General features: G+C 56.1%; 2 protein-coding genes across 4 annotated transcripts; both read left to right on the forward strand.

Annotated features, from left to right (window-relative positions):
- Positions 1-9,923: 9,923 nt before the first annotated feature.
- Positions 9,924-11,720, forward strand: LOC140902738 (uncharacterized). Its single transcript, XM_073323118.2, has 2 exons — positions 9,924-10,579; positions 11,169-11,720. The coding sequence occupies exons 1-2, from the start codon at positions 9,997-9,999 to the stop codon at positions 11,687-11,689; spliced, it is 1,104 nt and encodes a 367-aa protein (XP_073179219.2). The 5' UTR covers positions 9,924-9,996; the 3' UTR covers positions 11,690-11,720.
- Positions 11,721-24,466: 12,746 nt separating this feature from the next.
- On the forward strand, positions 24,467-58,990 carry LOC140902443 (sodium/potassium-transporting ATPase subunit alpha-2). Of its 3 annotated transcripts, none has more exons than XM_073322520.2 (23): positions 24,467-24,631; positions 34,860-34,964; positions 36,927-36,986; positions 37,916-38,119; positions 39,189-39,302; positions 40,726-40,860; positions 41,812-41,929; positions 42,750-43,018; positions 43,179-43,377; positions 46,980-47,089; positions 48,110-48,244; positions 49,408-49,597; positions 49,797-49,972; positions 50,557-50,693; positions 50,773-50,923; positions 52,106-52,274; positions 52,847-53,001; positions 54,386-54,509; positions 55,409-55,554; positions 55,760-55,890; positions 56,353-56,454; positions 57,210-57,301; positions 57,759-58,990. In XM_073322520.2, the coding sequence occupies exons 1-23, from the start codon at positions 24,620-24,622 to the stop codon at positions 57,785-57,787; spliced, it is 3,063 nt and encodes a 1,020-aa protein (XP_073178621.1). In that variant the 5' UTR covers positions 24,467-24,619; the 3' UTR covers positions 57,788-58,990. The 3 variants fall into 3 exon arrangements, with proteins under 3 accessions (XP_073178621.1, XP_073178620.1, XP_073178622.1); XM_073322519.2 differs by lacking the exon at positions 24,467-24,631 and adding an exon at positions 31,980-32,073; XM_073322521.2 differs by lacking the exons at positions 24,467-24,631; positions 34,860-34,964; positions 36,927-36,986; ... (1 more) ...; positions 39,189-39,302; positions 41,812-41,929 and having other exon boundaries at positions 40,781-40,860.
- The last annotated feature ends 1,588 nt before the right edge of the window (positions 58,991-60,578 follow it).

Genomic DNA, 60,578 nt, shown 5'->3' on the forward strand with positions numbered 1-60,578 from the left:
GGGGGAGCAACCCATCCACCCCAGTTGTTAGCCAGCAGGGTCTGTCCCCCGAGTCTGTGACCCGTCCTTGTGCTGCAAGGACACTGTCCCCCCAGTCCTTCCTCCCACCACAACCCCTCCCCCCCACCTCCACCCCAATGTCTTCCCCTCTCCCCACCACTGCTATGCCAGACTGGGAGAGTTGTGGTTTCGGGGGTGCAGAGAGAGGATGGGGGGATCCTGAGAGAGGGTGGCCTGGGGAGTTCCCCCCAAACAAGTTCTCTCATGGCTTGTTCCATGGTGTAAGCTACTTCCCTGGTGGAGTGTTCTTGTTTGGTAAAGGCGGTTTTAAGGTTAAGGTGTGTATTCTGGATTTTCTCCTCAGAACATATTTGGTGGTATCTGAGTGCCTGGCTGTAGATAACTGATCTCTTGGTGTGTCTGGGGGGTGGATCTATGAAGGTCAGGGTCGTGATCCGTGGGTTTCTTGTATATAGTTGTCTGCACGGTTCCTCGTCTGAAGCTGATCTTTGTGTCCAGGAAGCTGATGCTGGTGTGGGAGTTTCCCAGAGCGAGTTTGATGGACGACGTTTGATGGTAGTTGTTGAAGCTGTGGTGGAAATCTACGAGGGAGTTTAGGTCATTGGCCCGGAGGGTGAAAATATCGTTGATATATCTCGGTTCTATCTTTGGTTTTGTGGTGCCTTTGTTCAGAAATTGGCATATTGGGTAGCCACCCTACCACCCATGGCTGTTCCACGATATGGACAAAATGTTTGAAGTTGAATGAAAAATTGTTATGGGCGAGGATGAAATGCATGAGTCTGGCAACATGTTTGGGGTGGATCTCTGAGAGTTGTCCACTGTCTCGTAGATATTTGAGGCCGGCAGCGATGTCATCATGGTGAGGGGTGTTGGTGTACAGGGAGGTGACACGCACGGTGTCAAGGATGGGGTTCTGAAGGAGATTGCCAATGTTGTGGAGTTTCTGGAGGAAGTTGATTGTGTCCTGGAGGAAGGTGGCCCTTTGTATGATGAGTGGTCTGAGGATGGTTTCTACCAGTCCTGATATTTCTTCAGTGAGAGTGCTATGGCCAACTATGATGGGTCTGCCTGAGTTCCCTTGTTTCTGTATCTTGGGACGCATGCGGAAGGTCTGTCGGGTGGGTTTGTGGGGGACAAGGTCACAGAGATTTTCTTGGAGTTGGAAGTATTTGATGATATCCTTAAATTACTGGGTGAATTATGATGTGGGGTCTTCTTTGAGTTCTTTATATCAATGGTGTCGGAGGGCTGTCAGTTTGCCTCGTTAACGTAGTCATCACCGTTGAGAACTACGAAGACACCCCCTTTTTCTGATGGTTTGATCACTCTCGGGGGGTTGGATTTCAGGGACTGTCCTCTCAGCAGTGGAGAGATAGTGGTGGATGGAATGTTTGTTAATTTTCTCCCTGAAGCAATCAATGTAAGAAAGTTCAAGTGGATCCCCTGTGGGGAGTCCAGCCAGATGATTCTGTTTTCATACTACTATCTGTTGGTGGGGATGTGGTTGTGGTGGGGGGTGTTGGGTGTTGTCATTGTTGTGATAGAATTCATTGAGACAGAGTCAGCAAAAGAATTCTTCTAGCTCTCCACATGCTGGTACAGTGTCAGGTTCCGTGGTGGGCAGAAGTTCCGTCCCTCACAGAGTACAGATAATTCAGCGCCGGCTAGGATTACACTAATACATATGATACAGGCTAATAGGTATGATTTTCAAGGGGGTTGCAGAGATTGCATGCTAAGTTGGGAGGCGGTGTGCTCCAGAGGTGAGTGGCCAACACTGCCGCTCCTATTGACTCGCTCTGGAAACTGCAGCAAGACCCCGCCGCTTGCCGTGCCTCAGTTTCCCCATCTGTAAAAGCAGGAGGGGAGTCTGGCCCACCTTTTCCAAGAGTTTGGTGATCTGTGGATGGCAAGCACACGCCGTTGGTATGGCCCAAATTCATGCTGACTATAACTCCTTCTAAGCCAGCAGGATAGAATTGGCCCGGATTTTCAAAGCTCTCACAGCCCCCAACGGGGGATTGTTTTAGAAAGAGCTTAGCCTGCTGGGCACTGCACATCTTCCATAATGGGCCGTATTTCCAAGAGGTCTCAGCACCTGCAAACGGGGCCAGAGCTCAGCTCCCCAACAGGCTGCAAGAGAAGAGGCCAGATTATTCTCAAAAGCGATTGACAGGCCTGGCGCTTCAACCTGTGACTCAGTGTATCTAAATAAATCCACACACAAATTCACCGATCTCCCTCTCCATTTATAGTCTAACAATATTATTTGCATATGTGTGTAGGTAAGCAGACAGATAGATAGACAGATAGATGGGGTGTATGGGGACAGGTAGAAAGAGTGTATGGGGATGGATAGATAAGGTGTATGAGGATAGAAAGATAGATAGATGAGTGTAGGGTGATAAATATTTATTCTCATTCATGCTAAGAGCCCTTTGCTCCAGCAATGTAAAGCGCCCTTAAAAAGTGCGCACAAGTTACCATGAAACTCACGGTCAAGCCCTTTGACACAGACAGAGTGGTGTCATAGGGCCTTACAGAGCTGACATTTCAAGCCATTATATGGTATTTGCCAATATCCATTTGCTGTTTAAATTAATGACCCTATTCCTGCTGATGCAGAGTCTCGGGAATGTCCCCGGAATGCAGGCATTGTTGCACTTCCACAGGGGTGGAAAGTGACGGCCATTCTAGGCCAATGGCTCTGTCCAGTAGGAAGGGTAGTTGAAGTATAACATCTCCGTTCAAAACTGCAGGGGGATTTTAGGGGGCAGAGTGCCAGTGTAAGGATCTCGGGCACTTTACAAACAGCGATGCTCCCAGCCCCGCTGCAAAAATGATTGTTCCCATTAAACTGAGAGCACAGAAAAGGGAAGTGACCTACCCAAGGACAGTGAGTCAGTGGCAGAGATAGAAAGGCCACCCAGGAGTCCTGATGCCAGGTGCTAATCATCGGACAAGGCTCCCTTCCCAGTGTGGCAGTGACTTGATAACTATGTCACACACAGGTCACACACAGCCACAGACCCCAGGACTGGTTTAGTGGAGATGGATTGATAGCCACAGGGGACACTAGAGGCGTATTAATTACAAATGGTCACAACCTAAACTCTGCTGCGCAGTGACCAGGGGGTGGAAATCCAGATCCCTAAGCAGCATTTTGTGGCTTTTGCCTGACTCTGTCATTAACGTTGGCTCACCACACGCCTCCCCACCAGTGAGAAAGAGCTGATCCAGATTAGACAGCCAATTCCAGGAGAGGGCTCACAGCTGTACATCCCAAGTGGAGGGAGGCGCCTAAATCTCTTTGAGTGGTGGGATTTAGACCCCCCTCCTCAGCATTTCCTACTGGCTAGTTTGGGGGGCTCCCCACTCCGCGGGCTGGCTTGGTGGATCCCATTCTTAGGTGCCCGATCCTCCTCTTGCATTGCACAGGGAGCCTGCGCCCCAAACCTTGGGCAGAGGGCTCCACTGGGCTGCAGGGCACCTAGTCGTTAAGTGCTGCAATGACAAGCCAATGTCCCCTGTGTGGATCTAGCCCCCAGTGGCAGAGACCAGCTGGAAAACTCACAGAATCTGCTAGAAAAGAGCCATTGGGCCCTCATGGCTCAACCCCGCTGTGATACCTTGGCACCCCCATATTCACCATTATGATGTAATTAGGATAAGTTCTGTACAAAGTCTGCCTTGTGACGTAGCATTCAAAAAGACTTGGTCTGTTGAACATTAATATCCTGTTGGATTGTATGTGGTGTTGTTCTACGTGGAGTTATGACGTTGTGCTGTGTGTGTTACTGAAAGATGTTGTGAAGTTACCCACACCTAACCTTTCAGGTTCAACAATGAAGAAGCTAGACAGTGCTAATGGCCCATCAACAAAGACAATGGCCATGGAAAAGGCTTGTCCTCACCTGGGGACCCTTCAGTCAGCCAATGGATAATGGCTGCCATGACTCATCAAGCATGTGACTAGATCACATGATACTGAACTCCATTTTGGTACCTGTATTTTTCCACAAATTGGGCTGGGAACTTGGCTTGGAACAAAAGGGTTCTCGCCATATGGAAGAAACTATAAAAGGGGGAAGTGACATCACCAAGGGGCCTCAACTCCCTCTACAACTCAACACCTGGAAACACCTTAGAAACAAAGACTGAACTGGGGAAAGTGGTGGTCCCCATAAGCGCCAACTTCCCTTCTTTTCCCTGGGTGCTTGACGTCCCCTCTGCCCCCAGCCCCGCCCCCAGCCCCCTCCCCACTCCACCCCTTCCATGAGGCCCCGGCCCTTCTCTGCCTTTTCCCACCCTTTCCACGCCCCCCTTCCAACCCCTTCCCCAAAGTCCCCGCCCCAACTCCGCCCCCTCCCTGTCCCTATTCCAACCCCTTCCCCAAATCCCTGCCCTGGCCCTGCCTCTTCCTCACCTCCTCCCCTGAGTGCACCATGTTCCTGCTCCTCCCCCGCCTCCCGGAGCTAACCCTGCCAAACAGCTGTTTGGTGTCAGCCAGGCGGGGAGGTAGATCCTGCCAGGAGACGTGCTCGCAGGTGGGTCATGCCCTTGACATGCAGGAGCGGGGCCTCAGCTTGGGCTCGCTTCCTCATCAAAAAGGTTTCCCAAGTCATGAGACAAAGGGCGGAAGAGGCGGCTGGGCCTCTTCTGTTCTGAGCCACTTCTCTTCTGGAATAGCCCCAATGGGAAGCCAGAGCAGCATGTGGAGACAGCTCATCCCCGGGGTGCATGGGGAAATGAGCCTCTTCCTAGGGGGTTCGCTGCAGGGTTCTGCAGGGGATGGTGCAGGGCATGGCCTGATGGTTCTGTTTGCATCAGATCCAGTTGGCACAGAGCACGAGGCCTTTGCAGGCCGTCAGTGCCAGGACCCGGCCCCCTCTGCAGGGCGTCCCCCTGGCATGCAGCGAGCCTTAATCCTGAGTGCTTGTTAAGCACTAATCTGCATGGAGCCCAGCAAGCAGCGGGATGGAAGAGGGATTGGTGCCAGGGCCCACGGGAACCTGCTGGGGAGCAGGGGCACGAGGTGGACGAGGCGGACGAAGGGGGGGGTGCAAGAATGAGTCAGGGGGGCAGGAGACAGGTGGGAGGGGGAGAGCAAGACAGTCACAAGCAAAGGTGTGAAAGGGGAGCGTGGAGAACAAAAGGAGGGAGACAAAGGAAAGAAACACCCAGCCTACGGGGATATAGCAGCAGAGCTGCCGTTAGGGTCCAGTGGGGCAATCAGAAAGGACCCTTCCACGCAGGGTTAATTGCCCCATGAACCTCCCCCTCCAAGGCTGGGGTGTCCCCTCTGGATGCCGGAACATCTTTGGAGTTTTAAGCACTGAGCTGAGCTACCATCACAAGCCACCCATACCTTAGGGTCCTTGCGGTCAAATGAAGGATGGTGGCTGATGCCCGTGCGCTCTCCGCTCACCATGCCCAAGCTCCCCTGCCTTGGTGCAAGCTGCCCGGGCTTCTTCTCTACCCATGATCCCAGGTATGGCCCATGCTCCCACTGCCTCCATACATTGCACTTCCGGCTAAAGGAAAGGAAGCCCAGAATAGGGTGACCAGATAGCAAGTGTGAAAAATTGGGACGGGGGTGGGGGGTAATAGGTGCCTATATAAAACAAAGCCCCAAATATCGGGACTGTCCTTATAAAATCGGGGGACATCTGGTCACCCTAGGCCAAAAGCAGGAGGAGATGGGAAGGACCTTGGTGCCCAATGCCCTAGTCAGTTACAAAACATTGATTGGGTAGGGCACCCCCTCCTGCAGCTAGCTAACTCCCTCAGACACAGGGGAGACAGGGGCAGGGACAGAAATCTGATGACGTACAACAAGGACAAGTGCAGAGTCCTGCACTTAGGACGGAAGAACCCAATGTACCCAAGAACCCAATGTACTTTGCTACAGACTAGGGACCGAATGGCTAGGCAGCAGTTCTGCAGAGAAGGACCTAGGGGTGACAGTGGATGAGAAGCTGGATATTAGTCAACAGTGTGCCATTGTTGCCAAGAAGGCCAATGGCATTTTGGGCTGTATAAGTAGGGGCATTGCCAGCAGATCGAGAGACGTGATCGTTCCCCTCTGTTCGACACTGGTGAGGCCTCATCCGGAGTACTGTGTCCAGTTTTGGGCCCCACACTACAAGAAGGATGTGGAGAAATTGGAGAGAGTCCAGCGAAGGGCAACAAAAATGATTAGGGGTCTGGAACACATGAGTTATGAGGAGAGGATGAGGGAACTGGGCTTGTTTAGTCTACGGAAGAGAAGAATGAAGGGGGATTTGATAGCTGCTTTTAACTACCTGAAAGGTGGATCCAAAGAGGATGGATCTAGACTATTCTCAGTGATAGCAGATGACAGAACAAGGAGTAATGGTCTCAAGTTGCAGTGGGGGAGGTTTAGATTGGATATTAGGAAAAACTTTTTCACTAGGAGGGTGGTGAAACACTGGAATGCGTTACCTAGGGAGGTGGTGGAATCCCCTTTATTAGAAGTTTTTAAGGTCAGGCTTGACAAAGCCCTGGCTGGGATGATTTAGTCGGGGATTGGTCCTGCTTTGAGCAGGGGGTTGGACTAGATGACCTCCTGAGGTCCCTTCCAACTCTGATATTCTATATTCTATGATTCTAGGGATTTTGCCAGCACTCCTCAAGGCAGGGCATTCTGGCTGGGGTGGTGTGTTACCTGTTGTCAGTCAGGGGCTCCCTTGGTTGACCTGGACTCCCAGGGGGACACGGGCGCTATGAATTTCCCTCCTTGGCACCCTCCACTTGCAGATCTCAAGGCACTACCTCAATATTCAGTCTCCCCGGAGATAAGCCAGTTTATGAGCTGGAGAAATTGAGGCACAGGCAGCAGAAGTGACTTGCCCGAGGTCGCCCAGCAGCAGAGCCAGAAATAGACCCCAGGAATCCAGGCTGCCATGCCACCTGCTCTGGCCACTGCCCCAGTCTATCTCCCTGAGTGACACACACATGAATGAGAAAGGGACCACTGAGGACCACCCACCCGTGGCCGTCTCGGAGCTTTCCATGTGCAGCGTGGCTGCAATGGAGGTCACCTAAAATGGAGTCAGCACTTTGCAGGTACCTAGACCGAGATCCATCGATTCCAATGGGAGTTAGGAGCCCAAATACCTTTGAGGTTCTCTGGGCCTGTTAGGATTTCCTCCCCACCCTGAACTCTAGGGTACAGATTTGGGGACTGGCATGAAAGACCCCTAAGCTTATTTTTACCAGCTTAGGTTAAAAACTTCCCCAAGGCACAAATTCTTCTTCCTTGTTCTTGGATGGGTACAGCTGCCACCACCAAGTGAGTTAGACAAAGATTCAGGAAAAGGACCACTTGGAGTTTCTGTTTCCCTCAAATATCCCCCCAAGCCCCTTCACCCCCTTTCCTGGGGAGGCTTGAGAATAATAAACCAACCAAATAGGTAAACCAGATTCTTAAAAAATAGAATTTTATTATAAAGAAAAAATAAGTAAAAGAAACACCTCTGTAAAATCAGGATGGAAGGTAACTTTACAGGGTAATCAGATTTAAAACACTGACGATTCCCCTCTAGGCAAAACTTTAAAGTTACAAAAAACAGGGATAAACCTCCCTCTTAGGACAGGGAAAATTTACAAGCTAAAACAAAAGATAATCTAATGCCTTTTCTTGCTTTACTTACAATTCTTGTAATTTCTTATTTTTGGCAGGGTTTTAAGAGATGGTTTTTCCTGCCCCGGTCCCTCTCTGGTGCCGAAAGAACCCACATAAAGAGACAAACAAAGCCTCCCCCCTTCCAGGTTTGAAAGTATCTTCCTTCCCCATTGGTCCTTGTGATCAGGCACCAACTAGGTTATTTGAGCTTCTTAACCCCTTACAGGTAACCTCTGGCCAGAAGGTATTTTATATTACTACATACATAAATGTTGTTACCCTTCCCTTTATATTTACGATATGCCCCCCAAATCACAGAGGGTGGTGGACAGCCTGTTTCACACTGGCTGTGATTTCTTCCTGGATTTTTAGGAGAAAATGGAGTTAATGAGACACATGCAACTTTAGATATACTACTGATTATATAAAAACTAACAATATTTTTCACATTTTAAGGACAATTTTAACCAGTTTATTTTGGGAAACTTTTACGGCATTAGCCACCTTGTTAGAAGCTTTTGAAATGTGTTGTATTTTAAAATTAAAATCTGGCAGAGCTAAACTTTATTGAAGAAGTTTTTTGTTATTTTTCTTGACAGTATGAAGCCACTTTAGTGCAGCACGGTCGGTTTGCAGGTGGAAACGCCGTCCGCAAACGTATGGGCGTAGCTTTTTTAGAGCGTACATAATGGTGTAACATTCCTTTTCGCTAATTGACCAGTGGCTTTTCCTTTTAGACAGTTTTTTGCTGAGAAACACAACAGGATGGAATTTTTGATTTGGTCCTTTCTGCATTAAAACTGCTCCCACACCACGCTCGGACGCATTTGTGGTTACTAGGAAAGGTTTGTTAAAGTCTGGGGCCCTTAGCGCAGGGTCAGACATGAGTGTTGCTTTAAGCTGGTTAAAGGCCTTTTGACACTTTTTAGTTCACTGAACTGCATTTGGCTGAGTTTTTTTGGTTAGGTTTGTTAGTGGGGCGGTGATTTGGCTGTAGTGCGGTACAAATCACCTGTAATATTTGGCCAAGCCTAAGAAGGATTGGACCTGTTTTTTTACTTGGGACAGGCCACTTTTGAATAACATTTACTTTGGCCTGTAGGGGGTTGATAGTTTCTTGACCCACCTGGTGTCCAAGGTAAGTCACTTTGTTTAGGCCTATTTGACACTTTATAGCCTTAACAGTTAGTTTTGCCTTCCTTATGCGTGCTAAGACTTTTTGCAGATGCTTCAGGTGTTTTGCCCAGGAATCAGAAAAGATGGCCACATTATGAAGGTAGGCAACTGCAGATTTTTCCAATCCCTCTAGGAGACTATTTACAAGTTTTTGGAAGGTGGCGGGTGCATTTTGCAGCCCAAAAGGGAGTACATTAAATTCATACAGCCTGACATGGGTGGTGAAGGCTGACCTTTCCTTGGTGGGTTCATCTAGCGGTACCTGCCAGTACCCCTTGGTTAAGTTTAAGGTAGAGATGAACTGGGCCCATCCCAGTTTCTCTAATAGTTCATCTGTGTGTGGCATTGGACAGTTGTTTGAGCGAGTTACAGCATTTAGCTTATGGTAGTCCACGCAAAAGCATATTTTCCCATTTGGTTTGGGAACTAGAACCACTGGAGATGCCCATGCTTTGTTAGAGGGGCGGATTACACCCATCTGTAGCATGTCCTGGATCTCCCGTTCTTTAGCAGTTTTAGCTTGAGGAGACACCTGGTAAGGTTGGGCTCTAACTGGGTGAGCATTACCTGTGTCAATGGAGTGGTATGCCCGTTCAGTCAGTCCTGGTGCGGCTGAGAACGTCGGCGCATAGCTAGTGCACAGCTCCTGGATCTGCTGTCACTGCATACACCCAAGGGTCAAGGAGAGGTTCACCTCTTCCACACCACCAGCACTTTTCCCTTCATAGTAGACAGCTTCAGGCCACTCAGCGTCATCTCCTCCCTGGGCTGTCAACTGACAAAGCTTTAATTCTCTGGGCCCTGGTCTACACTAGGACTTTAGGTCGAATTTAGCAGCGTTAAATCGATGTAAACCTGCACCCGTCCACACAGTCTTTATTTCGACTTAAAGGGCTCTTAAAATCGATTTCCTTACTCCACCCCTGACAAGTGGATTAGCGCTTAAATCGACATTGCCGGCTCGAATTTGGGGTACTGTGGACACAATTTGATGGTATTGGCCTCCGGGAGCTATCCCAGAGTGCTCCATTATGACTGCTCTGGACAGCACTCTCAACTCAGATGCACTGGCCAGGTAGACAGGAAAAGAACCGCGAACTTTTGAATCTCATTTCCTGTTTGGCCAGCGTGGCAAGCTGCAGGTGACCATGCAGAGCTCATCAGCACAGGTGACCATGATGGAGTCCCAGAATCGCAAAAGAGCTCCAGCATGGACCGAACGGGAGGTACGGGATCTGATCGCTGTTTGGGGAGAGGAATCCGTGCTATCAGAACTCCGTTCCAGTTTTCGAAATGCCAAAACCTTTGTGAAAATCTCCCAGGGCATGAAGGACAGAGGCCATAACAGGGACCCGAAGCAGTGCCGCGTGAAACTGAAGGAGCTGAGGCAAGCCTACCAGAAAACCAGAGAGGCGAACAGCCGCTCTGGGTCAGAGCCCCAAACATGCCGCTTCTATGATGAGCTGCATGCCATTTTAGGGGGTTCAGCCACCACTACCCCAGCCGTGTTGTTTGACTCCTTCAATGGAGATGGAGGCAATACGGAAGCAGGTTTTGGGGACGAAGAAGATGATGAGGAGGAGGAGGTTGTAGATAGCTCACAGCAAGCAAGCGGAGAAACCGGTTTTCCCGACAGCCAGGAACGGTTTCTCACCCTAGACCTGGAGCCAGTACCCCCCGAACCCACCCAAGGCTGCCTCCTGGACCCAGCAGGCGGAGAAGGGACCTCTGGTGAGTGTACCTTTTAAAATACTATACATGGTTTAAAAGCAAGCATGTGAAAGGATTACTTTGCCCTGGCATTTGCGGTTCTCCTAGATGTAGTCCTAAAGCCTTTGCAAAAGGTTTCTGGGGAGGGCAGCCTTATTGCGTCCTTCATGGTAGGACACTTTACCACTCCAGGCCAGTAACACGTACTCGGGAATCATTGTAGAACAAAGCATTGCAGTGTATGTTTGCTGGCATTCAAACAACATCCGTTCTTTATCTCTCTGTGTTATCCTCAGGAGAGTGAGATATAATTCATGGTCACCTGGTTGAAATAGAGTGCTTTTCTTCAGGGGACACTCAGAGGAGCCCATTCCTGCTGGGCTGTTTGCCTGTGGCTAAACAGAAATGTTCCCCACTGTTAGCCACAGGGAGGGGGGAAGGTTGAGGGGGGTAGTCACGCGGTGGGAGGAGGCAAAATGCGACCTTGTAACGAAAGCACATGTGCTATGTATGTACTGTTAACAGCAAGGTTTACCCTGAAAGAGTGTAGCCACTGTTTTATAAAATGTGTCTTTTTAAATACTGCTGTCCCTTTTTTTTTCTCCACCAGCTGCACGTGTTTCAATGATCACAGGATCTTCTCCTTCCCAGAGGCTAGTGAAGCTTAGAAAGAAAAAAAAACACACTCGCGATGAAATGTTCTCCGAGCTCATGCTGTCCTCCCACACTGACAGAGCACAGACGAATGCGTGGAGGCAAATAATGTCAGAGTGCAGGAAAGCACAAAATGACCGGGAGGAGAGGTGGCGGGCTGAAGAGAGTAAGTGGCGGGCTGAAGACAGGGCTGAAGCTCAAATGTGGCGGCAGCGTGATGAGAGGAGGCAGGATTCAATGCTGAGGCTGCTGCAGGACCAAACCAGTATGCTCCAGTGTATGGTTGAGCTGCAGCAAAGGCAGCTGGAGCACAGACTGCCACTGCAGCCCCTCTGTAACCAACCGCCCTCCTCCCCAAGTTCCATAGCCTCCACACCCAGACGCCCAAGAACGCGGTGGGGGGGCCTCCGGCCAACCAGCCACTCCACCACAGAGGATTGCCCAAAAAAAAGAAGGCTGTCATTCAATAAATTTTAAAGTTGTAAACTTTTAAAGTGCTATGCTTAAAGTGCTGTGTGGCATTTTCCTTCCCTCCTCCACCACCCCTCCTGGGCTACCTTGGTAGTCATCCCCCTATTTGTGTGATGAATGAATAAAGAATGCATGAATGTGAAGCAACAATGACTTTATTGCCTCTGCAAGCGGTGATTGAAGGGAGGAGGGGCGGGTGGTTAGCTTACAGGGAAGTAGAGTGAACCAAGGGGCGGGGGGTTTCATCAAGGAGAAACAAACAGAACTTTCACACTGTAGCCTGGCCAGTCATGAAACTGGTTTTCAAAGCTTCTCTGATGCGTACCGCGCCCTCCTGTGCTCTTCTAACCGCCCTGGTGTCTGGCTGCGCGTAACCAGCAGCCAGGCGATTTGCCTCAACCTCCCACCCCGCCATAAACGTCTCCCCCTTACTCTCACAGATATTGTGGAGCACACAGCAAGCAGTAATAACAGTGGGAATATTGGTTTCGCTGAGGTCTAAGCGAGTCAGTAAACTGCGCCAGCGCGCCTTTAAACGTCCAAATGCACATTCTACCACCATTCTGCACTTGCTCAGCCTGTAGTTGAACAGCTCCTGACTACTGTCCAGGCTGCCTGTGTACGGCTTCATGAGCCATGGCATTAAGGGGTAGGCTGGGTCCCCAAGGATACATATAGGCATTTCAACATCCCCAACAGTTATTTTCTGGTCTGGGAATAAAGTCCCTTCCTGCAGCTTTTGAAACAGACCAGAGTTCCTGAAGATGCGAGCGTCATGCACCTTTCCCGGCCATCCCACGTTGATGTTGGTGAAACGTCCCTTGTGATCCACCAGAGCTTGCAGCACTATCGAAAAGTACCCCTTGCGGTTTATGTACTCGCCGGCTTGGTGCTCCGGTGCCAAGATAGGGAGATGGGTTCCGTCTATGGCCCCACCACAGTTAGGGAATCCCATTGCAGCAAAGCCATCCACTATGACCTGCACATTTCCCAGGGTCACTACCCTTGATATCAGCAGATCTTGGATTGCGTGGGCTACTTGCATCACAGCAGCCCCCACAGTAGATTTGCCCACTCCAAATTGATTCCCAACTGACCGGTAGCTGTCTGGCGTTGCAAGCTTCCACAGGGCTATCGCCACTCGTTTCTCAACTGTGAGGGCTGCTCTCATCTTGGTATTCATGCGCTTCAGGGCAGGGGAAAGCAAGTCACAAAGTTCCATGAAAGTGCCCTTACGCATGCGAAAGTTTCGCAGCCACTGGGAATCATCCCAGACCTGCAACACTATGCGGTCCCACCAGTCTGTGCTTGTTTCCCGAGCCCAGAATCGGCGTTCCACAGCATGAACCTGCCCCATTAGCACCATGATGCATGCATTGGCAGGGCCCATGCTTTCAGAGAAATCTGTGTCCATGTCCTGATCACTCACGTGACCGCGCTGACGTCGCCTCCTCGCCCGGTATCGCTTTGCCAGGTTCTGGTGCTGCATATACTGCTGGATAATGCATGTGGTGTTTAATGTGCTCCTAATTGCCAAAGTGAGCTGAGCGGCCTCCATGCTTGCCTTGGTATGGCGTCCGCACAGAAAAAAGGCGCGGAACGATTGTCTGCCGTTGCTCTGACGGAGGGAGGGGCGACTGACGACACGGCTTACAGGGTTGGCTTCAGGGAGCTAAAATCAACAAAGGGGGTGTCTGTACATCAAGGAATATTTCAGGCAGGACTTCACGGAGGGTTCCAATAAGAAATGGTGCACCTAAGTTATCGTTCTTATTGGAACAAGGAGGTTAGCCTGGCCTCTGATTGATACATGGCTAGATTTACCTCGCTGCACCTTCTCTGTGAGTGACTGCAGTGTGACCTAGAGGAATGAGTCCCCTAGACAGGGGAGGAGGCAAATGAGTACAAAACAAATCTGGTCTATTTCTTGTTTTGACCCACTCCATCTATCTTTTACATCTTTGGCTGGCAGCAGACGGTGCAGAAGGACTGCATGCCATCCACATCTCATGGCTGCTCGGCAGAAGATGGTACAGTACGACTGCTAGCAGTCCGTATCGCCTGCCCGCTCACCATAAGACGGTTCAATAGGACTGACTGCAGGACTAAAGAGAATGACCTGGTCAAGTCACTCCAAATTTAGTCCCTGCGGCCATGTCTGCCCAGGCGCTCCCAGCCGACATGGCCAGGAGCACCTCGGACATGACGATGACAGCTACCAGTCGTACTGTACCGTCTGCTGCCACAAGGCAAGGGGTTGCTGCTACTGTGTAGCAATGCCGTACCGCGTCTGCCAGCACCCAGGAGACATAGGGTGACGGTTACCTGAGCGGGCTCCATGCTTGCCGTGGTATGGCGTCTGCACAGGTAACTCAGGAAAAAAGGCGCGAAATGATTGTCTGCCCTTGCTTTCACGGAGGGAGGGAGGGAACGGGGGCCTGACGATATGTACCCAGAACCACCCGCGACAATGTTTTAGCCCCATCAGGCATTGGGATCTCAACCCAGAATTCCAATGGGCAGCGGAGACTGCGGGAACTGTGGGATAGCTACCCACAGTGCAACGCTCCGGAAGTCGACTCTAGCCTCGGTACTGTGGAAGCGCTCCGCTGAGTTAATGCACTTAATGCACTTAGAGCATTTTCTGTGGGGACACACACACTCGAATATATAAAACCGATTTCTAAAAAACCGACTTCTATAAATTCGACCTTATTCCGTAGTGTAGACATATCCTGGAATAAAAGGGCTTTAGAGAATTAACATGGTATACCTTAGGCTTTCGGTTGGAGGTGGGGGATGCTAGGAGATAGTTAACAGCTCCCAGGCGCTCTTGGACTGTGAATGGCCCTTCCCACGACGCTTTCATCTTATGGGCCTGGAGCACCTTTAAGACCATGACCTGGTCCCCTACTTTGAAGGAACGCTCTCTGGCATGTTTATCATACCAGGCTTTTTGCTCTTTTTGAGCATCCTGTAGGTTTTCTTTAGCAAGAGCTAAAGAGTTTCGGAGGGTGTTTTGTAGGTTCTTCACAAAGTTCAGAATGTTAGTTCCTGGAGAAGGTGTAAACCCCTCCCATTGCTGCTTCACCAACTGTAATGCCCCCTTAACCTCGCAGCCATACACAAGTTTAAATGGTGAAAACCCTAAACTGGGATGTGGTACAGCTCTGTAGGCAAAGAGCAACTGCTGCAACACTAGGTTCCAATCATTGGAGAGCTTATTTATTTATGTATTATGGCCCCCAAAGTTTCATTAAACTTCTCCACCAGGCCATTTGTTTGATGGTGGTAAGGGGTGGCAACCAAGCGGCTCACCCCATGAGCTTTCCAAAGGCTTTTTATGGTCCCTGCCAGGAAATTAGTCCCCGAATCTGTAAGGATGTCGGAGAGCCAACCTACCCTGGCAAAAATATTGGTTAATGCCTGGCACACACTTTTAGACCTGGTGTTGCTTAGAGCTACTGCTTCCGGCCATCAGGTGGCAAAATCTATGAAAGTCAGTATGTACTGCTTTCCTCTGGGTGTCTTTTTTGGGAAAAGACCCAGAATATTTACAGTTACTTGAGGAAATGGAACCTTAATTATGGGGAGTGGCTGGACAGGGGTTTGGACCTGGTCTTGGGGTTTTCCCACTCTTTGGCACACCTCACAAGACTGGACATAAGTAGAAACGTCCTTGCCCACTCCCTTCCAGTGGAAAGACTTCCCCAAACTGTTTTTGGTTCTTTGCACCCCAGCATAGCCACTAGGATGATCGTGGGCTAAGCTTATGAGCTTTACCCGGTACTTAGTTGGAACTACCAACTGTCTCTGAGGATGCCAGACTTCCTGGTGCCCACCAGAAAGAGTTTTCTTGTATAAAAGTCCTCTTTCTACAACAAACCAGGATCGAGTAGAAGAGCTGAGAGGCGGTGGGTTGCTTTGAGCCACTATTCAAGCTCCCTGGAGGATCTTATCTGCTTTCTGCTCAGCCTGGAACTGTTCCCTTGATGCTGGAAACATTAGTTTCTTACTGGATTGTGGACTTGGGCTTGGTCCCTCGGGAAGCGATGCAAGTGATGGGGCTGTTTCCGTTGACCGTGAACTGCTCTCCGCTGGTGCACTATGGGGTTTTTCAGGCTCTGGCTGAGCCTCTTGTGTAGGGTTATCTGCTGCTGCCAGGGCAGGCTCAATGGTGCCCTCTGGTGTTGGAGCTGTAGACGGGGTTGCAAGCGCTGGACTCAGAGCTGGCAATGGTTCTGGTGCTGGTGGCTCCGCCAGTTCCAGTTTTGGGCCTGGCTCTGGCTGGGTCTCTGTGACTGGATCAACTACTGCTGTCAGAGACGTTGGCATGGGGTCCGGTTCCACCACCTCAGTCTGGGTCTCTGGTAACACAGATTGGGCCCTTGTAGAAGTTTACGGAACAGAGCTAGGTGTGAAGGCTTGCTTAGCCTGGCTGCAGATGACCATTCCCACCCTCTTGGCTAGCTTCACATGATTGGCCAAGTCTTTCCCCAGCAGCATGGGAATGGGATAATCATCATAGACTGCAAAAGTCCACATTCCTGACCAGCCCTTGTACTGGACAGGCAACTTGGCTGTAGGCAAGTCAAAAGAGTTTAACCTGAAGGGTTGAATAGTCACTTGGACCTCTGGGTTGATTAAGTTGGGGTCCACCAAGGATTGGTGGATAGCTGACACCTGTGCTCCAGTATCCCTTCACGCGATAACCTTCTTCCCGCCCACAATCACAGTTTCCCTTCGCTCTGAGGTTATCTGGGAGGAATCTGGGCCTGAGAACCTTTGGTGTGACCCCGGTGTAATGAACTGTAATCTGTTGGGGTTTTGGGGCAGTTGGCCTTTACATGCCCCACCTCATTACATTTAAAACATCGCCAAGCTGACTGATCAGTGGGGCGAGGTGGGTTGCTGGAGAATGGTGTGGTGGGAGAATAAGGTGTCTGGGGTTTTTCTTGGGGTGCAGGTGGGGCCTTGGGCTGCCCGCGGTGATATGGTGTGGTCTCGGGGTGCCCCTTCTGGTATCCGCCCAACCTGCGACCAGGGTTGTTCCTTTCTGCTACCTCCACCCATTTTGTTCTGATTTTCCTTGCCTCTTTGGCGGTCTGGGACTGCTCGTATTGATCAGCATAAGAAGCAAGACCTTCTTCTGAGTCCATTTTCTTATCCCATAACCACTGTTTTACTTTATTATTGGTCACAGTCAGGAACTGCTCCTGTACAACCAAATCACACTTTCCTTCAAAGCTAGTTACAGCCCTTCCTTTGACCCATTTATTTAACAGATCCTTCATCTGGTTTACATAAGCCACATTACTTAGTCCAGGCCCTCTCTTAAAGGCTCTAAATTTTACTCTGTAAGTTTCAGGTGTAATTTGAAATTGCTTAAAAACCAAATCCTTAAATTTACCATAGCCAGAAGCATCCTCAATAGGCATCTTGTTGAATATGTCCAGAGCTCTTCCAGTTAATTTTGCTACCAGTGTGGTCATCTTGTGATCGTCAGGAATTGTATGGAGGGTGCACAGTCTTTCAAAGGTGATGAAATATTCAGCAATATCACTGGATTCATTATACTGTGGACATAGTCACTCCCATTTGTGGATTTTTGGGGCAGTGGAGCCAGCAGCTGAAGGGTTTTTATCTCTTCAACTCCATAACAGCCAGGTCATGCTTCCTCTCTCTTTCCCTCTCCTCCTGAGCATGCTTCTGGGCCTTCCTCTGGGCCTCCATAGCTCTCTTGTGGGCAGCCTTTTCTCTGGACACTTGTGCATCAATCTCCATCTGTCTGAGTTCCAGCTGTCTTTTATGTTCCTTGTGTCTTTCCTCAGCTTCAGATCTGGCTAATTCCAGTTTTTTCTGGACATCACTTTCTGTCATCCTAGCCTTTCTGCACTTAGCCTAGCTTAACCCAAGAGCTAGAAAAAAAAACAACAACACAACTTGTGAATTGCCTTGCAGGACTTAACTACTCTGCCCTGAGGCAGAGAAAAAAAAACTCCAGCTGCTCTCAGCTAAAAGAAAAAAAATGTCACCTCCCTGCTTTCCAAGCAGCGAAAGAAAAAAAAAGTCCTTTTAATATCCTGAGGTTTGTGCTTCTGGTTCAAAATGATCCCACCACTAACACCATGTCAGGGTTCCCTCCCCACCCTGAACTTTAGGGTACAGATGTGGGGACCAGCATGAAAGACCCCTACGCTTATTTTTACCAGCTTAGGTTAAAAACTTCCCCAAGGCAAAATTCTTCTTCCTTGTTCTTGGATGGGTACAGCTGCCACCACCAAGTGAGTTAGACAAAGATTCAGGAAAAGGACTACTTGAAGTTCCTGTTTCCCTCAAATATCCCCCCAAGCCCCTTCACCCCCTTTCCTGGGGAGGCTTGAGAATAATAAACCAACCAAATAGGTAAACCAGATTCTTAAAAAATAGAACTTTATTATAAAGAAAAAAAAGTAAAAAAGCACCTCTGTAAAATCAGGATGGAAGGTAACTTTACAGGCTAATCAAATTCAAAACACAAAAAATTCCCCTCTAGGCAAAATTTAAAGTTACAAAAAACAGGAATAAACCTCCCTCTTAGCACAGGAAAAATTTACAAGCTAAAACAAAAAATAATCTAATGCCTTTTCTTGCTTTACTTACAATTTTTATAATCCTAAATCTTATTTTTGGCAGGGTTTTAAGAGATGGTTTTTCCTGCCCCTGGTCCCTCTCTGGCTCCCAAAAAACCCACCAAAAAACCACAAACAAAGCCTCCCCAACCCTCCAAATTTCAAAGTACCTTCCTTCCCCATTGGTCCTTGTGATCAGGTGCCAACTAGGTTATTTAAGCTTCTTAACCCCTTATAAGTAACTTCTGGCCAGAGGAAATTTTATATTACTGCATACATAAAGGTTGTTACCCTTCCCTTTATATTTATAACAAAGTCCTACCCCAAGACAGGGGAACCACAGCCCCGAGATTAACCATGGCTTCTTAAAGGGCATCACCACCTTCCCAGCCCCTTGTAATGCTGCACTGGGAACTTGTTGGCTCCCCAGCATGGTCCTTAGCTCCTTAGAGAAATGGTGCAGCTGAGGGATGGAAAATCCCAGCCCCTTGCTTGGCAGGGGTCATTCTTGGAGGGGATTTAAAAAGCAAACAAATTAAAACCAGATTTGGGAAGCAAAGGCTGAGTTCCATGGCTCCTGGGGCTAATCTTCCCCCGGGGGAGGTGGGCTGGAATTAAAGACGGGGAAATGTGCCTGCTTGCTTTCGGTGGCTCCCTTCTGAACTCTGAAAGCATCGGAGAGGAGTTGGACGGCACCTATGGAAGCAACACATCTGTGTTTCACATTGATAAAGTTCCGATTTCCGTACTCCAGGCTCAATGACACCAGCCTTGTCTACAAGAGAAAACTGTCCCAATTTAGCCAAACCAGTTTCAATCTGCTGTAGCACAGAACCTTCCCGCCCACCTCCCCATCTATCCATGCTCCTGTTTCAGGGGAAGGGTTCCTGGCACCCGTGTGGCTTATCTTGATTCCAGAGGGCAGGTCTACACTACCACTGAAGTCAACCTAGCGTACGTTGCTCAGGGGTGTAAAAAAGCCGTCTATACACGCTCTCCCGCAGACATCGCTTCTGCTTCTCGCCGAGGCGGAGTAATGATGCTGGCGGGAGAAAGCGCTCTCCTGTCTGGTGCAGCTGCACCGAAGCAGCACTGTAGTGTAGACGTGCCCTCTAAGACTGGCGCTCTTAAACCGAAACAGGCGAGGAGAGATTGGCACCGATTTAACAGCATCAGTTTCTAAACCCATTCCAGTAAATGGGTGTCATTTTCTCAGGGCTCGGGGGCTGCGTTTTCCGTTTCTCTGAGTGGGACTCCCTGCCTGTGGCCATCATGGGCTGAGTTGCTTTGGGAAGGACGTAGAGCCCAAAGGCAGTAAAGAAAGAGCTGCTTTAAAAAAGCGATTTCACTAAGGCTGCAGATCCAGCCCCTGCTGACTGCTCCTTCCTACCCCAGGTGCCTTCCCGGCTGTGCCAGCTTAGTGTACTGATGCGGCTAAGGCTTCGCTGCGCTGCATGGGGACAGCAGGCTGGGTTCATGCACCAGCAGACCCAGCAAATCCATTTCTGCTTTGATGATAACATGCACATGGTGTGCAGGACTAACAGAGGACTGCTGCCCTAGGCACGGCAGCCCTACCCCACTTTCTTTGCTGGACAGGCAGCAAGCCTAGTGATTAGAGCATGAGTTGGGAGTCAGGACTCCTGGGTTCTATAGCCAGCTCTGTTACTGCCTCACTTGGGCATGTCACTTCCTGCCTCTGTGCCTCAGTTTCCCCATTTGAAATACAGGGTAAGCACACTGGAACTTCTCATCTCCAACCCCAAGCAGGGCCGTGAAGCCTAGTTCATGCAGAGCCTTGTAACGCTCAGGCGAATTGCTGCCAAGTGTGGCTTTTTCCCACACATCTGCCCCTCACCCCTCTTGTCTCTACTAGCTGGGATGAGAACTGTGCCTCCTCCCCCCTGGCTGCCCCCCATAGTCCATCACCCCATTGTTATGTTCGTGGCACACACCCAGAGACAGCTAAAAATACCATCTTGGCAGGTTGCAATATAACCCCACTTTCATCCTCATAACTCAGAACGGGAGCACACAGTAACCTGAAGTCCATGCTCAGGGGCCAACTGGTCGCCGTATTTGGGGTCAGGAAGGAATTTCCCCCCCCAGCTCAGACTGGCAGAGGCCTGGGGGTTTCTCGTCCTCCTCTGCAGCATGGGGCACAGTCACTTGCTGGTTTGAACTGGAGTAAATGAGGGATTCTCTGTAACTTGAAATCTTTAAATCAAGGACTCCAGTAACTCAGCCAGAGGTTCTGGGCCTAGTGGTGGAGCAGGTGGGTGGGTTCTCTGGCCTGTTACGTGCAGGACATCAGACTAGATCAGTGGTGCTCAGACTGCAGCTCGCGAGCTGCAAGTGTCTCTTTAATGCGTCTCCTGCGGATCTTTGCAGCCCATTATATTAACACAGTGTCATTTAATTATTAACTGATCTTAACAATTTCCATCCCACCATCAACTTCAGCCTGGACCAGTCCACACAAGAGATCCACTTCCTGGACACTACGGTGCTAATAAGCGATGGTCACATAAACACCACCCTATACCGGAAACCTACTGACCGCTATTCCTACCTACATGCCTCCAGCTTTCATCCAGACCAGACCACACAATCCATTGTCTACAGCCAAGCTCTACGGTACAACCGCATTTGCTCCAACCCCTCAGACTGAGACAAACACCTACAAGATCTCTATCAAGCGTTCTTACAACTACAGTACCCACCTGCTGAAGTGAAGAAAGATTGACAGAGCCAGAAGAGTACCCAGAAGTCACTGGTAACCTCCTTCCAGCCTGACAGTTCACCTTTCAGCGTGACCCGCTGTAGTCTCCCCTTTAACCAGTTCCTTATCCACCTTTCAGTCTTCATATTGACCCCCATCTTTTCCAATTTAGCTAATAATTCCCCATGTGGCACCGTATCAAATGCCTTACTGAAATCGAGGTAAACTAGATCCACTGCATTCCCTTTGTCTAAAAAATCTGTTACCTTCTCAAAGAAGGAGATCAGGTTGGTTTGAAATGATCTACCTTTTGTAAAGCCATGTTGTATTTTGTCCCAATTACCATTGACCTCAATGTCCTTAACTAATTTCTCCTTCAAAATTTTTTCCAAGACCTTACATACTACAGATGTCAAACTAACAGGCCTGTAGTTATCCGGATCACTTTTTTTACCTTTCTTAAGAATAGGAACTATGTTAGCAATTCTCCAGTCATACGGTACAACCCCTGAGTTTTCAGATTGATTAAAAATTCTTGCTAACGGGCTTGCAATTTCATGTGCCAATTCCTTTAATATTCTTGGATAAAGATTACCCGCCCGCCCCCCCGATTTAGTCCCATTAAGCTGTTCGAGTTTGGCTAATCGATGAGTCTCTTTAGACTTGGTATGGCAACACCCATTTTTCATGTTCTTTGTGTATATACACCGGACCCTCGCTATCGCCCGCATCGCTGTAGAGCAGATTCGCTTATAGCGTGGTCGCGGCGATGGATCCCACATTTAAATATTTAAATTGGGATTCATGACAATGCATCCCCTGCGTTAATGTGGGACCGCGCATGGATCCCAAGCCCCGGGCTATAGCGAGGGTCCGGTGTATCGTCCTACTGTATTTTCCACCGCATGCATCTGATGAAGTGGGCTTTAGCCCATGAAAGCTTATGCTCAGATAAATTTGTTAGTCTCTAAGGTGCCACTCCTGTTCTTTTAACTGATCTAAGTTATTAACCAACCAGGATGCTTTTCCTATGCTATTAATAGGGCCCTACCAAATTCGCGGCCATGAAAAACATGTCACGGACTGTGAAATCTGGCTATTGGAGGGAGCTCGCAGTATTGCCACCTTTACTGACTTCTGTGCTGCTTTCAGAGCTGGGCGGCCAGAGAATGGTGGCTGCCAGCCAGGCACTCAGCTCTGAAGGAAGCACCACCAGCAGCAGGAAGGAAGTGAGGGCGGCATGGTGGGGAGGGGAGTTGTCACTTTTTTGAGCGGGGGCAGGGCCAACCTTATGGGTGGGTGATGTGGGCGACTGCCCAGGGCGCCGTGATCAGGGGGTTGCTGTGGTCACCACGCAGCCAGCCCAAGGCCCTTTTAATCCCCAAGCGCTGGGGAGGGGCAGGGCGGGGGCTGTGGGCACCCCGGGGCTGGGTCAGTCCCACCCCCAGCAGCAGTGCAGAAGTAAGGGTGGCAATGCCACACCAGGCCACCCTTACTTCTGCGCTGCTGCTGGCAGGGCGCTGCCTTCAGAGCGGGGCACCCAGCCAGCTGCCACTGCTCTCCAGCTCTGCCTCTCTGAAGGCAGTGCAGCACAGAAGTAAGGGTGGCAATACCGTGACCCTACTACAACGGCCTTGCGACCCCGGTCCATGATCCTGTTTTGGGGCAGGATCCCCACCGTTGCAACACCATGAAATATCAGATTTAAATATCTGAAACCATGAAATTTAAGATTTTCGAAAGCCTCTGACGGTGAAATTTACCAAAATGGACTGTGAATATGGTAGGGCCCGAGTTATTAACCAATTAAGATATCAACTGGCCCTAAGTTATCAACTTATTTGCTGTGAGAATAATATAAATATGTATATATATATATATATATATAATAATGTATATATCATATAATAATATTCTATATCAACTAAATATTTCCCCATCATACTGTTTAAATATGAATAGTACTACAGTAAATGAAACCATGAATTCACACTGCTCTGGCTCTGTTGCGTAATGCTGATCGCTAATTTGGCTCCTGAACCACTGAGGTCTGAGTACATTGGACTAAATGATCATGATGGTCCCTTCTGGCCTTGAAGTTGAGGAATTTGTGAGAGACAAAGCAGGCTGCTCCCTAAGGAAGAGAGGCACCACTCACCCCACCATGCTCTAGGCTGGTTCGGGCCAGCCTGACTGCCCATCACCATTTGCAAGTTTCCCTACGAAGGCCCCTAACCTGCAAGCAGGACCAGGAACCCCTCCACCGTCACCCTCCACACTCGTAAAGGGATTGCTTGCAATTCAAGGACAGTCCTCAATACTCTGCACCCTTCAGACGCTGCAATGCCACTCCACTTGGGTGCTGATGGTTTGTGATTGGTCTCCCCTGAACAGTGAGGGCTCTCTGTATCCTGAGCCAGCTTGTGCCTCTAGAGTGGCTGGTCCATCTGTGATAAGGGCCTCCTGGAGAGAAGGGGCTTCGGCACTGGGGTGGGGAGAGATAACAGCCCTCAGACTTTCACTAGCAGCTACCAGCACAGGGCTCTTCATACACAGGCATGGACTAAACCCCCGACTCTCCCTGTCATGGCATCGGGGGAAACTGAGGCACGGAGCATGCAGGGGACTGCCCAAAGCAGAAGCAGAGCCGTGAGTAGAACCTGGGAGTCCTGATTCCCCCCACTGTGCCGCACCCAGCAGACCGGCCTGGCTCAGACGTTGGCAGAACAGGGTCTTTGATTTGGTGTCCACCCAGCGGGGACAGCCCAGACAGCAGCTGAGCAGCTCCCCACAGCCAGTCACACCACAGCATAGACGGCACCAGGGCCTGGGCCAAGTCCCCGAGCCGTTCCCAGCCTCAGGGGCCACTCCGGGCCACTGCGACAGCGGCACCAGAGACAGAGAGGTGACATGAGCACTGCCTGTGAATTTCCCTATAACCGTCTGGGGGATCGCCCGAGAGGGGTGTACAGCTGGAAGAGGAGGAGATGGGGGTGTGGGGGGCGGGGTAGATGGACAGATAAATTGCTGGTGGAAGGATAGGCCTAGACTTAGTGCATCGTCCATTTCATGCGTTCCGCGCGCCCCCACAACTCACAGAGATCTATAACCCAAACTCTGCAAACAAACCCACATCTGTTCCTCTCGGGAAGTGCATAAAAAGCCCCGACTAAGCCCCTGAGTGTGGAGGCTGGAGCACTTCATTTATCACAGTCAGCTGGAGCCCAGGGGGACTTGATGCAGCCCTTTGACTTCCCAAACAGAGCTCTGCCTTACAGCCAACAGACAGACGCAGGGGGCGGGGGGCGGGCTGTGTATATCATGACATTGCTCAGCACATTGCTGGCCCCGGATTCTCCCCAGCTAGTGGATCAGCGACACAAGGCTTGGGGGGATAGGGGGGGTGAGAGAAAGGGGTGGGAGGAGGGTGGAGTTTCTCTTGACCCAAGATCCTGTTTCAACAAGTGGCCCTGTCCAGAGAAGGAGAGGGGTGAAGGAGGGAGCTATTTAAAGAAAGCTGGGAAGTCTCCTCTATTGACTGCTTTTTCCTTTCCTCCTCCTGCGTTCCTTCCATCCATCCCCCGGCGCCCCGGGCTGACAAAGATGGGGAAAGGGGTGAGTAGGACACTTTGAGTGCATTTTAAGGGGCTCGTGCTGGGAATGTCTTGAATGGGACTGAAGACGACAGTGCTGCTGTGGTAGAAAAAGAAGCGGGTAAACGAACCTAAACTAAACGCCACATTCCCCGAAGGAGAAGTGGGTAAACTCCGTCTACCCGAGTTTGCCCTCAGCTACGCGACGGGGGAACGAGGGACTGGAGAGCTTCCAAGTTTGAGACAGGAGTGAAGCAGCACCAAAGGAGGGGGAACGTGGGGATGTACCTTTCTGGGGCTTGTTTGTGCAGCTTGGAGGGCAGGCAAGGCCAGTGCTTAATATGTGCCAGGGCTGAGTGCTGACACCTCTAGGCTTGGCAGTTCAGAGCCCCGGCACCTCTGGGCTTGGCAGTTCAGAGCCCCGGCACCTCTGGGCTTTCTGCATCAATTATGAATGTAAAAAAATTGCTTGAGCCCTGGCACCTCTTTCATTACAACTTAAGCACTGGGCAGGGCACCCCGCTGCACCGGGCCTGGTCTCTCATTCCATAATTGCCATTTCCAATCCACCCCCTCCCCTTCACTGCAGGGAAACATTTTTGCAACCAAGCGAACAATCCAACGGAGGGTACCACTTACCAAACAATGTGACCGCTGGGTAAACAGCCCCCTCGCCAGGGCTGGGTCAGAGTCCAGGTGGGGGTGAAGGAGTTGGCCAGGGCATTGGCCCCGGGGATTATTTGGAGACGTAGGTTGCATTCCAAAAGCAAAATCAGCTCAGCTGTCCTCTGCATGCCACCGCTGGGATCAGAGAGCTGGCTTAGCCAGGAAGTTTGTTTGAATCAAGTGGGGTTCCCCGCTGGTGTTTTCAGCTCTTCGGGAACTTTTTGCAGCTGGTATTAAAAAATACCCCAACTGGTGCAAGCTGGCTCCACTCCACTGCCCCTTAAACCTCCTTGGTTTCCCAAAAGCTGTTGAGACACGAATGACATTTTGGAAGGAGCAATCCAGCCCAGCCGTCAAACCCCCCTTGCATTATCACAGGTGGGCTTTGCCGCATTGTGGGGTAGTTTGAGGAGAGAGGGGCATGTGCCCCAAATCCCTTGAAACGCAGAACAGAATTCCTCCAACCTGCAACGGCAAACTCCTCGCTCTGCTTTGCTAATTAGTTCCCCAGAAGCTCAACTGCAGAGTGGGTTGATTTATTTATGTATGTAGAACAGCCAGATCTGTAGGAAATGCCAAAGCCTGGGAACTTTTGTGGAGCATGAATTCATTAACTAGATTTATACACTGCTCCTAACACATGACTCACGGGAACCTGAAAGAAAACATGGGGAAAGTGCGATACAGCAAACAGTGTTTAGAAGAAGGATTGATGAAGTAACAGTTTAGGAAGGCAGTGCGTAGACTAGGGAACTGGTAGTCAGGACTCCTGGGTTCTGGTCCCAGTTCTGGGAGATGAATGGGGTCTAGTGATCAGAGCAGGGATCTGGTTGTCAGGACTCCTGGCTCCAGCTCTAGGAGAGAGTGGAGTCTAGTGGGTATAGCAGCCCTGTCAGGACTCCTGGGTTCTGTTCCCAATCCTGTCACTGACTTATGGTGTGACCTTGGGCAAGCTACTTCACTTCAGTGTCACCAACTGTCTAATGCGTTTGTTCTCCCTCTGGTGAGTGGATCCAGAATTGATCAGTTGTGTATCCTAGATCCTATAGTGCTTGTGGAGATTCGCCTCTGGCTCAGATGGCAGGGGGGCTAGGCCTTGGAAGGTGTGGGTTCCATCCCTGCTGTGCTTCTGAAGCCCCATAGCTGGGAAGTTCCCAGATGATCACAGGTTTGTTATAATTTTCATTCACCTTTGAAGTTCCCAAATGGGAGGCACCATGGAGGGGCAAAGAAGATTTCGCAGGGTTATTTTAATAATATTTTTCAGCCAAGCAATTATCTTATACAGAAGGGAGAATGAAAACCACAGTGCCTGAAAAATAACTCTTCTCTTTAAACAGCTTCAATGGGGAAAACAATTTCCTGTGCCCACAGGAAGGGCTCAGAATGGGGGGACAGCAAGGAGACATGCATAGGAAACATACAGGGCTAAGAGTGGTCATAACCCTACAATAAGTGCTGCTTAGGGGATAGAACCTGGTCTGCATGTGGGTGCATAGAACTGCCCACACAGAGCTCAGCACAGGATTAGAGCCTTCAATAGCATTTAGCCTTCTTTTATTATCCGGAGCCCTTTGAAGAGGTTTGCCATGTGACTAGCTCTAGCTACAATACTTAGGGATGGCTGAAAATTTTCCGGTGAAATTTATTTTCAGCGGAAAATCGGGTTTTTGACTCAATATAATTTTTTGTGCAAAGGGTCGGCTTGCCGGACATTTTCTGGCCGTTTCCTGTTGAAAAAACCTGAAAACCGAAATATTTTGGCCAAGAAAGCACTTGTTCCCCTTTTCTGAGCTCATTTTTCGTTATTTGAATTTCTGGTACAAAAAGATGATTTTCCCATGGAAAATGTAGATGAAAAGGAATTTTTGGTCTGTTTTCCTCAAAATTTTCTGTGGCAAAACCACCCATTTTTTGAAAAGTTACATAAATACCGAATAACAACATCTTGCATTGATACAGCATCTTGCAAGAAGAGATTTCACAGCTGTTGCTCTGGTGACGCTTTTGGGGTCAGAGGAAACATAAATGAAGCAGGATGCAGTTTTTCACTGTTATTTCTCTGTGAGAACTGCCCCAATTGTCACATTTCTGTGTTCCGTGGCACCCCTGAAAACTTCACATCCGCAGCAGGATCAGAACTCTGATCCACCTGCTCCAAAACAACCCCTGAGCAAAAGGAGAATCCCCATTACCTAGGAGCAGTATGAAGCCTATGACACACAGCTAATTAGTTGGGATCCCAGCCAGTTGAAGGCAGTCATGCACAGATGCACTAGCCAGTTCATTGCACTGTTGAAAATGACAGCCGGCCAGATGCCACAGCAAAAGAAATATTACATGAGCGTACTGCAGTGTGTTCGGGGAGACTCCTGACTGGGGCTGTCGAGGGACCAAAAGAAATGTGACCCCCCCCCATTCAGAGACTCCACACCAGGGTCATGCTGAGCCCAGTGCCCGCTGGGACAGGATTTGGGGAATTTAGACAGTTCTTGCTGGGCAGATGTGGCCCCTAAAGCTCAGGGTCTGGTGCCTCACTCACAACTCTCTGTGCAACCACCCGGGCATGGCACTTGCCTGCCAAGAGATGCCAGCTAGAAAGAGATGCAGGAGGGAGGACGGTGTAGATGAGCCACAGGGTCACGTCTTGACCCCCAACCCTGGGAATCATTGGCTTAGGGGAGATCTATGGAAAGGCACAGTGGACAGGGCTCAGGTGGGGATTCAGATCCAAACTCCATCGTAGGTCAGGCTCTGGCTGCCAGAGTCTCAGGGGTGAGTGAAAGGACCCTACTGAAGGCACGGGACCCTTTTCGAGCCCCCTCCCCTTGAGACTCTTGGCATTCTGGGCAGACTTTAATTAAACCCCACAGCACCCCGTGTGGTCCCCTCCAGCTGGGGAAACCAAGCCACAGAGTCGAGCAGCGATTTGCTTAAGTTCTCACTACAAGTCAGTCACAGAAGTGGGAACAGAACCCAGGAGTCCTGTGACACTCTTTGCAACCACCAGGCCCTGCTCCCATCCCAGAGCTGGGAACAGAACCCAGGAGTCCTGGTACAGTCCAGCTCTGTACCTTGGGCATGGTGCAGGTGTATGTAAGCTCCCCAAGTCGGGGCTTTTTCTCATCTGGCCCCCAGCAACTCCCTGTATAGGTCTCTGCCCCACCCAGTCACCTGGAAGAGGCAAGGCACAGCTGGGGCAGTGTGTGGGGGTCTAGGACCTGTAATATTCTTCCAGGCCATTGGCCCCATGTAAATCCCAGCTTGGAGCTCTGGGCCCCCCTCTAGTGTTCGGGATCAGAACTGCAGCCCCATGAGCATGGCTGGCTGAAGGAGCGAAACTCCTGTAATGGCCCCAATCCTGTGGCTAGTGCGCCCAGTGAGAGACTGGGGGTGGGGGACATGAGGAGCTCAGGATAGGGCCCAAAGCATCTAACTCACCTGTGCTACTGACTACAGGCAGAGGCTCGTTCTGCCAGGTCTCCTCCTGCTGCTCGACAGTCCCTCTATAGGTCATCGTTTGGCACTTGGAGGTTGTGAGGGAGGGGGCAGAGAGCTGGGACAAGGGGGGTGGGGTGATATTCCCAGAGATATACCAGATGTACCATGTCATGGTAATCCAGCCTCTACGACTGAAAGATAGGGGCTCCCACCTCTACCAGCCCAGCTTTGGGGGGCTTTTCTGCCCCCAATCCAGAGCCCCCAAAGCAGGACAAGGTCCAGGCTGGCTGCTTAGGGGGTGGTGCTGGTGATGGCAGGGGTGGCTGGCTGTAAGTGCCGTCTTTAAGTAATGTTTGCCTAACCATGGTCATTAAAGATCCAAGGCGGCTTATGGCAAGAGGCAGCGTGTTAATCTTGGAGGCCTTGCCCACACACAGATGGGCATGGGGTTCTGTTCCGCTTGGCTGCTGCATCCACCCCCAGAGGGGGCTGCGTTTCAGCAGCTGGGGCAGCAGATCCTGGAAGGTGCTCTGGGATCTTTGCTGGGAGCAAGGGGTGGTCAAACAGAAGAGATTGCTCCTTAGCTATCTCCTCTCCGCACGGTGAAGGATCCCGAAGAGCCATGGAAACCACAGGCAGGACCCATGAACCCTGGGAAGTGCCTGGGAAGTGCCAGGACTATTCAGCCCTTTATATGGAGCAGAAAGGAGGCTCTATTCTCCCTTCCCCATTCATGGCCTGAGAGACGCTTTCTTCCTTGCTCTCTTTCTTCCTACAGGGGGATTTTTGGCTCAGACTCTCCTCCGGTCTCTGGAGACAGACATGACTTCCCTTCCAGACCAGCACCCTCTGGCATTGCCCTGGGGTGGGTGCGGGGAGCCAGCTCCTTGCTGCCCTGGTCATAAACCCCAGGAAATCATTCCCTAATTGGATCTGCCTCACCAAGTCACATAGGATCCAGTCAAACACGGCCCCTGTCTGGGCTGCAAAACTGATCGAGTCGCCCTGGGGACCGGCTGTGTCCCAAGACTGTGAGATTCTGCCTGGACTGGCAGCACCAAACAGTGCCATAACTGGGCTACCGGGGCCACCCACATAGGCGGAGCCAAAAAGGGCAGGAGCTATGTTTGTAAAATGCAAAAGGGGCCAAGGGTGGGGTGACCGACTCTCATGCTGCAGGGTGGGGAGCTGCAGGGGTCAGGAAGGATCTCTCATTGCCTACGTGGCCAGGTGCAGGGGGAGGAGGGATGTTGGGCAGGAAAGTTGTATCTTGACAGCTGCTGACGCTGGGCTACTGCATGTATGAACCAGTGGCCTGTCCAGATGTGGAGGAAAGTGGGCTACTAGACAGAGGGGCCAGGTGGCCTGATCCAGAGCAGGGGGCTGCTGGGTTAGATGGGCCAGGGGGTGTGATCTGGAGTGGCAAATCTGAGACTCCTTTAAGAGGGTGCACTCCAGCCTCCTACCCCGCCTTCTTAAGGAGCCTGCTGACCCAGACCCAGGCTCACGGCCTAGCTTTGGGGCTGGGGGGCTGGGCTCGGGCTGCCTTTGAAATGGTTGGCTCTCACTGCGCTGCAGCAGATCCCCCTGGGCCTGCACCTGTCCCCCTCACTCTCACTCTGTTACAGGCCGTTCCCAGGAGTGGAGCCGGAGGAGTGGGAGCCCGGCATGCTGGAGCTGGAGCCAGCGCCCCCATCCCCGGGGAAAAGTCTTCCACTTCTGTTGATACAGGGGAAAGGGAGAGGCCCAGAGCCTGGGGCAGAAACCAGCGGGGCCTGTGAAGAGGGCACCCCCAAATCATAGCTGGGGCTGTGCAGAATGCACCCCATAGTCGTGGCTGGGGGCAGGGAGACATGCTCTGGAAATGCACCATAATGCTACATGGGGAGTTGCAGTTGGCAGGCTGGCCTTGTCCAGGACTCTCCCCAAATTGTGGCTGCTTTAAGGGTACCTAACAGTTTCAATGCCTCCCTCCCTTCCCCCCATCCTACTCCCACCCCCCCACCCCCCGCCGTAACTTGACCCTTTGCTCACAGCAGTTGTTCTTGGCACTGGGAGGACTTTTCCATGACAGCACAGAGCCGAGATCCTCTTTATTTTCTGCCTTTGAATAAACGCTGCTTTTCCGGCTGCCTGGCCCCGCTCACACAAGCTGCGTGCTCGAGTCCCCGTCTTCGACCCCCACATCGCCCATGGGGGCCCATGCCCCGCTAGGCTCCCTGATGCCCCACTGGTGCGGGGAGGGCCAGGGGAATCATCTCAGGTCATGCCAGTCTCCCCTCAAGCAACCCCAGCCCCTCCTTCCGGGGACCCGCAGTAATGAATCCCAGAACCCCCTAAGGAGCAGCCACCAGTCCAAAGCGGCAGGAACCAAGGGAATTCAGTGTCCCTGCTTTGGCAGAGCGTCCCTGGGGAGGGTGAAGTCACTGGCATAGCATTCAGAGCACAGCGCTGTCTATGCCAGGGCAGCATTGGCAGGACAGCTAGAGGTCCCAGCTCCCCCTCCCCCCCAGCCCCCATGTGTTGTCTGTGGCTTGAGTTCGGTTCCCAAACACCAGCTGCCTCCCCGAGCTCTCTGGGCTGCTGGGCTCATAAACTGGGGCAGGAAGCTCCTGAGAGCGGGAATCCTGATGTGATTCCCACCACTCCCTGTGACCGCTGCGCGTGGGAATGGTGGGATAGGAATAGCCTCTCTCCTGGCATTCTGGCCCTGGGGCTCCTGCATGGAGCAGAAGCAGTCTGCCATCGTCAGAGCACCACCAGCAGACTGGGGTCAGGGGCACTGGGAATGCCATCATCCACAGGGCCATGATCTTTTGCCTGTCCCTCGGAGGATCTTAAAGCACTTCACACTCATGTGCGAGCTGAGCCAGACACCCCTGGGAGGGGCGTCAGGATCATTCCCACTTTGCAGAGGGGGAAACTGAGGCACAGAGCATGAAAGTGACTTGCAGGTCAGTGGCAGAGCTCAGAGGAGAACCCAGGAGCCTGGCCCATGTTAGCCACAAGCCCTGCATTTGGGAGGGAGTTGCCCAAAGTTCCTCATCTCAGCTCCAGTTTGAGCGCTGGGCGGCGAGCCAGTGTGACCCTGGCCTGCTGGAGAGCAGCCCCTGCCTCCAGAGCCGATCTGACTCCCAAGACCTTCCTCGGGCATGAGGCTCAGGTGTGCAGAAGAAGCCAACAGCCATAAATTCTGTCAGAGTCTCCATCAGTGTGAACTTCCCAGCACCCCTCCCTCCCAGACCCCCATCAGCCAGAGCACCTGGGACAGGCAGGCTGGCTGCTGAGCCTGGGGCTTCATCACCCGACCACTAGAGCCCCCAGATGTCTGCTCAGCTCCCCCTTCTGATGCCCGTGGTGAGTAATGAGCCTGTTAGCGCATTTTTCAGGCATAGATCTCAAAGCGCTTTATAGTGGAAGGTCAGGATCATTTGTCCCATGTGGGGAAACTGAGACACGGAGCAGGACCAACCAAAAATGGGGTCCCCTTGAGCAAGGTGCTGTACAAGTTCAGAATAGTGGCTAAATAGCGGCAGAGCCAGGAACAGAACCCAGGTGTCACAAATCCCACTAGGCCACACTGCTTAACCAACATAACTGCTCATTTCCTCTCGCCCTTTTTGTAGCTTCTCTCCAAACTCCCTTCTGCCAGTCTCCGGCCAGCCCCTCCTGATTGGTGTCCTGGGCCCCACATCAGACTGTGCCACCAGCCACCGGGCTCTTCAGTACTATCGGTTGGGGAACCCAGCAGGCTCTTTCGAAAGCATGTTTCGAGCAACGGCTTCCCCCTGGCAGGGGAGACGCCCCGGCTCCCCCGCTGGGCTCCTTGCCAACAGCCGGAGTGCAGGCGGGTGTTGTCGCTGGCCATTCTTGGGACAACGGTCCAAGGGGCTGTAGGGCGATGCCTGGCCCCATCCCAAACTGGAGACCGCAGCAAAGATCCAGCATCTCCCCCGCCCCAGCTGAGCACCACAGACCCCACCGTGGGTCAGCAGTGGGGGGAGGAGTTCGTGGTATAATCCATTCCTGCACCCCACTCCCACTCCACCCCGTCTGGTTGTTCCATGGGGAAGGCCAGTGGCCCATGGCATTGGGCGCAAGGCAGAAATGCTGCAATCCCAGATCTGGCATCAGGCCAATGCTGATCCTCAGTGTCCCTTTAAGGGTGTATTTTGTGGGCTGTATTTTTCCCCTCTGGGGGCACTGGCTCCAGTCTGGTCCTGGGGCAGGGCTGGCTGGCTTGTGGAGAGCAAAGGTGATGAGGAGCCATTTACCCCTAGGGCATTGGTTATAATGCAGCCCTCCAGCTCTAATTCAGGGGACTGTAAGGGGCTGGGCAACAGGACAGAAGCCTTTTCCCACTGGGCTCCTGGCCCTAGCCTGGCCTTGGACTGGGAGGGCAGCTGGACCTGGGGAAAGGAGCCTTGTACCTGTAGATTGTTAGTGGCTCTTTGAACCCACCTCCCCCCTTGTGTCCTGGGTCCACAGCTGGAGGTAGCTTGAGCTGCTAGCCCCATGGTAGCTAAACCTCTGGGCCTGGAAGCAGGCAGGCGCCTGGGATCCAGGCGCTCACAGAGCCTCCCCACATGGGCCTTTGGGGAGGGATGCTCGGGGCTCTTTGCTGTGGGGTTTGCTGAGTGCTGGGGCTGACACAGAGACACCTGCGTCCAGCAGCATTCTAGACACCCAAATCAATCAGCTGCATCATGGCCTTAACTGTGAAATGAGTTGGCAGGTCTCAGCCCAGTGTGTTGGGGCGGTACCGCCTCCTCCCCAATCCTGATCGGCAGAGAGGCCGTGGAATTAGCAGGCCATGGAGACTAGGTCCCTTCTCCATGGGTGAAGCACTGTGATGGGATGGTTGGGAGTTGGGGGGAGTCGGCACTGCCTGGGCTGCTCCTGCTCTGGGGTTACACGGAGCCTCCTCTCCAGGCCTGTCAAACCGGTGTCCTTCACCAGCACTCAATGCTTATGATCAGTCATTGTCTGTATTATGGTAGCGCCTCAGAACGCCACCCTTGCACTGAGATCCCCACGGTGCTAGGTGCTGTATGTTATTAGGTGTATTACGGTAGTGCCTCAGTGTTCCACCCATGCACCAGGACCGCATGGTGCCAGGTGCTGTATGTTATTTATTAGGTGTATTATGGTAGCGTGTCAGAGCCGCAGCCACAGACCAGGACCCCATGGTGCTAGGCGCTGCACTTTATTTATTAGGTGTATTACGGTAGCACCTCAGCGCCCCACCCATGCACCGGGACCCCATGGCACTAGGCACTGTACAAACACAGAACAAAGAGACAGAACAAAGAGCCCCAAACAGCTTCCAATCTAAGTGTAAGATGAGAGGCAATTGGTGCAGAGAGACCCACAGACAGTGCAGCCCAACATCCATTCTCCTGTTCCTGGCTGTACTCCCCCTTTTCTGATCTCTTGCAGCCAGATTTGGGATGGAGAGGGGAACACGACCCCGCCCTCGTCCACTCATGGGTCTCGTCTCCCCCAGGCCTGACCTGCCACAGCAAGAGTGTGGGAGAGATACCAGGAATCTCTCAACCCTGCTGCAGGAGAAGCCGCTCCCTGGAGACCTGCCTAGGTTTTGTCTGAGGCCCAGAGCATCGGGGACAGGACACTTGGGCTGTCCTGAGCTGCCAGGTGGCCAGAGCTAGGTTCTCTTCTGTGTTGGTTGCTCTGAAGTCCTGGCTGAGGACCTGGGGGGGCGGGGAGGAGGCTCTGTCTGCACTGAGCTCATTCCCACTTGCCACCCAGCGCCTTCTGCCAGGGGGACACTCTGACCCAGTTCTGGATCTGAGCATCGCCAAAGATCAGACTTTGGCTCCACCAGCAGTGGGGATGGGCCCAGTGGGCATCCAAACTTCTCCAAAGGTCAGGGGTGAGGGGCCCCCTCTCCTGGGCTCCCAACATACAGACTGGCACCCCCTCGCCCACCAGCGGGTGACCACAGCCCAGACAGTCCTGGGCTCCCATGCCTGCCCGTGACCTTCGTGCCGCGTGGCTGCCGTGGGTTGGGATGCCCCTCCTCCCTGCGTCTCTCTCCTCCCCGTGGGTCTGTGTGGCATCTGGGGTCCCCTGTCCACTGAAGTAACGCAACCCCTCTTTCTTCCCCACCCCTCCCCTGGCAGGTTGGGAGGGAGTATTCACCGGCGGCAACCACCTCCGAGAATGGTGGTGGCAAGAAGAAGCAGAAGGAGAAGGAGTTGGATGAGCTGAAGAAGGAGGTGAACCTGGTAAGGATCCGCTCCATCCCATGAGCACTGCTTGGGGGCTGAGCTGTGTTCCCCACCAAGGCAGGTCACTCCCCCACGCTTATGTGGCTGTGAGGCTGCTTCTCCCCCATCCTTGCTAGATCTCGCTGATCACCCCTCTGATCAGCACCTAGCATCAGACACCAAGGCAGTAGGAGACAGAAACAGTGGGTGGAAGGATGGATGGATGGATAGTGCAGATGGCTGGCTGCTGGATAGATGGATGGTGCAGGTGGATGGATGGATGGATGGATGGATGGTGCAGGTGGATGGATGGATGGATGGATGGATGGATGGATGGATGGATGGATGGATGGATGGTGCAGGTGGGTGAGTGGATGGATGGGTGGATAGATTCTACAAATAAATAAGAAGCAAGAGGAAGACCAAGGACAGGGTAGGCCTGATACTAAATGAGGGTGGAAAAACAATAACAGAAAATGTGGAAATGGCAGAAGTGTTTAATGACTTTTTTGTTTCAGTTTTCACTGAGGTTAATGAAAAGGCTAGTAGTGATTGGACTTTTAACATAGTGAATGCCAGTGAAAATGAGGTAGCATCAGAGGCTAAAATAGGAAAAGAACAAGTTAAAAATTACTTAGACAAGTTAGATGTCTTCAAGTCACCAGGGCCTGATGAAATCCATCCTAGAATACTCAAAGAGCTGACTGAGGAGATATCAGAGCCATTAGTGATTAGCTTTGAAAAGTCATGGAAGACGGGAGAGATTCTAGAGGACTGGGAAAGGGCAAATCTAGTGTCCATCTATAAAAGGGGGAATAAGGACAACCCGGGGAATCACAGACCAGTCAGTTTAACTTCAGTATCTGGAAAGATAATGGAACAAATAATTAAGCAATCAATTTGCAAACACCTAGAAAATAATAAGGTAAGATAAGATAATAAGGTAAATAAGACAATTTGCAAAATGGGAAATGACTGCCTAGGAAGGAGTAATGCAGAAAGGGATCTGGGGGTCATAGTAGATCACAAGCTAAATATGAGTCAACAGTGCAACACAGGTGCAAAAAAAGCAAACATCATTCTGGGCTGTATAGGAGTGTTGTAAACCAAACCCAAGAAGTAATTCTTCCACTCTGCTCCATGCTGATTGGGCCTCAACTGGAATATTGTGTCCATTTCTGGGTGCTACATTTCAGGAAAGATGTGGACAAAGTCCAGAGAAGAGCAAAAAAAATGATTAAAGGTCTAGAAAACATGACCTAGGAGGGAAGATTGAAAAAATTGGGTTTGTTGAGTCTGGAAAAGAGAAGACTGAGAGGGGACATGAGAACAGTTTTCAAGTATGTAAAAGGTTGTTACAAGGAGGAGGGAGAAAAATTGTTTTTCTTAAGCTCTGAGGACAGAACAAGAAGTAATGAGCTTAAATTGCAACAAGGAAGGTTGAGGTTGGACATTAGGAAAAACTTCCTAACTGTCAGAGTGGTTAAGCACAGGAATAAACTGCCCAGGCAGGTTGTGGAATCTCCATCATTGGAGATTTTTAAGAGCAGGTTAGACAAACACCTGTCAGGGATGGTCTAGATAATACTTAGTCCTGCCATGAGGGCAGGGCACTGGACTGGGTGACCTCTCGAGGTCCCTTCCAGTCCTATGATTCTATTCTATGATTCTACGGATGGTGCAGATGGCTGGCTGGATAGATGGACGGATGGTGCAGGAGGGTGGGTGGATGAAGGGTGGGTACCATAGATGGACAGTGTCTCTTACACTCCAAATCTGCTTTCCCTGTATACTGTGGGTGGCTGGGGTCTCTCTGCCCCAGTGGCTCCGGGAGCCAGCCTCACCCCAGGAAGTCATGGACAGCAGGCCTTGATGAGCCAGTGCTCTGCCAGATGAGCCCTTTGGATCTGGTTCTGTTCCCAGGACATTCAGCTCTCTTGCTAGTCCCACTGTGACCTTCCCCCACCTCTCCCCTGGCAGGATGATCACAAGCTGTCTCTGGATGAACTGGGCAGGAAATACCAGGTGGATCTGTCCAGGGTAAGTCAGGACATGTCAGTGTCTGTGGGTTGGTGCCCCTCCCTCACATTGCCCTCTCCCCCACCACTCTCCCTCCCCATCACCCTCCAATCCCCTCTTGCCTCCTCCCCTCTCATTCCACCTCCCCTCTCCCTCCACCCCTCGCTCACCCTCCTCGCCATCACTCCTTGCTCCCTGCCTTCCAGTTTCCAGGCTGCGCTGCCATCCTGCCCTACACCACTGCCTGATGACAATCGCTGCAGCATCAGCCATCGCAGGTACCCTCCTGCTTCCCCCTCTCCCCCCCCACCCCGCCATCTGACCTCAACCCCCTGGCAGATCTTGGAGAATTTGCCTTCACCCCTCCCTTAGGGTGGGGTCAGCCTGGTCTGGGCCCTGATTCCCAGGCTCCTGGGGTGCAGGTTCCGGGCAGTGTCCGGGCCACTCCATTCACCTGGTGCTCAGATCTACAGGGAAGGGTCCCCCCAGAAGCCCCACTGGGGGAGGGATTCCCCACCCAGAAGCCCCAGCAGACCCCTGGGGAAGATGAAGCCCCTTTCCCTGCAGTGTGAGTGGTTTGGCAGGGTGGGGGAGGGGCTTTTCTCTGGGACCCCTCCCCCTGCCCCCCAGCCTGGCTGTACCGGGCAGTGCAGGATTCAGGAGAACTGGCCCCACAGGGCTCTGTGATGCAGGGGAGGGAGCCTTGGGTAGCGGCTCCGTTCCCTTCGCCAGCTGCTGAGTGCACTGGGTCCGGTGGGGAGGGGCCAACAGTGTGAAATGCCAGGGATATGGGGGCTCCTCCGGCCTTTGGGTGCTTTGAACCCTGGTAGCACGTAACTGGCTCTTTCTCTCTGTCCCTTCCTCCTTCCTCCCCGTTTTGTCGTTCCTCTGGGTTCTGTGTCACTCCTTTGCTCCCCTGCCATCCCTCCGAACCCCCTCTTCCCGGGCAGGGTCTGACGAACACCCGCGCAGCCGAGATCCTGGCACAGGATGGCCCCAATGCCCTCACGCCCCCCCCGACCACCCCCGAGTGGGTCAAGTTCTGCCGCCAGCTCTTCGGGGGCTTCTCTATCCTGCTGTGGATCGGCGCCATCCTCTGCTTCCTGGCCTACAGCATCCAGGCCGTGATGGAGGATGAGCCAGCCAACGACAACGTGAGCCACATGACCCGGGGCAGATCAGACAGGGGCGGGGTGAACCAAGTCATTCTGGCCTGCGTCCCAGGGCTGGGTTCAGCTGGATTCTCCACCCCACACCTGGAGTTTCTGGGGGTTGAACAAACCTCTAAATGGAACCACACTGAAACTCCCCTGCTTCTGTCCTTCCCCTAACGCTGCGGTGGTGGTGGTGGGGATTCAGGGGGAACCCTCTGTCTGGCCTGAACTTGATGGGGGGCTTGGTCTTACCTAAGGGGTGTGACCAGGTTTTGCATGGCAGGGCCATAGAGTCTCATCCCAGCCTCCCAGAGATTTCTGAGAACCTGGCCTGGGCGCAGGCTCCATGGGTCTCATCCGTTCGGTCAGCTCTGGGCTTTGATTCACCAAACTCAACCCAGACCAAGTGAGCAGCATCTCCTGGCCAAGGAGAGAGAGCCGGGGTGAACTGGTCCCACCTGGACACTCCCAGCATTGGGGGATGGGTGAGGAACGGTTCACTGTCCCCCGGCATTGAAAGCAGGCTCCAAAACGACTCAGCCCTGTTTCCTAAATAAGAGCTGTAGTAACACAGGCGGCAGCTCTGCCTCGGCAGCCATCCCACCCGCACGGGAGACCTGCAGGTGCTGCAGTGAGCGAGGAGGGGGCTCCGGAGGGGGTGCTCTCCCTTCGCTCTCAGGGCTGGCCCCACCGCTCCAGTGCAGTGCTAGGGGGCGCTGTGCTGCAAGGAATGGTGAGTCGGGGGCGCTCTCCCCGTGGAGCCAGTATTGAGCATAGTGGCCAGGGCCTCGCCTTTGGGATGAGACACCAGCCCAAGTCCCAGCTACTTGCGTTCATTAAGGAACCGACTTTTCATCTTAGTGGGGGTGTTAGCCCGGCCAAACTCCATCTCCAGGAATTACCTACTTCCCCTTACAGGGTCAGATATTTGTCACTTCCTGTCCTAAACTGCTGGGCAGCATCGCTGTGTGTCTGTTAAGCAGCTGCCGTGTCCCACCCCAGGGGCGGCTGCATTGCGGCAGTGGGTGAAGGAATCCCCTATGTCTGAATAGTCTCCTTCTCTCCCCAGCTGTACCTAGGCATGGTGCTAGCTGCTGTGGTCATAGTCACTGGCTGCTTCTCCTACTACCAGGAGGCCAAGAGCTCCAAGATTATGGATTCCTTCAAAAACATGGTACCACAGGTAGGAGCCCCCCTCTCCCATCCTCTGCACCCTGCTGGCACCACATGGCATGGAAAGGGAGGAGACTGACCACCTGAATAAAGGCAACTCAGGCTGGAAGGGTCATGGTCAAGCTACAAAACATTGATTGCAACAAACCCACAGCTACCTAGGAGTGCCCACTTCATGGGGGATAGAACCTGGGTCTTCCTGCCCCTAAGGCCCAGCCTCCTGAGCTAGAGGAGGATCCTCACTGACTGCTAGCAATATAGGACCTATGACACACAGCCAAGCAGTTCTGATTCCATCCTGTAGAGGGAAGAATTTTCCCCTCTTAGCCTCCCTTTTGATCCTAAATCTCTTTGGCAGGAGAGACAGACCCAAGCAGCACAAGTGGAATCTGGATTGGGGACACCTGTAAAGGCTTGGGGCAGGGTCTGGGGTTTTGGTCCATTTGGGAAACATGGGTCCAAGTCCAGTTTCACGATGTTAAGATCTCGGCCAGTCCCCTGCAGCGGGTAACCCAGCCAGTGTGGTTCCCTGGCTCCCTCTAGTGGTGGCCGGGCCACAAATAGGAGTTGATGAGCCCGCAACAGCCATGGGGAAATGGCCTTTTAGCTCAGTAGCAGCAGATGTCTTTAGACCCAGAGTTCCCAGATTCCAGGGGTGTTGCAAGAGCTGTTGTGAGGCTCTCCAGGGGCCCCTGAGCCCGTCTGGGGGATCCACCTCCTCCCTGAGCTGGCAGCGCAGAACGGGGCCATTTCTGAGTTTGGACGCAACCGTGCTCAGCTTTGATTTTGTCCCAACCGCTCAGGCCTCCGTGCTTCCTCCTTCCAGCCAGTCTCTGAAACGCTGCATTGATGGGCTGGGATCCCCCTCTCCCGCTGGCAGAGTCACCCCACTGAAGTGGAGAGAGATCAGAATCAGGCCGGTGCCATGCCTTGCCTGGCCGGCAGCAGGAGAGCCCGCAAGGCAGGCGTTCCCAGCCCGGAGAGAGAAGATCCTAATGGAGCTGATTGCTGAGCACTAGGGGTGGTGGGGACAGAGGAGCAGCTGCAGTGGTGGGTGGGCAGCACTTCCCTCTGCTGGCTGGAAGAGGGGGCGCAGCTGTGACCCCCCCCCCCCCCCCCCCCCCCCCGACACACACTGTGAGACCAGAACTCCACTGGGAGTTTCAGCCGAGCCCAGCAGCAGGCCAAGCCCTGGGTAAGGGTGGGGGTGGGCTCAGGACCACATGCACTTGCAGCTTTGCTCACAGCTTCCGCTGGCAGGGCCATTCTGCAGGGCTCTCCCACAAGGGGCTGGGGCCCATCAGGTCAGATGGGGGTCAGCGGTGCGCAGCAGGCTGGGGCATTACAGGGGGTTCCAGGGGTGCGGGAGCCGGGTGCACCTTTTGCCTTTACCTCCTCTTGCCTTTACCTCTCCTTCTGGCTATGTTGGGCAGCAAGCCCTGGTGATCCGGGAGGGTGAGAAGATCCAGATCAACGCTGAAAACGTGGTGGTGGGAGACCTGGTGGAGGTGAAGGGGGGAGACCGGGTCCCTGCCGATCTGCGCATCATCTCCTCCCATGGCTGCAAGGTGAGGATGGCGGAACTGTGCCCCGGGCTGGTGTGGGGGCTTCATAGACTAGAGGAGAGGGAGGCATGGCCGGCTATAGGGCAGCCAGTACTGCTTTATTTAGACTTGTGGACTGACAGGCCAGCTGGACAGATGGACCCTGCTTTGTCGATCTTACATGAAAAGGCTAAAGAGGCGTTGCTGCTCTCGTGGCTCTATGAGATCTACCCACGGGGCCATAAAGGGTGATATTGGTGTCTGCCTTCTTGGAGGGGCCGCTGCGGCACACCCCACGGGCAGCAGGCTACGTCAGGACAGCCTGGGGGAGGCTGCAGGGTCTCGGCCATGCCCAACCTGCAGGTCCCATGGGAATCCAGGGCTCCCCTGCAGGGATGGGGTGAAAATGGAGGCCGTGCTGTCCCTGTATGCCCGGCTGCAGCATGGCCAGCCCCTTGAGGGAGCAGCACTGCCAGCCCAACCCTTGGCACCCTCGGAAACCCCCCAGCCTGCCCTGATAAGGGCCCTAATGCCTCCCCTGCCCCAGGATGATAAGCACCCCGAATCCAACCCTCCCCATACCAGCTGCGGAACCCCTCCCCCCTTCCATCCCCAAGCTCGAGCGTCCACATTCTCCCCCGCCCCCCTCCAGCAGCGCAGCTGCCAGGCGCCCGCAGTGAGCTGTGTGGGATGAGGGAACCTGCCAGCAGCCCATGGTCTCTGCAGAGGGCCCCGTGGGAACTGGTGCTGAGGATGGGGGGCACTCGAGAGGTGGGACATGGGATCCCCAAGAGTAGGGGGGGCGTGTCCAACTGTCTATTCGAGCAGAATCAGGGCTTATAGGCTGATGCCGGTGACGGGGCAGGGGACTGATAATGACTGGGGCAGATTGCCCCCGTGCTGTCTGTCTGTTCTTCCCATCTCTGTCTTTTTTGGGCCCCGAGGCCCCTGACTGGCCTCCCGTTGCCTCGGCAGGTAGATAACTCCTCCCTGACGGGCGAGTCGGAGCCACAGACCCGCTCCCCCGAGTTCACCCATGAGAACCCCCTGGAGACCCGCAACATCTGCTTCTTCTCGACCAACTGTGTGGAAGGTGAAGGGGGGAGGGGGCCACCTGGTCCGCTCAATTTAGGGCCTGGCCCTGGATCTGCAGGTCTGCCCCACGTGCCCCCCGGCACTGAGCCTGGAGCGGTTATGGAGCCCTGAAATCAGTGTGCTTTGGGGAGGGGTGGTGATGAGGAATCGGCGGGGCGGGGGGGACTGAGCAAAAGGCAGTTGAAATGGCCAGACTGGGGGGAAATAAAAGGGGTTATTACCCCCAGGGCAGCCTAACCCCAAAACTGCAGAGGCAGTGCCCGGGAGGGTGCCTGGGCAGACGACTGGGCCGTGATGCCAGGAAGGTCTGGCCATGACACACAGACCGCTGTGCTGAGAGACGGGCCACAGGGAATGCTGTGCTGAACAGAGAGCCCTGGAGGCTGGGGGGCCTGTTGCTCAGAGAAGGGCCTAACCCTAGAGACAAGCCAGGCCTCAACCCCTGCCAGGCCCATCACCCACCCAATGGATGGCACGCACTCGCCCACTAAGAGTGAGGTGCTTCTTCCAGTCCTGATGCTGAAAACAAGGGGCCAGCCTGGTGGGATGGGCTGAGACCCCCACAAGCTCATTGCACAGAATAGCCACCAGGCAGGGTTCAAGTGGATCCCTGGAGGTACAAAGGCTCGTGGTCCAGGGCTGAGAGGATACCCAGGGCCCAATCAAGTGGTGCTTGGGGGAGTTGCATCAATGTTGGGGTCCCTCAATCCTCAGTCCCTCCTGAGCCCCCTCCCAGCCCCGAACCCCTCACCCCAGTTCCAGTCTTCCCCATAGAAGTACTTGAAATACCTGTCCCCCCTCCCCCACCACTGCACTAGGCACTGCCCGGGGCATCGTCATATCGACCGGGGACCGCACAGTGATGGGCCGCATTGCCTCGCTGGCTTCGGGGCTGGAGGTGGGCCGCACCCCCATCGCCATGGAGATCGAGCACTTCATCCAGCTCATCACTGGGGTGGCCGTCTTCCTGGGCCTCTCCTTCTTCATCCTCTCCCTCATCCTCGGCTACACCTGGCTGGAGGCCGTCATCTTCCTCATCGGCATCATCGTCGCCAACGTCCCGGAGGGGCTCCTGGCAACCGTCACGGTAACAGGTTCCGTTCCTGCACTGCCCCAGGGCGGGGCTGGGTGTCTGGCCAGGCCCCTCGGGCACAGCCAGCGCAGGGCGATCTGACCACACTGGCAGTTCCGGGTGCAAATCCTGCCCCCGCCTCGCCTGCTCTGACCCCCTCTCCCCTGGCCCACAGGTGTGTCTGACCCTCACCGCCAAGCGCATGGCGCGCAAGAACTGCCTGGTGAAGAACCTGGAGGCGGTGGAGACGCTGGGCTCCACTTCCACCATCTGCTCCGACAAGACGGGCACCCTCACCCAGAACCGCATGACGGTCGCCCACATGTGGTTCGACAACCAGATCCACGAGGCTGACACCACCGAGGACCAGTCTGGTGAGAGACCATCGCTGCTACCTGCCACCTGCTCCCCCTGCCCCCTCTACCTGTGCCCCCTGCCATCTGTGCCATCACCACTCCACCGCCTCCTTCCCCTTCACCAGTGCCATCACCACCCTGGCGTCCCTGCCCACACCCCCACCACTCATGCTCCTCCCACACCATTGTGTCCTTCTGCCTGCCACTACCACCACTGCCCGCACCCCTGGGACTGCCACCACCGCCCACACCCCGCCCGCACCCCTGCCGCTATCACCACCACTGCCCGCACCCCTGGGACTGCCACCACCGCCCACACCCCGCCCGCACCCCTGCCGCTATCACCACCACTGCCCGCACCCCTGGGACTGCCACCACCGCCCACACCCCGGCCGCACCCCGGCCGCTATCACCACCACTGCCCGTACCCCTGGGACTGCCACCACCGCCCACAACCCGCCCGCACCCCTGCCGCTATCACCACCACTGCCCGCACCCCTGGGACTGCCACCACCGCCCACACCCCGCCCGCACCCCTGCCGCTATCACCACCACTGCCCGCACCCCTGGGACTGCCACCACCGCCCACACCCCGCCCGCACCCCTGCCGCTATCACCACCACTGCCCGCACCCCTGGGACTGCCACCACCGCCCACACCCCGCCCGCACCCCTGCCGCTATCACCACCACTGCCCGCACCCCTGGGACTGCCACCACCACCCACACCCTGCCCGCACCCCTGCCGCTATCACCACCACTGCCCGCACCCCTGGGACTGCCACCTCCACCCACACCCCGCCCGCACCCCTGCCCCTATCACCACCACTGCCCGCACCCCTGGGACTGCCACCACCGCCCACACCCCGCCCACACCCCGCCCGCACCCCTGCCGCTATCACCACCACTGCCCGCACCCCTGGGACTGCCACCACCACCCACACCCCGGCCGCACCCCGGCCGCTATCACCACCACTGCCCGCACCCCTGGGACTGCCACCACCGCCCACACCCCGCCCGCACCCCTGCCGCTATCACCACCACTGCCCGCACCCCTGGGACTGCCACCACCGCCCACACCCCGGCCGCACCCCGGCCGCTATCACCACCACTGCCCGCACCCCTGGGACTGCCACCACCGCCCACACCCCGCCCGCACCCCTGCCGCTATCACCACCACTGCCTGCACCCCTGCCGCTATCACCACCACTGCCCGCACCCCTGGGACTGCCACCACCGCCCACACCCCGCCCGCACCCCTGCCGCTATCACCACCACTGCCTGCACCCCTGGGACTGCCACCACCGCCCACACCCCCCGCCTGCACCCCTGCCCCTATCACCACCACTGCCCGCACCCCTGGGACTGCCACCACCGCCCACACCCCGCCCGCACCCCTGCCGCTATCACCACCACTGCCCGCACCCCTGGGACTGCCACCACCGCCCACACCCCGGCCGCACCCCGGCCGCTATCACCACCACTGCCCGCACCCCTGGGACTGCCACCACCGCCCACACCCCGCCCGCACCCCTGCCGCTATCACCACCACTGCCCGCACCCCTGGGACTGCCACCTCTGCCCACACCCTGCCCGCACCCCTGCCCCTATCACCACCACTGCCCGCACCCCTGGGACTGCCACCACCGCCCACACCCCGGCCGCTATCACCACCACTGCCTGCACCCCTGGGACTGCCACCACCGCCCACACCCTGCCCGCACCCCTGCCCCTATCACCACCACTGCCCGCACCCCTGTGACTGCCACCACCGCCCACACCCCGCCCGCACCCCTGCCGCTATCACCACCACTGCCCGCACCCCTGGGACTGCCACCTCTGCCCACACCCTGCCCGCACCCCTGCCCCTATCACCACCACTGCCCGCACCCCTGGGACTGCCACCTCCGCCCACACCCTGCCCGCATCCCTGCCCCTATCACCACCACTGCCCGCACCCCTGGGACTGCCACCACCGCCCACGCCCCGCCCGCACCCCTGCCCCTATCACCACCACTGCCCGCACCCCTGGGACTGCCACCACTGCCCACGCCCCGCCCGCACCCCTGCCCCTATCACCACCACTGCCCGCACCCCTGGGACTGCCACCACCGCCCACGCCCCGCCCGCACCCCTGCCCCTATCACCACCACTGCCTGCACCCCTGGGACTGCCACCACCGCCCACACCCCTGCCGCTATCACCACCACAGCCCGCACCCCTGGGACTGCCACCACCGCCCACACCCCGCCCGCACCCCTGCCCCTATCACCACCACTGCCCGCACCCCTGGGACTGCCACCTCCGCCCACACCCCGCCCGCACCCCTGCCTTTATCACCTCCACCTAAGTCTAAGATGACGCTAGCACTTTGCTGGTAAAACTTTTGTCAGTCGGGGTGTGAAAAAAAACACACCCCTGGCCGACGTAAGTTTCACTGACAAAAGCACCAGTGTGGACAGCCATAGCTCCTGTTGCTCGTTGGGGTGCTTTTATTATGTCGGCAGGGGAGCTCTCTCTCGTTGGCCCAGAGCGGCTACATGGGAGATCTTACAGTGGTGCAGCTGTAAGGTGTGAAGTGTAGACATAGCCTTAGCCTGCCGTGAGAGCAAACTGTCTGTCTCCACACACTGGGTAACAATACAGCATAGAGGGGAAACTGAGGCACAAACAGGACTCATACAAATATTACAAAATATTCCCACTTTGTCACACTCCCCCACTGCGTGTGCTGACCCCCCATCCCTACCCATGCCCCATGCCAACTCCACCTATCCTCTCACACAAAGCCCCCATTGTGTGACCTTACCCCCTTCATCTCTTCCCATGCCCCCCACTACCAACACTGCCTGCACCCCCCATCTCCACCCATGCTTTCACCCCCCACCACTGTCCCCTCACCTGTGCCCTCGCCCCCTGTCATCACCACCCACATGTCATGGCTGTCTGTACCCTACACCCATGTCCCCTGTGCCTCCTGCCCCCCCATCTGTGCCCCCTGCCACCACCTCCACTCTGGCTACCAGCACCCCTAACTCATCATCTTGCGCATCCCCCTGCTCCAGCCATCCTTGCCTCCCATGACCTGCATCTGTCTAACCCCTGGTGCTGCTTCAGAGCAGGGCTGAGGTGGGGGTACAGGGGGGAACCTGTGGCACTGCAGGGTCAGCTGTGCTGAGCCCCAGAGTGTGCCCTGGGCAGTGCCTGCCGGGTGGATGTGACAAGCCCTCGCACACAGCACCTGTGTTCCATGTTCTTCTCCCGAATTTCTGGCTCTTCTTTCCCTTTTTTGCCTCTGTCTGGGGTCGATCCCATGGGACCTGACTTCGGGCAGCTCTGGTTTGGAGACCTGGGCACCTCCCAGGAGCAGGCTCTGCTGGATTAGAGACTGTAGGAAAGATCCTGGCTACTCCATCCCGGCCTCTCCTGGCAGGGGATGGTGTAGTCGGTGGGGCAGGAGCACTGGCTGTGGGGGGAGTTCCTGACTACTCCAGCCTTGGCCAGCAGGGGGCACTGTACATGACAATGCTGCAACCAGGCGGTGGGGCTCAGCTCGCGGCTCCAGTCCTATGGTCGGGAGTCAGGGTGGGGTCATGTGGCTGACTGGTGTGTCTCCTTCCAGGTGCGACCTTCGATAAGCGCTCGCCCACCTGGGCGGCCCTGGCCCGCATCGCTGGCCTGTGCAATCGAGCCGTCTTCAAGCCAGGCCAAGAGAACGTCTCCATCTCCAAGGCAAGCTGGATTCCCGGACCCCACCCCTCACTCCCGGGCTCCCTGCACGGCTCCCACAAGTGAGATGGGTCCCAGCGCTGAGCACACCAGAATTCCCAGGGGATATGGGCTCTGAAGGTCTCCCCCTGTCCCCCCATGTCCTTCACGCTGCTCTGATCCCTACCTGGGGCACCACGTGAGCACAAGGAGGGGGCCGTGAGGAGCTGCACTGAGATGGGATCTTGGCATCCCAAAGCCACAGCCGTCTGGCCACAGCCAGATGGGCTCAGAATGCCCAGGGGGCCTGGACAGCCCCCAGCCTCTGCCACGCTGCCAGAGCTCTGTCCCGCCCGGACCCCTGGCCTGGGAGCTGGCCTCAGAGCACACAGGGCCAGCCTGGGGAGAGAGCAGCCCATGGGAGTGTGCTTTCCTAGGGCCGGATCCCAGAGCCAGGGGCTGTTCAGTCTGACCCATAGCACGTGGCTGGGTTGTTCCCTGCCTCCGCAGAATTGTCAGCCTCAGAGCAATGCCCAGCAAGCCCCAAAGCCCGTTCGCCAGCCACGCCAGATCAGACTAATACCCACCGAACCCCATGGCCCATCCACCAGCTGTGCCAGATCAGAGCAATGCCCTGTTAGCCCCATAGCCCATCCACCTGTTGTGCCAGACCAGAGCACGCACACCTCCCCTCCCATTGGCCAGGGACCCACTACCCCAGCCACGCCTCCCCCACCCCACATTGACTGTGGCCCCACCTTGCCTCCTCACCCATTGGCCATAGCCTTCCCCCACTTCCACATCCATTGGCCTCTGCCTTGCCTCCTCTTCCATTGGTCATGGCCTCACCCTGCCTCTCCTCCTATTTGCTGTGACCCCAGCCACACCTTCCCTCCTGTTGGCCAGGGCTCCACTACCCAACCCCATCCATTGGCCATGGTCATGACTGCCCTCCCATTGGCCATGACCCCAGACGCACCTCTCATCCCTTCACCCCACCAGTCTGCCCTTGCCTTGCACTGATGGCCCCTCTCCCCTTGGCAGCGGGACACAGCGGGCGACGCCTCCGAGTCGGCCCTGCTCAAGTGCATCCAGCTCTCCTGCGGCTCTGTCAAGAAGATGCGGGACAAGAACCCCAAAGTGGCAGAGATTCCCTTCAACTCCACCAACAAGTACCAGGTGGGCTGGGGCACGGGTCCGGGGCTCAGAGGGGCACAAGCTGCGTTGATGTGGGCACAGATCAGGAACAATCTGTGGGGTTGGCGGGGGGGTCAGTGTGCGACTGGGAGAGAATTGAGCTGTGGCTTGGAGATGGCATTGGGGATAAGTGTGGGAATGCAATGGACCTACGGGAAAGTTGTGTCCCTTGGAGGAGCCATGCAGTGGGGGTGCTGGCCACTTGGCTCCCAGCCCCATAGCATCCTCAGCCCCCAGCTGTGCAATGGGGTGCTGGCCACTCAGCTCCCAGCCCCACAGCATCCTCAGCCCCCAGCTGCACAGTGGGGCGCTGGCCACTCGGCTCCCAGCCCCACAGCATCCTCAGCCCCCAGCTGCACAGTGGGGTGCTGGCCACTCGGCTCCCAGCCCCACAGCATCCTCAGCCCCCAGCTGCACAGTGGGGCGCTGGCCACTCGGCTCCCAGCCCCACAGCATCCTCAGCCCCCAGCTGCACAGTGGGGTGCTGGCCACTCGGCTCCCAGCCCCACAGCATCCTCAGCCCCCAGCTGCGCAGTGGGGTGCTGGCCACTCGGCTCCCGGCCCCACAGCATCTTCAGCCCCCAGCTGTGCAGTGGGGTGCTGGCCACTCGGCTCCCGGTCCCACAGCATCCTCAGCCCCCAGCTGTGCAGTGGGGCGCTGGCCACTCGGCTCCCAGCCCCCCAGTCCCTCAGCATCCCCAGTCCCCAGCTGAGCCGGCTGAGCTTGGCTGTTGCCAACATTCGTTCAGCAGATTCAATCCCCATGGATAATAGTTGGGCATAGAAAAGAGGCTGCACTCTGGCCAGAGACCAGCTCCCAGCCACAGCCTGCTGAGCCCCCAGACACAGGGCCAGGAGGAGCTGGAGGGAGGAAGGGAGCCCCAGGCCTGCTCAGGCTGTGTGTGCAGGGAGAGCAGCCGGGGGCAGAGGCCGGGGGAGGAGTGACACTGGGATGGGATGCAGAGGAGAGCAGGTGAGTTGGAGGCAAAAGGATGGGAGGACCTAGAGAGACAGAAGAAAAGGTCCTGGGTGGCCATGCGGGGAGTGGCAGGGGACTCGGCCCCTTGCGGGGTGCAGCGCTGGAGGGAGGCAAGCCCCGTCCTCCCAGCGTGGCTCCCCCTAGCCGGCTCCCCCTTGTGTTCCAGCTCTCCATCCACGAGCGTGAGGACAACCCCGAGGGCTACTTGCTGGTGATGAAGGGCGCGCCGGAGCGCATCCTGGACCGCTGCTCCACCATCCTGGCGCAGGGCCAGGAACTGCCCCTGGACGAGGAGATGAGAGACGCCTTCCAGAATGCCTACCTCGAGCTGGGCGGGCTGGGGGAGCGAGTGCTGGGTGAGGGCACCCGGGCACTGTGGGGGGGAGAGGGCTGGGGGGGGTACACGGGGGGAGATTGTGAAAGAGTGAACACCATGCGTGCGTGCGTGTGTGTGTGCAGGGGGGATTGGGAGTAACAACAGGGCAGGGATGATTGTGCACAGGGTTGGCGGGGGTGTCTGGCTGTGGCTCACGCTGGCGCTCTCGGCTCTCCCAGGCTTCTGCCACCTCCACCTACCCCAAGACAAGTTTCCCCGGGGGTTCAAATTTGACGCAGACGAGATCAACTTCCCCACCACCGGCCTGTGCTTCGTGGGGCTCATGTCCATGATCGACCCGCCCCGGGCGGCTGTGCCTGACGCTGTGGGCAAGTGCCGGAGCGCAGGGATTAAGGTAAGACCCTTCGGCAGAGATCTCATTGCCAGGTCAGGCGAGCCCATACTCCAGGCTGAGGGCAGAGCAGCCCACGCAGGTGGGGCCATGCGGACAGCCAGCTTGGCTTGCTGCCATGCTGGATACAAAGCCAGGGACCCTGTGCGAAACCCAGCAGGCATGATGCCTTGGCCCAGACACTGCATTGTCAGAAGCAGAACCCACTGGCTCCTACTTTAACCACTAGACCACACTCCCCGCTGCATCTAGGAGTCCTGACTCCCAGCCATCCTGCTCTAAACACTCCTCCCAGTATTGGCTCCCAGACCACTACTTAAACCACTAGACCGCACTCCCCGCTGTGTTTAGGAGTCCTGTTTCCAGCTATCATCCCCAGTCTAAAAACTCGACCTTGCTCCACTCCTAGAGCTGGGAATAGAACCCAGGAGTCCTGGCTCCCAGCTGCCCTGCTCTTACCACTAGTCCCTACTCCTCCCAGAGCTGGGAACTGAACCCAGGAATCCTGGCTCCCAACTCCATTGCCATGGCACTGGGCCCTGCACATCAGTGTCCATGTCTTAACTGCTGCGTGGCTCCACCCCCAGGTGATCATGGTGACCGGTGACCACCCCATCACCGCCAAGGCCATCGCCAAGGGTGTGGGCATCATCTCCGAGGGCAACGAGACGGTGGAGGACATTGCAGCCCGGCTCAACATCCCCGTTGGCCAAGTCAACCCTAGGTAGGCTGGCCCTGGCTCCCAGGGTCCCCCGTCCAGGCTGTGGGGAACTGGCCAGCCCTGACGCTGTCTCTCCCTACAGGGAAGCCAAGGCCTGTGTGGTGCACGGCTCTGACCTCAAGGACATGACTGGGGAGCAGCTGGACGAGATCCTCAAGAACCACACGGAGATTGTCTTTGCCCGCACCTCTCCCCAGCAGAAGCTCATCATCGTGGAGGGCTGCCAGAGACAGGTGAGAGCCTGTGCCCGATCCCTGAGCACTCAGCCTGCCCCCTGCTGGCCAGCCTGACCCACACACCTGCCCCACTGGGGAGGCCTAGGCCAGTGCCCCCCAGGCTGCACGCCCCCGGGGACGGCTCTCAGCCTCGGTCACTCTGAATGGCTGGCTGGCCAGCGCAGCCAGGTGGGGAAAGGTCCTTGCCCTTCCGAAACTTGCCACCCTGCCCTGCTTCTAATAGAGCTGGGCACTATGGGTTAGTGACCCCCAGGGGAATTGCCATGGATACCACAGCACTCGTGTGTCCATGGGTTGAGCTGTGCCCAGCTGGCATGAAGGCTCGGTGCCATCTGGGCAGCTCTGCTCTCCTCCAGATGATCGCCGTGCGGTCCAGCTCCTAACCGGCAAGCTCAGAGCCATGCCCACAAGGGCTACCCCCCTCCCCTAGCGCAGAACCCCCAGGACATAAAAGGGGAGTAATTGCTCTAGGCACTAGACCCCACTCCACTCCCAGAGCTGGGAACAGAACCCAGGAGTCCTGACTCCCAACTGCCCTGCTCAAACCACTAAACTCCACTCCCCATCCAAATCGGGACTAGAACCCAGGCGCCCTGGCTCTCAGCCCCCCACTGCTGTAACCTCTAGACCCCCCTGCCCATCCGGAGTAAGAAATAGAACCCAGGAGTCCTGACACCTAGGCCTCCTCGCTGTGACCAATACCTGCCAATCCCCTCCTGGAGCTAGGAGTAGAATTCAGGGGTCCTGTTCCCTCCAGCCTTTCTTTCACCCCCAACCCATGCAGCCCCTTGTAGCTCAAGGACTCACTCACCAGCCCCATCTTGGGGGGGGGGGGCGGGAGGCAGGAGCCCCTCCTGCCCAGCCCCGAGCCCTGCGATGTGTGGTGGGGATTGGGTGACAGTCCCGGGGCGAATGCAGTGACTTGTGCCATGTTTGGCCCAAACATCAGTGCTATCTGGGCAGGAGGGACCTGGCCAGGATTGGGCGTGTACGTCCCCTCCAGCCCCACAGCACCCCCTACAGCACTGTTGTGCAGTGGAACCAGTGCCCCCTGCTTAGTAACCCCCCCCCCACACACACACAGTGCCCTTTCCTTGGGGGTCTCCCACCCTGCCCAGCTCCCAGCTTGAGGGCTGGTACTGCCCCCTCCCGGTGCTGATCCTGCCTCTCCCTCCTTAGGGGGCCATCGTGGCCGTGACAGGGGATGGCGTGAACGACTCCCCCGCCCTGAAGAAGGCTGACATTGGCATCGCCATGGGCATCGCCGGCTCCGACGTCTCCAAGCAGGCGGCCGACATGATCCTGCTGGACGACAACTTCGCCTCCATCGTGACGGGGGTGGAGGAAGGTGGGTGCCCAGGCTGGTGTGGGGGCAGGGAGGCAGGCAGTGCCCTCCCTCCCTGCATCCCTCTCCCTGTTCCCTCAAACCCAGCCAATTTGTGACCTGGACATCAACCAAGAACCAGGCAAGCACCAGGATCCAGGGCACCCGAGGACGTGGGCCTGGCACTGGCTCGTCCAGCCCAGCCCCCGCCCCGGATCAGCACCCTGCTGCCTTGCTGTGAGGAGCGCTGGAGCAGTCCTCCAACAACAGAGCCCTGATGGGTGCCCAAAGCTCCCAGAGCTGGCTGGAGCAAGCTGTGTGCCGGCCCACGCCGGAGTAGGCTGGTGCTGCTGGGCTTGGAGCCTGGCCCGGTGTCACTGTCTCTGGGCCAGGCTGGCACCCAGTATGCTGAAAGTGGAGGAAGCTGATGTTGCCACTTCCCTGATTGTGCCAGGCCTTGCCAGAGGCAGCAACACGGCATTCCTCGCCCCTTCTGATCCCTCCACTCACCCACCCACCCACATTACCATCTTTGTCCTCTGCCCAGCCCCCCTCTGCCCCACGACTCTAGCTCTCCCTGTGCTTGCTCTTGCCAGGCCGCCTGATCTTCGATAACCTCAAGAAATCCATTGCCTACACGCTGACCAGTAACATCCCCGAGATCACCCCCTTCCTGCTCTTCATCATCATCAATATCCCGCTGCCCCTGGGCACCGTCACCATCCTCTGCATCGACCTGGGCACTGATATGGTGAGGGACGGGCGCTGTCTGGTGGGGGAAGGGAGCAGGGGTGTGATGGGATGGGGGAAGGTGTGGAGTGATATCATAAATGGGGGAGGGGTGAATGAGAGCGGGGTGGGGGAGGAGAGCAATGCCCCAGGGCAGGGGGTGGCACTAACAGGAGTTTCCGTGCCTCTGCCCTTAGCCTTGGCCACAGCTGAGCCCAGAAGATGCCCCTTCTCCTGCCCGTGGCTCGGGGGCACTGAGTCCCTCATGGGTGCCAGGGCGAACTGGGTGCAGCAAGCTGCCAGGTCCGCTGGGGGACCCGAGGGGCCGGGTCTGGGGATTGGGCCCTGCAGGCAGTGAGGCCAATAGCTCCTTCTCCTCCTGGCACAGGGATGGAAGCAGTGAGGATTCAAGCCTGGCTTCGTTTGCATGGCGCAGTGGGCTCTGCCCTCCCTGGGCTCTGGGCAGCCCCACTCCCTGCGTCCCAGGCCCCAGCCCTGGGCCACCGTGGCAGGAAGAGGGTGGTTTGAGTTGGTAGCACCAATCCCAGACTGGCTGCACTACGGTTTGTGCTCAGTGTTATGGCATGGAAGTCCCCCAGCCCTCAGCACAGCCCCACTGAGTGGGCTGCAGCATGCTGGTGCCACGTGGCCATGTAGGTGCCTTGCACTGGCCTGGCTCTGCTGGGCAAAATCATACCCCTCCCGCCATGTCTCAGCCTGTCTCAATGGGGGCAATCCAAGCTGAATAACCCATAGGCTAGATGGATGCATGGGTGGATGGGCAAGGCAGTCAGTGGGCGGAGGGAGGGAAGGATGGACAGGCAGGTCAGTGGATGGAGGGAGGGAAGGACAGGTCGGTCAGTGGATAGATGGAAGTGGGGAGGGAGGGTTGGACAGGCAGGTCAGTGGATGGAGGGATGGACAGGCAGGTCAGTGGATAGATGGAAGAGGGGAGGGAGGGAAGGACAGGCAGGTCAGTGGGGCTTGGAGGGATGGAGACCCTGCAGACTCCGAGCAGGGAGAGTGGAGGTGGGGCGGGTGCCAGGAGACAAGGGGATTGCAGTGAGCCCAGGAGAACTGAAGCTGACTCTCGGGCGGCCTTTCCAAGCCACACAGTCTATGGGGCCATGGACTCGTTTCCTCCCTGGACGCATCATTATTGAGCAGTTCAAACCGGGCTGGAGATGCCCTCGCTGTACCACCAGACAATCCCGACCCGATGGGCCACGGAGGGTTCTCCATCCCCAGAGCGTGGGAGCCTGGAGTCCAACAAGGAGCTTAGGCCTGGATCTGAGCCCTGAGTCCCTCCCTCAAGATGCCACGGGAGGAAGGGGCTTCCTAGCTCTGTTGAGGAGGAGTCCCTGGACCCCAGCCCCATTCACTCCCGGCCCCTCCTGCCCCGCCAGGTCCCCGCTATCTCCCTGGCCTATGAAGCCGCAGAAAGCGACATCATGAAGAGGCAGCCGCGGAACCCCAAGACGGACAAGCTGGTGAATGAGCGACTCATCAGCATGGCCTATGGGCAGATCGGTGAGTGGGGCTGTGGGCACTGGCTGCACCCCGGAGCTGAGACCCCCAGCCCAGGGGCTGCAGGAAGATATGCTGGTGGTTCAATAGAGGGTGCTCTCCCATGACTTAGGACTGAACCCGGTACCCCAGTGTGGCAGCAGGGGGCACTGTGCTGCAGGGAGCAGTGGGGGTTAGCACTGACAAGTACCCCAGTGTGGCAGCAGGGGGCACTGTGCTGCGGGGAGCAGTGGGGGTTAGCACTGACAAGTACCCCAGTGTGGCAGCAGGGGGTGCTGTGCTGCGGGGAGCAGTGGGGGTTGGCACCGACCAGTACCCCAGCGTGGTACCAGAGGGCGCTGTGCTGTGGGAAGCAGTGGAGGTTGGCACCGACCAGTACCCCAGCGTGGTACCAGAGGGCGCTGTGCTGTGGGAAGCAGTGGAGGTTGGCACCGACCAGTACCCCAGCTTGGCAGCAGGGGGCGCTGTGCTGTGGGAAGCAGTGGAGGTTGGCACTGACCAGTATCCCAGCTTGGCAGCAGGGGGCGCTGTGCTGCTGGAGGTGGCACCATCCAGGTGAGACACACAGCTCTGGTGCAGCAGCCCAGGTGAGGCCCCACTCAGCCCTGCTGGAGTAACCGTCTGCAGCACCGGAGGCTCCTGGGGGCGAGGGCCTTGCCCTTGCAGCCCACCCAGCCTGCGCAGGGCTCTGGCCTGTCAGCTGAGCCACGCCCCAGTTGGGAGTGAGCCGCATGCAGCGCCAACAGGCCGTGCCGAGCAGCTGGGGTGCTGGGCGGGTCCGTGGAGAGACTGACTCCTTCGCAGTTCGGGCTGGTACTGGACAACCAGGAAGGAAGGAGCATTTACAGGTCTCTCCTCTCTCTCTGCCACCCTTCCCACCTACTCTGCCATCCCCCCCGCAGGTATGATCCAGGCCCTGGGCGGGTTTTTCACCTACTTTGTGATCTTGGCGGAGAACGGGTTCCTGCCGTCCACCCTGCTGGGCATCCGCCTGGATTGGGACGACCGCTCCAAAAATGACCTGGAGGACAGCTACGGGCAGGAGTGGGTGAGTGCAGCCCCAGGGAGCCGGGGGCAGGCAGGGCCCCATTTCTCCCCCTGTAGCATTTGCAGAGCTCCCATCAGCCCCCCTCGCAGCTGGAGGACAGGGTACCACTGAGGGGCCGCCTGTGTGGTGTGGGGAGAGGCGTCTTGGTGCCCGAGGGAGCCAGCTGCCCTCCCTCGTGCCCAGTGTCCCATCCCTGTCCCCACAGACCTATGAGCAGCGCAAGGTGGTGGAGTTCACCTGCCACACGGCCTTCTTTGCCAGCATCGTGGTGGTGCAGTGGGCCGACCTCATCATCTGCAAGACCCGGAGGAACTCCGTCTTCCAGCAGGGCATGAAGTGAGTCCCAGCCCACCCACCCCCCTCAGTCCTGCACCCTTCCGCTCACACAGGACCTGCAGGACTTCTGTCCCCATGTGATGACAGGGGAGGCCCAGTGCCCCAGGGGGAGCTGCGCTGCAGGAAGTGGAGAGTGGGGCTCAGTAGGGGGCTCCCTGCTTGCAAGCAGTGCCTGCCCCCACGTGGCACTAGGGGGCACTGTGCTGCTGGCCGGTCCATCGCTCAGATGAGCCATAAGCCAGCGGTTCTGCTCGCGCCTCCTGGGTGAGCAAATTCCTGATCCCAGCTGGCTTTGCCCAGCCCCCTCAGCACACACCGAAGCCCCCCGCCCATAATCCCCCACCCAAAGCCCTCTGTCCCTGGGACTCCTCGCACTTGTCTGTGGGCTGCCGCAGGCTGGGGCCAGGGCTTGGAGCGGGTTGCTGACCCCCATTTCCTGTGTTGTGTTCTTCTCCACTCCAGGAACAAAATTCTGATTTTTGGTCTCCTTGAAGAGACGGCCTTGGCTGCCTTCCTGTCCTACTGCCCCGGCATGGGAGTGGCGCTGCGGATGTACCCGCTCAAGTGAGTGACACGCGGCCATGGGGCAGGGCCCTGAAGGGCACAGACAGCAGGAAGCTGCTGCCCCCCGTCGTGGGGCGATGGGCCCGTGCCTCGGCCAGGCTCCCTTTCCCCAGCACAGTCACTGAGTGGCGCAATCCAGCCTCCACCCCCACAGGGTCTCCCCAGCAGCGCGGTCCCTAATGCTCCCCCGCCCCCCCGTGCTTCAGAGTCCCCCCAGCAGCAGAGTCCCTAGAGCTCCCCCCGGCAGGGTCCCCCCCGGCGATGCAGTCCCTAGGGCTCCCCCCCGCAGGGTCCCCCCTGGCGGCGCAGTCCCTAGGGCTCCCCCCAGCAGGGTCCCCCCCGGCGACGCAGTCCCTAGGGCTCCCCCCAGCAGGGTCCCCCCCGGCGACGCAGTCCCTAGGGCTCCCCCCAGCAGGGTCCCCCCCGGCGATGCAGTCCCTAGGGCTCCCTCCAGCAGGGTCCCCCCTGGCGGCGCAGTTCCTAGGGCTCCCTCCAGCAGGGTCCCCCCTGGCGACGCAGTCCCTAGGGCTCCCCCCAGCAGGGTCCCCCCTGGCGGCGCAGTTCCTAGGGCTCCTCCCCGCAGGGTCCCCCCCGGCTGCGCAGTCCCCTAGCGCTCTCCCTCCTCAGGTCCCCCCCCCAGTGGCACAGTCCCTAGCACTTCCCCTGGCAAGGTCCCCCCATTGATGCGGTCCCTACTGCTCCCCCCCAGCATCACCTCGTGGCACAGCCCCTAACGCTCCCCCTGCCCCCCACAGGGTCACCTGGTGGTTCTGCGCCTTCCCCTACAGCCTGCTGATCTTCGTGTACGATGAAGTGCGGAAGCTGATCCTTCGGCGTTATCCTGGCGGTGAGCTCCTGCCCCCTCAGTGCCATGGGCCCCCCCTCCCTCCCGTCCACGCTTTGTCATGCCCCCCCGCCCCGCACAGTGCCACTCGCTCCCACCCACTCCCCCGCTCACACTCTGACAGATAGCTCCCCAGCTCCCTCCATCCCTGCTGCCCTGGGCCAGGGTTCAACCTGGTGCCTGGGAGGAGAAGGCAACAGGCCTTGGTGCCCTGGGTTTGCATTGGGGCGCTTGAGCTGCCCGCTGGCAGAGACGCTCGGCTCTAGAGGGAGGCTGTGCCACGCAGGGAATGGACATCATGTCCCCGCCAGCCCAGGCCCATGTCTGACCCACTGTACCTCTCACCCTGCCCTGGCACTGCCATCCCCCAGCCAAGTGCACGCCCTGGAGCCGGGGGCTCCGTCTCTGCCTGCTCCCCCATTTGCTGGCACTGACAAGCTTCTCTCCCTTCCTTTCCCAGGCTGGGTGGAGAAGGAGACGTATTACTGAGCTGGGCCGGCCAGGCGGATTCTCTCTCCACGTCGCCTGGCAGGGAGGGCACTGCTCCGCCAAGGCCGCCTGGCACCACCACAAACCTTAGAGCAGAATGGGGGGGAGGGGGCATCAGCATCACACGCTGTCCTGTGTAGATCTAACGCGTAGGCACTAACCCTGCCGGGACGAGGGGACGAGATGCCGGATCCCTGTCCTGGTAGCTAGGCGGGGAGGTAGGTGGAGCAGGCCTGACTCCAATGGGCCCCTGCTGATTTCCATGTGGGGAGGGGGGGGTGGCTTGATAAGACACAGAGACCCTGGAAGGGCCTATGGGGGAGAGCAGGGAGCCAAGCTCTGGTGGGTCCCAGCCGGGCTCTGTGGAGCCAGCAGCCCTTGGCCAGAGAAAAAGTGAGTGAATATGTGGGGGGCACCCTAGGGCCCCTGGTGTGAGCATAGGCGCCGACTCCGTGGGTGCTCCAGCCCTGGAGCACCCATGGGGAAAAATTGGTGGGTGCTCTGCACCCACTGGCAGCTCCCCGCCCCCCTCGCCCCAGCTCATCTCCGCCTCCTCCCTTGAGCGCGCCTTTCTCGCTTCTCCCCCTAGCTCCCAGAGCTTGCCTGGCTCGCGGCGTAACACGCTGTGGGAGGGAGGGGGAGGAGCGGGAACACGTCATGCTCAGGGGAGAGCTGCGGCCAGAGTGGGGATTTGGGGAAGGGGTTGGAATGGGGGCGGGGCCGGGGCAGGGGGGCGCGAGCCCCCACCGGGGCCATGAAAAGTTGGTGCCGATGCCCATGGGGAAAAATTAGTGGATCCTCTGCACCCGCTGGCAGCCAAGCTCTCCTCCCTGCCCCCCCAGCTCACCTCCGCCTCCTCCCCTGAGCGCGTCGCGTCCCCGCTCCTCCGCCTACCTCCCAGCGCTTGCCGAGCTGAGGGGGGGTCGAGCACCCACCGGCGCAAGCAGAAGTCAGCACCTATGGGTGTGAGGATGAAAGGCACCCACAGGTAGGGTGACCACCTGTCCCGAATCAGGCAGGACAGTGCCGAAATGCACAGTTCAAGCCCCGGTCCCGGGACAGGCTCGGGGGGGTGCCAGCCTCTTCTCAGTGGTGTGGGGCTGAGGTAGGCCTTAGGCCGCCATTGCCACAAGGGCCCCCCCCCCAGCTCCTCCTCCTCACCCCCTGAGATCCCCCCCCAGGGGGCAGGCTGAAAGCTGGAGCTGGGCCATAGTAAGAGCCACCCAGGGAGCCCGGGCCGCTGTGGGGAGCCCCAGACCCTGCACCTGCCCTGAGCGGCACATGCCGGGAGGCAGGGACACAAGATGCTCTCAAGCACCCCAGCCCCCCACTCAGGGCAGGTGGAGGCTCTGGGCTCCCTGCAGCAGCCTGGGCTCCCTGGGTGGCTCTTACCACAGCCTGGGTCTGGCTTCTGGCCTGGCCAGGGGGCAGGGCCTTGAGGGGGAAGAGGAGGAGCAGGGGGTGGAGCCACGGAGAGGGGCGGGGCTCCTGCATGCATCGCACTTCTGCTTTTTGAAAAGGTGGTCACCCTACCCCCGGGCCTGGCATGTAGTGGCTCCGCAAGGCTGCGAGCAGATCCCCAGCCCCCCCACACCACTGGGTGGGGGTGCTGGGGGGTTGTTTGCTAGGGCAACACTGCCCTGGGTGGGGAGGCAGGGGGTCTGGTCACTGCTCTGGGTGGGGCTGGGGGGGCTGGGGGTCTGGTCACTGTTCTGGGCAGAGGGGAGGGGAGAAGGGTCTGGTCACAGCCCCATGTGGCAGAGGGAGGGTCCAGGGAGTCTGGTCACTGCTCTGGGCTGGAGGTGGAGGGGCAGAGGAGCCCCCAGAAGCAGGCGCCTCGTATGTCGAAGATGTGCAATAAAAGTAATTTAACCCCTTCCTGCCTCGGAGTTCCTTCAGCTCCACGGCCAGTCACAGCCACAAGCCTGCTTGGGAAGCAGGGACTAGAACGTGGGACTTGGCCTCTGGCTCCATCACCTCTGCCTCTGGGCTAACGGGGAGCACGTCCAGCCCTCGCCCTTGAGCCTCTCGAGGGCAGCACGAGGGTGTCGTGTTCCTCGGTGCCAGAGCCGGGCTGGCCTCAGAGCTGGTCACCCCAGCTGGGCTCAGTGTCGTCCGCCAGGCATGGCTGAGGCCTGTTTGAATACAGTGTTGTACGCACCGCACCACCTAGTGGCTGAACAGTATGATACAGTTTAACGTCCCATTACCTCTCCCTCTTTAAGTTCTACATTCCCATTATTTACCATAGTTACACTGACACGCTCTCTTTGAAGTTCAGTGCGGATCAGGCTGTTGAGTGTCTCTAAATCATGCTGGTTTCCTAATTACAGAACCTGAACATGGAACAACTTGGTCATCTGGCTGTCCGTTAGTTACGACTGGCTCTGGTCGGTTTGGCAGCCTTCTTGATCTGCATCTGCCATCTGCAGAGTTTGCTTTGCTGATTGTTCTTTCTGAGGAGCAAACTGTAGATGCTGATGATTGCTGCTGAACTCTCCATTGTCGGTCTCGATCACATGTGATCTGGGCTCTGAATTCTTTTTCTGTAAGAAAACTGTAAGTAGATCTTGGAGGTCTCGACCAAGGTACTTTACCATCCCTACTATACCTCTCAGTTCTGGTCCATTCTATTCTCAAATTGCTTTTACTTTCTCAGGGCTAGGACTGATTCCATCTTGTCAGTTCCAAAAACTCGATTTGGGATAGGCAGAAAATGTATTTTTCTTGTTTACCTTGAATCCAGCCTGACTGATGAGGCTTCGGACTTCATTGTGTGTTTTGGTGTGGT

This window comes from Lepidochelys kempii, chromosome 24 (genome assembly GCF_965140285.1).
Source record: "Lepidochelys kempii isolate rLepKem1 chromosome 24, rLepKem1.hap1, whole genome shotgun sequence".
Taxonomy (NCBI): Eukaryota; Metazoa; Chordata; order Testudines; family Cheloniidae; genus Lepidochelys; species Lepidochelys kempii.

Excerpts from the sequence above, each read along its gene's own strand:
- LOC140902443 (XM_073322519.2), top strand. The coding sequence starts at position 32,041 with ATGTCTGCTCAGCTCCCCCTTCTGATGCCCGTG. Across the intron at positions 53,002-54,385 it reads TCGACCTGGGCACTGATATG|GTCCCCGCTATCTCCCTGGC; the intron begins GTGAGGGACGGG and ends CTGCCCCGCCAG. Across the intron at positions 57,302-57,758 it reads CCTTCGGCGTTATCCTGGCG|GCTGGGTGGAGAAGGAGACG; the intron begins GTGAGCTCCTGC and ends TTCCTTTCCCAG.
- LOC140902738 (XM_073323118.2), top strand. The coding sequence starts at position 9,997 with ATGCAGAGCTCATCAGCACAGGTGACCATGATGGAGTCCCAGAATCGC. Across the intron at positions 10,580-11,168 it reads AGGCGGAGAAGGGACCTCTG|CTGCACGTGTTTCAATGATC; the intron begins GTGAGTGTACCT and ends TTTCTCCACCAG.